The sequence below is a fragment of the Ovis aries genome, chromosome 23 (genome assembly GCF_016772045.2).
Source record: "Ovis aries strain OAR_USU_Benz2616 breed Rambouillet chromosome 23, ARS-UI_Ramb_v3.0, whole genome shotgun sequence".
In the NCBI taxonomy this organism is placed as follows: domain Eukaryota; kingdom Metazoa; phylum Chordata; class Mammalia; order Artiodactyla; family Bovidae; genus Ovis; species Ovis aries.
Window position 1 is genome coordinate 5,907,385 of NC_056076.1, and position 72,089 is coordinate 5,979,473.

Below are 72,089 nucleotides of genomic sequence, written 5' to 3' on the forward strand. Positions count from 1 at the left end.
GAAGTCGCTCAGTCATGTCCGACTCTTTGCGATCCCATGGACTGTAGTCCACCAGGCTCCTCTGTCCGTGGGATTTTCCAGGCAAGAGTACTGGAGTGGGTTGCCATTTCCTTCTCCAGGGGATCTTCCTGACCCAGGGATCGAACCCAGGTCTCCTGCATTGCAGGCAGACGCTTTACCCTCTGAGCCACCAGGAAAGCTTATATTATATCCCTCAAGTCTTTGACCATAGATATATTTTGCAATCTCTATCTGTAAACAATTTTCCTGTCTTTCCATGGTAACTGCAGACTGTTTTGTAGGATCATCCTTGCAGGACAGTCTTTCCTAACTTCTCAAACTAAGCTCTGAAGCGTCTCTATCACCATGTACTCATCAAACAATACTGTACAACTTTCCTATATGCCTCCAGTTAATCACATAGTTTCTGAAAGTGACAGCAGAATTAAATTACTTTAATGTACAATATGATCTCTTTTTGCAATTTTCATTATTTTTCTATTCTTCCATCTTCATACCCTTTCCATGACAAATAAACCTTAAAGTTGAGGTTCACTGCCCCTGATAAAAGAGAAAACAAAAGGATTCAGAGAAAACAGAGATTACAACATTGGTTTTAAGCTGAAAGGCAGCTTTAAAAGTCAGATTCCTGGAGTCTAACTGTAAAAAGTTTCAAGGGCATCATTCCTGTAATTACCATAAGAAACAGCCAGATGCACTGAAAATCGATAGCTTTTCTTGGACCCATCCAGAAAACTTAGTTTGCAGGGCAAATTGCCAAGAGTCTTAGGCAAGATCTGCTTACCTGGAGAGAAGCTGTGTGAGATGAGTGGAAGGGACACTTTGGGGGTTGTTCTGATGAATTTCTAGAACCAGTGTGGACTGGTGTGAGAGGGAGAGACTCCACGAGCACAGTCTGGAGGGGCCCTTACACACCCCCGGGCTCAGCCTCCCGTGATGCTGGCACATCCTCACAGTGTGGACCTGAGAAAGACCCTTCACACCATAGCAGGAGAGTAAGACTAATCATTGTGAAATGTGCATTCGGTATCAGCTGTGTCCAAGTCTCTGTGACCCCACGGATGGTAGTCTTCCAGGCTCCTCTGTCCACAGGATTCTCAAGGCAAGGATACTGGAGGGGGTTGCCATTTCCTACTTCACATTCTCAAGATACAAGCTACCTAAAATGCTAGAATATAGAATGAACCCAGGGTTCCACACATCAACCCCATCAACAGGTCTTCAGTGGATTATTTCAGTTCAGTTGCTCGGTCATGTCCAACTCTTTGTTACCCCATGGACTGCAGCACTCCAGCCCTCCCTGTCCATCACCAACTCCCAGAGCTTGTTCAAACTCATGTCCATTGAGTTGGTGATGCCACCCAACCATCTCATCTTCTGTGGTCCCCTTCTCTTCCCACCTTCAATCTTTCCCAGCATTAGGGTCTTTTCAAATGAGTCAGTTCTTTGCATCAGGTGGCCAAAGTAGTGGATTATTTATAGGATCTCAAACTCAAAAGAAGGGCTTCCTAGGTGACTCACTGGTAAAGAAGCTGCATGCCAATGCAGGACACATAAGAGGCACGGTTGGGAAGATCCCCTGGAGGAGGGCATGGTAACATACCCCAGTATTCTTGGCTGGAGAATCCCACTGACAGACATAGCTTCAGGGGCTACAGTCCATAGGGCCACATAGAGTTGGACATGACCGAAGCGACTTAGCACACACACGCAAAGTGAAAAGAAAGGACAGAAACAAGGAAACTGAATGGATGTGGCCATTCCGAAATTTACAGCTAGAATGAACACTCAAAGCAATGCAACCCCTGGTAGAAGGCTGAAGGGATTCTGGGGCTGATTAAAGAAAAGTTATAACCACAAGAGGTGATGACACACCACGGTTTAATCAGGCTGCACCCAGACATGATTCCACAAGAGGAGAAGCTCTCACAGTCCCAGATTTCTCAGTATAAGACAAAAAGGCACAGGGACCACCTTCAGAAGGGGAGGAGGGAAAGGAACCTCCTTGTAGAAAAGAAGGTGAAAGGAACCTTACATGTCATGCTGACATTGCTCAGTAGCTTGGCAGGGTATCTGTGGCTGAGGGGCCATAGCAGCTTATGGTTTTATACCCACATGACTCTGTCTTATCAGTAGCTGGTGGATGCTGGGTGGGGTTGTAAATATCTAAACTAAAATATCTAGTTGTTTGCATGCTAAGCCACCTCAGTCATGCCTGACTCTTTGCAACCAAGTGGACTGTAGCCCACCAGGCTCCACTGTCCATGGGGATTCTCCAGGCAAGAATATTAGAGTGGCTTGCGATTTCCTCCTTCAATGGATCTTCCTAACCCAGGGATTTAACCCTAGCCTCTTACGTCTCCTGGCATTGGTCAGTGAGTTCTTTTACCACTAGCACCACCTAGGCAGTTTAAATCTGATCAGATATTGTGATATTCTAAAAGTGTTGTGGAAAGTTCTATACTCCGGAAGGAATATATTCTATAAGAGGTAAAACAAAACAGGGAGTTCACTGCTGGTTTATATCTTGAATACTGAGGTTTTAACCAGTCTGGCATTTTTCTTTTACCTTTCAGAATCTTTTCATAGATGTTTTATGTGTTTGGTCTAGAGATTTTATGTGTAATTCACAAAAGAGAATAGAATGTAGTTTGCTCCATTTTGCCCATAATGAATGTGATTTTAACATACTAAAATTTTTAACAGCTTAGTATTAGTTGTGTTAGTATTTTTATTAGTAATAGTAAGCACTTCCTCAATAATGCCTGGATAATTTCTATAGATATGTTTTCAAGATAACTAACCTTCTCTTCAGCTGTGTCTAAGATTCTGTTAAACCTATTTATGAGTTCTTAATTTTACTGCATTTTTTATTTGAACACTTCCATTTGACTTTTATCTCTAAATATATTTGAAATATTAAGCACTGTTCTCTATTTCCCTGAACATATTTAGCACATTTAAAATCTACATCTTATAAATAGTAGCTAGAATGTCCAGAGGCTGTGACAATGTGCTACTTTTTTGAAAATACTTAATCTTTACTCATCTTATCTTGTTGTATAACACCACTGGTAGTTTTCTTTGATTCCATCTTAGACTATGCATATGAAAGAATACAAGCATAGTTTAGGCTATGACAAATGTTCTCCTGCTAACCAGATGTTTTTTGTTTATTTGTTTCTGTCTGGAGTCAGGTTATTTGTAGATCACCTTAATCCGGTCATGGATGGGGCTGATTTAAAGTTGGTTTTCAAACTTTGTGAAGTCTATTATATTTCTGACTTTCCAGTTCAAAATCACTGTTTCTATGTAGCTGTGAGTAGCTTCCATTTGCTAAAGCCATATCTGTTCTCTTGGAAAAGCATAGCTTCAGTTTATGCACAAAGTTAATATTGCATTCTCTGCGACATTTTGAAACTAGTTTTTAGACTCCAGAGAATGCACCAGAAAAGAATGTATTGATTCAGAATTTGAATGGCATCCTTAAATTTGCATTCTATATGATTTAGATAAAAATAATCTGGCGAATTTGAAACGAGCTGACTAATCTTGGGGACAACCTAAGGAAGCAGGATGGGCTTCCACTGAAAATTTGGTTAAGATGTCAAGATTGATGAAGCCACATATAGATCAAGAGGATAAAACCTTTTGTTATTCACATAGTGAGGTTTCTGGGGAGAACAGGGCATGTCTCCCAAGCTTTTCTGAAAAGAGCTTGAAGAAGAAGAGAACAAGGAGTTTGGGGCTTTCATTGTGGTGAGGGGATGCGCTCACCACCTGAAGTGGTCCCCCACCCCAGGGAAAGAGGTCTGCACTGTGAATCTTCTGCTGAAGCCAGAGGACCAAGCCCTGAGGCTGTCTTGTGTGCGCCCAGGCCAAGACAGAAGAAAGAAGAGAGGGGTGAGGCTTAATAGCTTTCAACCTTCAAGCTGCAAACAATAAAGTGAGACCTTTTACCACACTGAGATATAATACAAACTTTACCCATAAGAAAATGGTAAAAGAAAGAAAAAAGGAATTAAGTTACTACGTAAAATAATCTACTTCTTCCTCCTCTTCCTTTCTTCTTCTCTCACTCACACGGCCTTTAGTTTCAGCCGTGGCTCTCCAGTCTCTTGCAAATAAAAAATGATGTTCTGAGCAATGAATCATCTTTTAGTTGCTTTGAGTTTCTTGCCAGCTTAGGGGGGATTTTCAGGTTTACTTAGTGCAGCCTTTCATCATAAGCCTTGAGGTAAGCACGTGGAGGCAGAGGTTGAAGAAGGAATCTACGGGTGAATGACAGTTACTATAGCTGGTGCACTAAAGCCCATAAGCTAGGAAGGCAGTATTTGCCACTACCTGGCAAGAGACTCAAAGCGTTGCTTTTTATATAGCTAAACCTGGTGCCCTTTGGGTAACGTCTTACTTAGATAAAAGGAAATGCCTGGAACTTTGCAACTGCAAAACAATTCATCAATCATATTTTAATAGGTCTCATATGGTATTTTAAAATGAATGCATTTTGAGGAAATGTGAAACATTTGTAACAGAGGGAAACTGCTTTCCTTTAACCTTTGCATGAAGGCATCTTGTTAGATCACATTAAAATTTTCTTATATGTCTGTTGAGACTTGGGCTCATTTAATGTTTGTGAGTATGTATACAGAGAAATAAAGGGAGTCAGATTTTTTAAATTATATATGGAAGGGAATATTTACATAGATTTTTATGAACAGAACTCTATCCCAAGGGGAAGGCTGAGAATGGGTCGATATGTAGGTTTTATAGTGGTAATGCTTTCAAGGAGAGTGATAGCATATTATTTCCTCATCCATTCTTGGAGGCCAGAGGTGGCTGTTTTATTTATTTATTTACTTGTGGTTATTTAGGAGATGGAGAACAGAGGCATAATTGAATCGAATGTGCTTGGTTGTTCCTGTTGCTTGAATCCAGAATCTCATATTGTTCGGTATTTTAGCACGGTGAAGTAGAAACAGGGCATTTCTATTCTGTGTGAGATGAGTAAGTAATTGTCTTATATGCTGATGAGAGGAAAAGAAAGAATGGGTTTGGGAGAAGTGGGATGCATTTTGTCTGCTGGAGACATTTTCACTTCTTAACGAATCTGCTGAAATCATTTCTTATCCCTGGATGAGCTATGAACTTTGAATCTCTTTTTTTCTTCCAAATTGCAAGGTTATAAATAGCCTCAAGCCACTTTTTTTTCACTCTTGTTGATACATTTTGCAAAGCATTCAAAAGGAAAAGGGAAATGAGAAAATAAAAAGGTGTCCTATAAGTAGATAGTTAAAAATGTATTTATTTCTAATGTGGTGTTGTTCTGGGTAGGAGACACATTATGACAAGTAAGGGGCTTGTGAAATAAGATTAGCGTTCTTCCTGATTTTGGAAGAAAAGTACTGAAAATGTTTTCCAATTATCATTCAGTAATTGCATTAAACAATCAAAAATATAAAGACTAAATGTATCTATGACCATTTTTATTCAATAGAAAAACATCAATCTGAAATCGTCATTGATCCTCTTACAATAACCCACCTCCACAATGAGTTACAGAAAGGAAAAGCTTAAGTTATATGGATGCTGTCAAAGTTAATACAGTGAAGTTTTAAGTAAAGTTGTTGATGTAGTTGAAGTTAAAACAATGAAGGGCAGGGAAGCCTGGCATGCTGCAGTCCATGGGATTGCAAAGTCAGACACGACTTACAGCAACAAAAAGTGAAGTTATCCTGAAACACAAGTTCTTGAATCCAGAAAATGAAATCGTAAACTCAAAAGTAACATGTTTTCTAATCCTTGTGTGTGTGCGTGTGTTATTTGACCAGTCTTGTCCGACTGTTGGCAACACTACAGACTGTAGCCTGCCAAGTTCCTCTGTCCGTGGAATTCTCCAGGCAAGAATACTGGAATGGATAGCCATTCCCTTCTCCAAGGATCTTCCCAACCCAGGGATCAAATCCAGGTGTCCTGCACTGCAGGTGGATTCTTTACCATTTTTATCCTTATGAGAATAACTGATGGTCAGATGTGTGCTAACAGGTTAAAACTCAAGAGATTGAGCATGAGATTATGGGAAGAAGACTGTGTGTAGAAAGTTAATAGGCAATTGGAAAAATATTTAAACATGATACAGGAGCTCAAATACTTACGGAATGCCAAGTGAATTTATTGGATATTATGAACATGGTCTCATTTTGGATACCAAAATTAGAAACAGTAATAATCTTACAAAATATATGACTATTTCCATTTTGGGGGTCACATTTTTTGTTTTTTTTTTCTATCTTTGTCACATTTCCTCTGATTTGTCTTTCTTTTTTTTTTCATTGAGCACAGTGAGATATGAACCTCATTAGAGGTATACAGATTTTCTACTTTTCAGCTTATGTAAGCATGTTCTAACAACTCGCATGTTGAAAAACTTGTGCCTTTTTGCATTTATCCTCATGATTTAATGTTGCTATTTCAGTTCAGTTCAGTTCAGTCGTTCAGTCGTGTCCGACTCTTTGTGACCCCATGAATTGCAGCACGCCAGGCCTCCCTGTCCATCACCAACTCCCAGAGTTCACTCAGACTCACGTCCATTGAGTCAGTGATGCCATCCAGCCATCTCATCCTCTGTCGTCCCCTTCTCCTCCTGCCCCCAATACCTCCCAGCATCAGAGTCTTTTCCAATGAGTCAACTCTTCACATGAGGTGGCCAAAGTATTGGAGTTTCAGCTTTAGCATCATTCCTTCCAAAGAAATCCCAGGGCTGATCCCCTTCAGAATGGACTGGTTGGATCTCCTTGCAGTCCAAGGGACTCTCAAGAGTCTTCTCCAACACCACAGTTCAAAAGCATCAATTCTTCGGTGCTCAGCCTTCTTCACAGTCCAACCTAATAATTAGATATAAGCCTAAAACGCATACTATTAACATAATATTTGTACATATAGGATGAGTGGCCTCAGACAAAGAAAATGCCCTCTCTGTGACTAAAACATTCTATATTCCTTATGAAAAAGTGAACTTCCCTATATATGTTAGTATTGAGCTGTTCCAAATAGATCTTAATATCATGAAAGATTCACCTATGATTTCAAAATGATATTCATCAACTGAGTACATAATTGTCATTTCCTAAGAGAAATGTGGAAGCCAGTTGCTTTATATTGTATTTTCTTTACTAATATTTCATTTGTCAATGTAATTGAAAGGAACACCTTGTCTTGTTTTTCAAGTATCTGTTGAGAAAAATAGGGTTAAAATTTAAAGTTATCTGGTAGAAAGGTTACAAAAGGATAAATCCTTGCATTTTATGAGACAACTCAACCCTCTTTCTAGAATAAGTTCTAGTACATTAATTTCTCACTCTCATGCAATCTGCAACTGGCTTTCTAAAACCAAAATGTGTGTAGTATGTTCTCAATGCATTGGAAACACAAATTTCTATGAACCAGTGTGCTCCATGTATTATACATAATAATAAAGTGCAACTATTTTATAGTATTTTCCTTGATGGTTAGAGATGCTCACATAAAGCCTATGTGATGTATATTATGCTTATTAAAATAGAACAGCAATTAAATATTTTTTAAAAGCACCAAGATAATGATAATAGTCTCATGGATCTCACTAAGCAGCTAGATTCAAAGACTATCAGCCTATTTTAGACTTCAATCAGCCTACTATATATTTGTATTCAGTTCAGTTCAGTTCAGTCACTCAGTTGTATCCGACTCTTTGCGACCCCATGAATCACAGCATGCCAGGCCTCCCTGTCCATCATCAACTCCCAGAGTTCACTCAGACTCATGTCCATTGAGTCAGTGATGCCATCCAGCCATCTCATCCTTGGTCGTCCCCTTCTCCTCCTGCTCCCAATCCCTCCCAGCAACAGAGTCTTTTCCAATGTGTCAACTCTTTGCATGAGGTGGCCAAAGTACTGGAGTTTCAACTTCAGCATCATTTCCTCCAAAGAAATCCCAGGGTTGATCTCCTTCAGAATGGACTGGTTGGATCTCCTTGCAGTCCAAGGGACTCTCAAGAGTCTTCTCCAACACCACAGTTCAAAAGCATCAATTCTCTGGAGCTCAGCTTTCTTCACAGTCCAACTCTCACATCCATAGATGACCACTGGAAAAACCATAGCCTTGACTAGACGGACCTTTGTTGGCAAGTAATATCTCTGCTTTTCAATATCTAGGTTAGTCATAACTTTTCTTCCAAGGAGTAAGCGTCTTTTAATTTCATGGCTGCAATCACCATCTGCAGCCCAAAATCATCTGCCATGATTCTGGAGCCCCCCCACCCAAAAAAAAAAAAAAGAAGTCTGACACTCTTTCCACTGTTTCCCCATCTAGTACCTACTTATAAACTACTGGATTTAAACATATACCCTGCACATAAATTACTTTCCTCCTTATTAACATTAGGTTTTTTTTTTTAATGTTCAGAAATCTGATTCATAGGTTCCATGACATAAGGAATTAAGTATTTGGATCTCTGTGAGGGATGAAGAAAGGGAAAGACATTTCAAACCACTATAATTCCAAAGATTTGAAGCAAGCTTGCCAGCTTCTTCAAATATTAGCATGTTTCAAGCGTAAATCCTCCCATCTATTCAGTTCTTTCTTATCATCCACTTATTCAACCAGCACCACTTAAGAATCCACTGTGGTCAAAGTGCTTTGCCAAGGACCAGGGGGATAAAGTGATGAAAAATTCAAAGTCTGCCCTCCTAGAGATAGCAATCTAGGGAGATGATAGAAAAGTGTGCAAAAGTAACTGTAAGATGGATTGTGATATGTCACACAAGGGAGGTAGGGAGGGACAGGATCCAGAAATGTGAGTGATCAGCCCTGTCTTGTGCATTCTTGGAAGAGGCTGTCCAGAGATGATGTTTCAGTTTGTACGCAGTATTGATCTGCTGTGTGGGGCGGCCTTGTCATCTTAGCCTGGGAGAGGACGTGAGCAGAGGCGGTGTCCCTCCTCCATCTGTGCCTTGCTTCCCTTTTATGTTCTTCTCTGCTAACATATGTATGCCTATAACTCCATTCCCTATTTTCTTAGCCACCTAGTTGATATTTTTTCTCATTTATTTGCATAATCTACATTAATAGTGCATTTGTTTTACTGTGTATATTACAGAAAATGTCTTACTTAAGTGATGTTGCTACTAATAATCACAAAGTTACCTAAGCACCAATATTTAAATACACTTGGCCAAATATCCATTTAGTTTTAACCAACTAGGTTCAAAGGAAACCAGTCTAGGAGTTGGATGCTCAATCACCATGTGGTAGTTTAATTTAAGACAAACCTGACTTAAAAAAAAAAAAAAAAAACATTTCTCTACATATAGGGCTTTAGACTTAAAGCTTATATACTTTGCTTTAAAAAATGAAAACATCATTTTCCATATAAACGAGATGTCAAACATATAATAATCCCCTTCTGCTGTTATTTTCTTTAGGAAACTGTATGTTCAGGTATTTTACATGATCACAATGTGTTCATACTAAGGTACAACTTCCTTGGCCCTCCTCTACAACAGATTTAATAGAAAACCCACTTTTTTCCACTGTTGGAGGAATTAGGTAGATATGGAGATATCTATCTGTCCCCTGCCCTGCACAGATCCTCTCAATCATTCAGAATAAAGGGAAGCTCCATGGGGCAAGAGAATAAAGTAAAAGCGCTCACTGTGTGCTCATAGTCCTCTGCCTCTGGGGTCCTGATCCTACTTGCTTGTGTGTTCAGTCGCTTAGCTGTGTCCAACTCTTTATGACCCCATAGGCTGTAGCCCACCAGGCTCCTCTGTCCATGGAATTCTCCAGGCAAGAATACTGGAGTGGGTTGCCATTTCATCCTCCTGGAGATCTTTTTGACCCAGGGATCCAACCCTCCTGGAACTCCAATCTGCATCTCCTGTGTCTCCTGCACTGGCAGGGAGATTCTTTACCAATGCATGACCTAGGAAGCTGGTCCCACTTGGGAGCATTTATTACTTGTAGCAAAGCTTAAAGAACTCTCTCCTGAAAGCTACTGTAATTCAGAAAACTAAGATCACGGCATCTGATCCCATCACTTCATGACAAATAGATGGGGAAACAGTGAAAACAGTGGCTGACTTTATTTTGGGGGGCTCCAAAATCACTGCAGATGGTGACTGTAGCCATGAAATTAAAAGACACTTACTCCTTGGAAGGAAAGTTATGACCAACCTAGACAGCATATTAAAAAGCAGAGACATTTCTTTGTCAACCAACGTCTAAAAGACTATGGTTTTTTAAGTAGTCATGTATAGATGTGAGAGTTGGACTATAAAGAAAGCTGAGAGCCGAAGAATTGATGTCTTTGAACTGTGGTGTTAGAAAAGACTCTTGAGAGTCCCTTGGACTGTGAGGAGATCCAACCAGTCCATCCTAAAGGAGATCAGCCTTGGGTGTTCTTTGGAAGGACTGATGCTGAAACTGAAACTGCAATACTCTGGCCACCTGATGCAAAGAGCTGACTCATTTGAAAAGACCCTGATGCTGGGAAAGATTGAAGGCAGGAGGAGAAGGGGATGACAGAGGATGAGATGGTTGGATGGTGTCACCGACTCAATGGACATGGGTTTGAGTAGAATCCAGGAGTTGGTGATGGACAGGGAGGCCTGGCGTGCTGCGGTTCATGGGGTCGCAAAGAGTCAGACATGACTGAGCGACTGAACTGAACTGTTATCTCAGTGCCCATTAAATACGATAGAATCAGCTCTGCCTGCATCACAGGTAACATGAGAAGAAGCTACATCTCACAGGGAAATGTCTGTTACATTCATCATCAAGAGTTGAAAAACCTCCCCTAGTTTTTGGTCCAAAACAACTTCCTCAAAAATTTGGAGGAACTTTCTGAACAATAAATAAAGCAAAAGATATATAAATTTGTTGAATACTAGGTGCAACATTATTAATGCTCTGTCTCAATCTTTGGCTTCCCTGGTAGCTCAGCTGATACCCACCAATAACCCACTCCAGTATTTTTGATCTTCCCTGGTGCTCAGCTGGTAAAGAATCCACCTGCAGTGTGGGAGCCCTGGGTTTGATCCCTGGGTTGGAAAGGTGCCCTGGAGAAGGGAACAGCTACTCACTCCAGTATTCTGGCCTGGAGAATTCCATAGACTGTTTAGTCCATGGGGTCGCAAAGAGTTGAACACGACTGAGCAACTTTCACTTTTAATTTTTTTTTTCCTCAGCAATTCTACTCCTCAGAAATTATTCTTCAAAAATGCATGTATAGGCACATAAAACAGGCTTTCCTGGTAGCTCAGCTGGTTAAGAATCTGCCTGAAATGCAGGAGACCCCACTTCAGTTTCTGGACGGGGAAGATCCCCTGGAGAAGGGATAGACTACTCTCTCCAGTATTCCTGGGCTTCCCTGGTGGCTCAGAAGGTAAAGAATCTGCCTGCGATGCAGGAGATCCTGGTTCGATCCCTGGGTAGGGAAGATCCCCTGGAGGAGGGCATGGCAGCCCACTCCAGTATTCCTGCCTGGAGAATCCCATGGGCAAAGGAGCCTGGCAGGCTATAGTCTACAGGGCCTCAAAGAGTCAGATACAACTGAGCGACTAAGCACAGCACAGCACATAAAACAGACATGAGACCAAAAAAATTAAGAATTGTACAAATAAGCAGAGACCTCAACAGAGAACATTAGGTATTTCAAAGGTGGCTTTGGCTCTGTCTGATTTGCCTTGGCTGAGCAGTTTTTCAGCATTTTACTGTACCTTATCATATGATCCAAAACCCAGCCATGTATATGCAAAGATCTCAACTCAATCCCACATGACCTCACTTGCTACTTTTGTCTTCATTTAAAATAAAATGTTATTTTACTCCACTGTATTAGAAATAGTTTGTTCAATTTTCAGTTTTACCTTCTTTCTATTCCTTATATCTCCATAAATAATAAAAATAATAAAAGCCAATTATGGCACACAAACATTATATGACTGGTCCCATTCCCTCTCTTTTACACACGCAGACACACACACACAGGATCATTGTAAGATGATACCGGCACTATGGAGAACAGTATGGAGATTCCTTAAAAAACACGGAAGAAAACCACCATATGACCCAGTAATCCTACGACCGAGCATGTGCTGTGCTGAGTTGCTTCAGTCACGTCCGATTCTGCGTGACCCTGTGTTTTATAGCCCACCAGGCTCCTCTGTCCATGGGATTCTCCAGGCAAGGATACTGGAGTGGGATACCATTTCCTTCTCCAGGAGATCTTCCTGACCCAGGGATCAAACTCTCATCTCTTATGTCTCCTGCACTGGCGGGTGGGTTCTTGACCACTAGCACACAAACCCTGAGAAAACCATAAGTTAAAAAGGCACATGCACCCCAGTGTTCACTGCAGCATTATTTACAATAGCCAGGACATGGAAGCAACCTAGATGTCCATCAACAGAGGAATGGCTAAAGAAGGTGTGGTACATAAATACAGTGAAATATTACTCAGTCACAAAAAAGTACCAATTTCAGTTGGTTGACCTGAGGGGGATGAACCCAGAATCTGTTATACATAGTGAAATAAGTCAAAAGGAGAAAAACAAATATTGTTATATTAATACATATATGATCTTGAAAATGGGACTGATGAACCTACTTTGCAGGCAGGAATGGAGAGGATACACAGAGAATGGACTTGTGGACTCAGCTGGGTAAGGAGAGGGTGGGATGACTTGGGAGCATACCCCTAATGTGTACACAGCACCATGTGTAAAATAGAGAGGAAGCAGGAAGCTGCTGTGTGCTGCAGGGAGCTCAGCTCTGCGCGCTCTTGTGACCTACAGAGGTGGGATTGGGGTGAGTGGGAGCGGGTCTCACAGGGGAGGGGATATATGTACACATAGAGCCCATTCACTCTGCTGTACAGCAGAAACTAACACAGCATTGTAAAGCAACTCTACTCCAATTGAACAACAGTAGATATCAATTAAAAATGCCTTGGGTCACTGTCTTGACTTCCGGAGGTGAGGTCCAGATGAGGAGGGAAGGATGCAGGAAGGGTGGGGTATATGTATATTTATGGCTGATTCACGTTGCTGATTCACATTTAAAAAAAAAAAAAAAAACTAAGATCATGACATCTGGTCCCATCACTTCATGGCAAGTAGATGGGGAAACAGTAACAGTCTTTATTTTCTTGGGCTCCAAAATCACTGCAGATGGTGACTGCAGCCATGAAATTTAAAGACACTTGCTCCTTGGAAGAAAAGCTATGACAAACCTAGTTCAGTCCAGTCGCTCAGTCCTGTCCGACTCTTTGCCACCCCAAGGAATGCAGCATGCCAGGCTTCCGTGTCCATCACAACCCCCAAGGCTTGCTTAAACTTATGTCCATCGAGTCAGTGATGCCATGCAACCATCTCATCCTCTGTACAGTGCATTAAAAAGCAGAGACATTATTTTGCCAACAAAGGTCCATCTACTCAAAGCTATGGTTTTTCCATTAGTCATGTATGAAGGTGAGAGCTGGACCATAAAGAAGGCTGAGTACCAAAGAACTGACATTTTTGAACTGTGGTGTTGGAGAAGACTCTAGAGAGTCCCTTGCACTACAAGGAGATCAAACCAGTCCATCCTAAAGGAAATCAGTCCTGAATATTCATTGGAAGGACTGGTGCTGAAGCTGAAGCTCCAATACTTTGGCCACCTGGTGCGAAGAGCCTACTCATTAGAAAAGACCCTGATGCTGGGAAAGACTGAAGGCAGGAGAAGAAGGGGATAACTGACACGACTGACTCAATGAACACTGAGTTTCAGCAAGCTCCAGGTGATGGTGAAGGACAGGGAGGCCTGGCATGCTGCAGTTCATGGGGCCACAGATAGTCAGACACAACTGAAGGACTGAACAACAACAACACGTTAGTATATAGCAGAAATCAACACAACACTGTAATGCAATTAACTTTCAATTAAAATTTTTTTAAATGTAAAGAAAGGCGGTGCTAAAATTAAGTGCTCTTGCAATCAGTTGCATGTTAACACATATACTTAAGACTTCCCTGGTGGCTCAGATGGTAAAGCATCTGCCTATAATGTGGGAGACCAGGGTTCAATCTCTGGGTTGGGAAGATCCTCTGGAGAAGGAAATGGCAACCCACTCCAGTACTGTTGCCTGGAAAATCCCATTGACGGAGAAGCCTGGTGAGCAACAGTCCATGGGGTCGCAAAGAGTCAGACACGACTGAGTGACTTCACTTTTCATTAACACATATACTTAATATGGGTTTAAATGCTTTTTCTGAAGCATTTTATACTCTCTTGTTCACAAAGCCCAAGTCCAGTCATCAAGTCAGCATTGTGATAACATCATCTTCATTTATTCCCAGCAACCCCTCACTTTTCTGCTCAGAATGCTCAGTTAGCTACAAGTTAACGTGCCTGAGACCATCCATTCCCCATTCCACCTGCCTGTTCCATGCCCGTGGTCATGGGCCACATTCTTACTCCACAAATGGGGGCAGAGAGATCTGATATAAAGGCACAGACCACAGGCAGAGAGACAGTGTCCATCTGTTTGCTATGCTGCTTTAACAGGAGGGGACTTGTAAGCAAGGAGACTCACGAATTGGCCTTGCTCCTTTGAAGCATTTACAGGAAGTTTTCTCAAGCCCAGTACATCAGGCACATTGGGTCTGAGAATTCTTTGTGGTATGGGGACCTCCTCTGTGCTGTGTAATCTTAAGATCATCCCTGGCTGCCATCCACTAAATGTCAATGCCCCAATTGTTACAATCAAATATGTGTCCGTTTTCTAAATGTCCCCTGGGGGTAAAATCATGCCTAGGTGAGAATCACTAGTGTAGAGAGATTAATTATACATCAGATGCTTCCTTATTTGATATACAGGACTGGGAATACAGTTCTTATTTGATTTTATTAAACTATTAAAGATGTTAACACAGAACTGGCTACCTTCTATGGGAATGTTACTAATATTAGTTATTTTAATCAAGTTTGCCAAAGTAAATTTTCTGAAAAAGAGTAGAAACAGTATGAAACAAAAACAATAGCTCTGTTCTTTTACTGTCTTACTCATTTTTACCTTTCTAGTTTCAGTACTATTTTAAAATTACAAAACCAAACAATAACTCCAGTTAATGAAAAGTAATAAATACATTTCACTTTTGAAATCTGAAAATTAGTCAAATTATTATATTTACCTAATTGATTTATTAATCATTTATTCTGATTTGTAGTCTTTCATTCATCTGACTTGAAACTGCAAAATTTAGATATGCAACACCTTTTTTCAATTTTTTTTTTAAATTTGGCTAGACAATTTAATTGGAAACGGAGACACTAAAACATAAATTATGAAAACTTTATTAAAGGGAAAAGCCATTTAGTTATTTAAATGAATAAATATAGCTCATTTGGCATCAGTTATTCTGCCTTATTTGTGACATCAGACAGGCCTGTTTAGCTTTTCATATCCCTAAACAGAGAGGAATACAAGAGTTCTAATTCAAGACATCAATCACTGAAAATGAACATAACCTAATGTCAGTACTGAATCAGGCCATCAATTTATTGCTTTGTAAAAGCAATCAGCAAGCTATCAAGCAATAAAGTGTATGAGATAAGTGCTTCTTTTGAGACAGCACTGCCATTGACAATGATATACTGATGGAGAAGAGAGACTCTTTTTCCAGCATGTTATCCCTCTTACTTGTTAAAAGCCCTGTACCACGCAACAGATGTGAAATATGTTTCTTATTATTATGGACCAATCTAGTTTGTTTAATAGCTTTGGATGCCACTTAGACTTGCTGTCTTATTTAATGAGGTTATATGTGAACTCTCTTGCTTTCTCCAAGTCTTTATGTAGCTGTGAACTGCTTTTCACTCAATTTCCCAAAGACAGTTAACTCACTGCCGTCTTTTACAACGTCTTATTACAGAAAGACCAGCATGTCTGGAGCAAATTGTGATGCTATTAAAATTGTGTCACTTCTGACTAAAAGACCAATACTTTACATTATGTTAACAAGATATGACTGGTTGTTCATAGATATATAATAGCCAGTAGATGCCTTTACTCAGCTCTGTTTGCTTGTGATAAAAGGCGAGGGATGGGGAAGAAGCACATTGTCTGCCCATCTGATCTACACATCTATAAGGTGGATCTGATTCAATTGCACAATGAACTCTCTAACCCTTATCTGCAATTTTCAGGAGGTCTAAAACTAACAGTCTTTTCATATTTTTTCTCCCCCTTGGACGACCAGGAGCCTTAGGGAATGATAAGCTGGCACCAATAAAGCATTGTAAAAATGCTATTTCTTTTTTAATAGAACCAAGAGTACCTTTTAAAAAGTTGGTGCTTCTTTCTGAAGATGCATAATCCATAACCTTGAAAACTAGTAGGATCAATACAATTTATTTTTACTACTTTATGTCATCAATAGATTTAATGACTTTTATGCATTTAAATTTGACTTTTATAGATTTAAAGTCCATATTTTAATGATGAATACTTCTTATTAGCAGAGAAGAACTTAACTCTGTTTATGAATGTCCTGGAGATTTACTGGCAGATTTAACCCAAGTAGACAGACCAGACTTTTTGTTAGCACATTTCAGGTCAGTTATAATTGCTGTTATTATAATTACTACTAACTATTATTGTTATGATGATGATGATAATATTTTCCCTCAATTTCTACAAAACTGAAAGTTGCCAATTTAGGAAAGTCAAAGAGAACAAACAGTCTGTTGACAGGATGGCTTCATGTGTAAGCTTAACGGACAGGCACAGTAGAAGATCCACCTGCTAATGCAGGAGACATGGGTTCGATCCCTGGGCTGGGAAGATCGCCTGGAGAAGGAAATAGCAACCCATTCCAGTATCCTTGCCTGGTAAATCTCAGGAACAGAGAGCCTGGTGGGCTACAGTTCATGAGGTCACAAAGAGTTGGACAGGAATGAGCAACTAAACAACAGTAGAAGAACCATACTTTATGAAAACAGTTTGGTTAAAGAGAGAAACTAAATAACATCATACAATGACCTGTACTAACTGATTTTTCATCTATGGGTCCCCAGAGCGGATATTGACTGTACTTACTACAGCAAAATATTTATGAGCAATATTTTTGAAAAAATAAACATAAGCAATACCTGATATATTAGTCAAAATAGATCAGATTAATCGCATATTTCCAAAATCTCATTGTGGCCTTTTCACATATTACACAGCATGACATTTTTACCCACTTATCCCTCTTTAACCAGAGAAACTATTTTTGCTTATCCCTGGGAATCTCACCCCTCCCTCTCTGCACGGCTTATGTCCACACTTCCTTAGGTGAGGATTTTGCTTTCATAGTCTCTTCTTAGTGTAATCATTCCTGACCGTTCCTTCCTAAAATGTCTGTCTCTATTCCCTGATGCTATATTTGCCCCCTGGACAAAATATCTTATTCCCAGGCTTTGTTTTCACCACAGCAACTACAATACGGGGTACACTCTGTATCAGTAAGTTTTTAATTTTTGTATTCCTCTATTTGAACACAGAGGGCTTCCCTGGTGGCTCAGTGGTAAAGAATCCACAGAGTCAGGAAGATACAGGAAGATACCCTGGAGAAGCAAACTACTTCAGTATTTTTGCCTGGGAAATCCCATGGACAGGGGAGCCTGGTGGGCTACAGTCCATGGGTTCAAAAAGAATTGGATACAGTTTAGCGACTAAAAAACATTTGAATTCAGTTTGTGTGTTCTGTTTGTTCATCACTTTATCTCTTCTCAGGGCTCAAACTGCTTCTGGCTCTCCATCTATAGTAAACTTCTCCAGCTTGGACCTTGGAGAGAGACTGTTTGTGAGAATGGATTCGAAAACTTGCCCTTGTTCTGCCCTTGCAGTCAATGTCTCCATCCCTCTGGCCAAGTATAGATGCCTTGAGATCAACTCCCATATCACTCAACATGGCTGCATTTCTTGTCATCATTATAATTTCATTTAGCTTACAGATAAATAACATAAATAAAACTTTAGATAGTCTATCTGCTGAGTGACATTAATAGATATTTTCCCTTTGATATTTATGCACATTATGAGACTTTTAAATGGAAAATATCAAACTTATGATTTCCATTCTTCCGAGGTGAAAGGTCCTGATCCATGTCAAGTTGGAAGGTAACTCCACTGCAAAATGATATATGGCAATAGAGAGGGTGATGTGGTAATACTTTTAGGGCAGTGCCCTTAATTTCTTCATCATTTACTGCAAACAGCATGATTCCCTTCAATGACCAGTACCCATCAATATTAATTGTGCTTCCAATTTCGGCCTGTATGTCTGTCAGCGATGAGCAACTACCTGGAGCTCCTGCTGCCAATCCAGCTTCTATAGATATAGATGTCTCTAGGTTACCTTATTTTACTTTTTTTTCTCTTCTTCTTTCTGATGTCTTAGTATCCTGGCGATAAATTGCCTGCTGTCATTTCTTTTTCTTTTTTTTTAAACTAAGCCTCAATTGCAGTTGAGGCTATATACTGAATTTGGTGTTGAAGAACTTCCAAAGAGAGTGTTCATTACTTGTTCCCAATCTTCCACTCAGGTCATGATGGTAGCAGAATTAACTCTAGACTCTTTTTAAAAGTATAAATTTAGAATTCTGTGATACTGTCTGAGCTATGAAATTATCTGATAGAAAGGCTTCAGAATAAGTGAAAAGTTTTAAACACGAAAATGGTCAATGTGTTTGCCTCAGACCTAACATGAGACCTTGTTTGCAAAGCCTATATATCATTCCTGAACTGATTGATATCTCTGATGGGTTTGAATGTCTGAAAACTGGCTTTTGCATTAAAGCAGCTTTTTTTTTAAAAAAAAAAAAATCTCTTAATATAATATGACCAGGCCCTTAAAAAGTATCTATTTAAGATCAAATTCAGTATCTACAATTGAATTTAAGGTCTTCACTAACTTAATGAACATGAATTTGAGCAAAAACTGGGAGACAGCAAAAGACAGGGAAGCCTGGCACAGTCCATGGAGTTGCAAAGGGTCAGAAATGACTTGGTAAATGAATCACAACAGAAACTGTACTGAAACATGTAAACATGTTATCTTTGTATTTAGAATTCAAGGATTCTAGGGTGACAAATAGGGTGATTATGCTTACTTCTTTTCCCAGAATCATTGGGAATGTCCCAATTTTACATCTCCTGATGTGCTGAAATTATTAAATAATGCCTCTATTTTATTTTCTACAGTATCTTTTTTCGGAAGTTCAATTATAAGGTCACCCAAAGTGCATATTATTTATTCATCCATTTCTGTATCCATTCACTTTTCCATCCTCTGAATGAATTTTTGCTGAGTCTAATGAAGTACACACTCTTCATTCTAGGGTCAGAGATGTGATTTTGAAAGAAGCAGACACAATTTTTTCCTCTTTCAAGGAGCTTGTTTTTGAGTGCAGAGTCCCAGGCATTAAACATATGAGTAGAAAATAACAGTGGAATGATGTGCCAAGCATCAGAATATAGAAATGTGCAGGAAAGGGAATTTTAAGTATGGAAAGATGAGGAAAAGCCTCCATTGAAAAGTTGACATTGAGGAAACTTTATTTCTGGTAGAAAGAAAAGCAAGGGCAAGTGCTCTTAAGGTGAAAACAAGTTTGAAGAGTTGCTGGGAATAAGTTCAGTGTGGACAGGCATGGTGTGTGGTTTTGGGGAAGGGTATAAAATTGGTTTAGGAATGTTCAGATAGGTGAGATCATATTTGTAAAGATAATATCAGTTCAGACCAGTTCAGCTGCTCAGTCATGTCCGACTCTTTGCGACCCCATGAATCACACCACACCAGGCCTCCCTGTCCCTCACCATCTCCCAGAGTTCACTCAAACTCACGTCCATCGAGTCGGTGATGCCATCCAGCCATCTCATCCTCTGTCGTCCCCTTCTCCTCCTGCCCCGAATCCCTCCCAGCATCACAGTCTTTTCCAATGAGTTAACTCTTTGCATGAGGTGGCCAAAGTACTGGAGTTTCAGCTTTAGCATCATTCCTTCCAAAGAACACCCAGGACTGGCCTCCTTTAGAATAGACTGGTTGGATCTCCCGGCAGTCCAAGGGACTCTCAAGAGTCTTTCCACACCACAGTTCAAAAGCATCAATTCTTTGGCCCTCAGCTTTTTTCACAGTCCAACTCTAACATCCATACATGACTACTGGAAAAACCATAGCCTTGACTAGATGGACCTTTGTTGGCAAAGTAATGTCTCTGCTTTGCAATATGCTATCTAGGTTGGTCATAACTTTTCTTCCAAGGAGTAAGCGTCTTTTAATTTCATGGCTGCAGTCACCATCTGCAGTGATTTTGGAGCCCCCCAAAATAAAGTCTGACACTGTTTCCGCTGTTTCCCATCTATTTCTCATGAAGTGATGGGACCATATGCCATGATCTTCATGTTTTGAATGTTGAGCTTTAAGTCACTCTTCTCTTTCACTTTCATCAAGAGGCTTTTTAGTTCCTCTTCACTTTCTGCCATAAGGGTGATGTCATCTGCATATCTGAGGTTATTGACATTTCTCCTGGCAATCTTGATTCCAGCTTGTGCTTCTTCCAGCCCAGCGTTTCTCTTGATGTACTCTGCGTATAAGTCAAATAAGCAAGGTGACAATATACAGACTTGATGTACTCCTTTTCCTACTTGGAACCAGTCTTTTGTTCCATGTCCAGTTCTAACTGTTGCTTCCTGACCTGCATACAGGTTTTTCAAGAGGCAGGTTAGGTGGTCTGGTATTCCTATCTCTTTCAGAATTTTCCACAGTTTATTGTGATCCACACAGGCAAAGGATTTGGCATAGTCAATAAAGCAGAAATAGATGTTTCTCTGGAACTCTCTTGCTTTTTCCATGATCCAGCAGATGTTGGCAATTTGATCTCTGGTTCCTCTGCCTTTTCTAACACCAGCAATATGGTTCATGTATTGCTGAAGCCTGGCTTGGAGAATTTTGAGCATTACTTTACTAGCAAGTGAGATGAGAGCAATTGTGCAGTAGTTTGAGCATTCTTTGGCATTGCCTTTCTTTGGGACTGGAATGAAAACTGACCTTTTCCAGTCCTGTGGCCACTGCTGTGTTTTCCAAATTTGCTGGCATATTGAGTGCAGCACTTTCACAGCATCAGCTTTCAGGATTTGAAAGAGCTCAACTGGAATTCCATCACCTCCACTAGCTTTGTTCATAGTGATGCTTTCTAAGGCCCACTTGACTTCACATTCCAAGATGTCTGGCTCTAGGTGAGTGATCATACCATCGAGATTATCTTGGTCATGAAGATCTTTTTTGTACAGTTCTTCTGTGTATTCTTGCCACCTCTTCTTAATATCTTCTGCTTCTGTTAGGTCCATACCATTTCTGTCCTTTATCGAGCCCATCTTTGCATGAATTTTTCCCTTGGTAGCTCTAATTTTCTTGAAGAGATCCCTAGTCTTTCCCATTCTCTTCTTTTCCTCTATTTCTTTACACTGATTGCCGAGGAAGGCTTTCTTATCTCTTCTTGCTATTCTTTGGAACTCTGCATTCAGGTGCTTGTATCTTTCCTTTTCTCCTTTGCTTTTCACTTCTCTTCTTTTCACAGCTATTTGTAAAGCCTCCCCAGACAGCCATTTTGCTTTTTTGCATTTCTTTTCCATGGGGATGGTCTTGATCCCTGTCTCCTGTACAATGTCAGGAACCTCCATCCATAGTTCATCAGGCACTCTATCTATCGGATCTAGTCCCTTAAATCTATTTCTCACTTCCACTGTATAATTATAAGGGATTTGATTTAGGTCATACCTGAATGGTCTAGTGGTTTTCCCTACTTTCTTCAATTTAAGTCTGAATTTGGCAATTAGGTGCTCATGATCTGTGCCACAGTCAGCTCCTGGTCTTGTTTTTGCTGACTGTATAGAGTTAAGATAATATAAATTATCATTATTCTAGAAATCAACAATATAGACCAAATAAATACCATGAAAATGGGCTTTGAGTGTCAACAATTAGTAACAAAAATCAGGAATAAACATCCTCTTTTAAAGGTTAACAGCAGTGTTTTAGAAAGAAGACACTGCTTATGGCATTAGAGAAATACCTAGACTATACCTCCTGTAACAGAGGTGATCTAAAGCTGTTTGCTTTAACTTCAGTGGTTTCAAATAGTACTTGATCATCTATGTTATGGGAGGTCCATTCTAGTTAGTAACTGGCCTGCCATCTGCAGGATCCCCCAACTTTGCTATGATCACTTGCTTGTTCTTGGAGGCTTTTTTTGGTCAGTTCTCTATTATATTTTTTGCATCATGTTATAGCATCATGACAATCATATGAAAGTGAAAGTAAAAGTCGCTCAGTTGTGTCCAACTCTTTGCCCCCCCTTGACTATACATTCCATGGAATTCTCCAGGCCAGAATACTGGAGTGGGTAGCCCTTCCCTTCTCCAGGCAATCTTCCCAACCAAGGGACTGAACCCAGGTCTCTCACATCGCAGGTGGATTCTTTACCAGCTGAGCCACAAGGGAAACCCAAGAACACTGCAGTGGATAGCTTATTTCTTCTCCAGCAGATCTCCCCAACTCAGGGATGTTACCTGTGACAATTTTATTTCTTCCTTCTGGATCTTTACGCCTTTTATTGCTTTTTTCTTTCATAGTGCAATAACTAGTACTTCTAGTACAATGCTGAAAAGCAAGGGTGAAAGGGGACATCCTTTTCTTGTTCCTGATCTTTATAGACTTTCTCACAATTAAGTATGATATTAACTGTTTTTTTTTTAGAAATGATCTTTATCAAGTTAAAGAAGCTTCTCTCTACAGCTTCCCTGCTGGTCCAGGGGTTAAGAATCTGCCTTGGAATGCAGGGCATACTGGTTCAATCCCTGGTCTAGGAAGATCCTACCTGCTGTGGAGCAACTAAGCCCAAGCTTTCTATAGCCCATGGGCTACAACTACTAAAGCCCATGCGCCTAGAGCAAAGCCACCACAATGAGAAGCCTGCACACCACAACTAAAGAGTAGCCCCCATTCTCTGCAACTAGAGAAAGCCTGCGTGCAGCAACCAAGACTCAGTGTAATCACAAATAAATAAATCTTAAAAAAAAAAAAAAGACTAGTTCCTCTCTATTACAAGTTTGAGGTTTGAAGTTTGGTTGGAATGTGGTCAAATTCATTTATTTATTGTTTTGTGAATGGGTGTTGGGTTTTTCAAAGGCTTTTCTGCACCTATATCATACAGATATGATCAGATGATTTTTCAGCCTGTCAACAACGATGGATTTCCATTAAATGATTTTTCACTGCTGAAATGATCTTATGTACCTAGGGTAAATCCTACTTGATTATGGTGTATTACAGTTTTTATACACTGTTGAAACTGATTTGCTAATATTTAGGAGGAAATTAGGATATTTTTCCATAAAGGAAATTGGCCAAATATTACAAATTGGCTCACACTTTCTTCTTCTCAGGATTTTGATGTTTGTTGCTCCATTTTTTGAAGATACAATATTGCTTGTAGTGTACCAACTGGCAAACTGTTTGGTATACTTACATTGCCTTCATTTTCTTTTCACTTTTTTTCTCGTTCCCCTTCTTTTACCTTTTTTGAAAATAAGAAACATATATTATGGGAAATAAGTAATTTAATATAAGAAAGAGTTGATAAAATAAATCTTTAAGTAAATCTTTGATACATAATATTTGAAATTGTGTCTTTCTTATCTTTGTAGTTTATTGCCAATGAAGTTAACTAATGTCTACTTTTAATTGCTTACTTAAAATTTTTTTCTGTAACAATATCAATATGCTGATTCAGGTCTTTATATCAGAAAATAATTCTACTATCATTTAATTCTCTGGAGTTCTCAGTATATTTTTATTGTATTATATACAACCCTTGATAGCCATTAATTTCTATCAGCTTTTGACTTTTTCATGTTTTCATTCCTTGTTATGACATGATAATAATGTCAAAATTTATTTTAATTGGTCTATTATGTATCTTGATATTTCTAAAATCTTGATTAGTTATGTATTCTTATTTCTTTGTTCCTACAATGAATTATCACCAGAAGTTTCCCTTTTATATCCATTATTTTACATTGTTTATTACCTGGTCTTTGATGCTGACATTTTGTTGTTATTTATCTACTATATTGAGCAAATCATTCAATATGAGAAATTTTATTTTAGCTTGTAACAAAAGATGTCTTCCAAACACTATACCACTTTTGCTCTCATATTTGTAGCTGAACTTTTACAGGTATGCAATGTTTTCTTATTGGGTACACATTGAACATGAATACATTTCCCAAGAATCTTCTATGATTACATAACAGTTATGGGGTCACAAAGAGTCAGACATTACTGAGTGCGCGCGCACACACACACACATTATAATTGACCATAGAACAACATGAGGTTAACACTTAACGGGTTCTGGCCCTCATACAATAAAAAATGTGCACATAAATTTTGCTTCTCCCAAAACTTAACTACCAAGAGCCTACTGTGGTCTGGCAACCTTACCAATTTCCCTGCCAATAAACCACCAATGAACACATATTTGGTATGTCATATGTATATCTCCATAAATTTTATGCACTCAGGAAACTACCTAATTTCTTTTTACTTTTTTCAACATTTCTAGATGAAATGATTCATCTATAAGATTTTTTCAAAGTATCACAAATCTCGAAAAAGTTTTCCAATAAATTTACTGAGAAAAACCAATGTACAAAAGGACCCGTGCAGTTAAAACCCTTGTGCAAAGGTCAGCTGTTGCCTTGATTTCCAGCCCCATTTATCTGAAAACTATTTTTAACATTTCATTTAATGTTTTAGTTTTGTTAAATTTTTAATTGGAGAAAAATTGCTTTACAATGTTGTGTTGGCTTCTGCCATACAACAGAGTGCGTGAGCACACACATACACAGACACACACAAAACAGTGTATAGATGTCTATGCTACTTTCTTTTTTCATCCCACTCTTTCTTTTCCCCATTGGTTCCATAAATCTGTTTATATCTGTGTCTCCATTCCTTCCCTGCAAATAAGCTGATCAATTTCATTTTCTAAAATCTACATATATGCATTGATATACAATATATGTTTTTCTCTTTATGCTTTAGTTTGTTGGACAATTGACACATCTGATATTCTAGTGATAGTGACTGGAAGGGAGTAAGATGTAAGAGGCAGCTTCTCTGCACTGTATAATTGTTGAAATCCCTCTACACATTAAAAAAAAAAATCCTCTATTAAATGTCAGTCCACCTATTTGAAGAAATATTTGTTTGCTTGTTTATTCTTTTGGGGGCATTCCACCCGAGCTGCATTTTTGTCTCCAAACATTGCTTTTATAGACAGTAATCTCCATGATTTGACTACATTGTGGGAGCAATTACAACCCCTAGCCCGTCTGTCACAGGAGGAAAAAAAGTAAATTACGTAAATACTTAGCCAAGTCCTTATTAGTTCTAAATGGAGAAGAGTGAAAATACAACCGGAATATGTGGGAAAACATCCCCCATAGAGTGCCAGTTCCTGTGGAGCATTTTATTTTATTTTTATCTCTTTATATGCCATCTTGTTAATCTCTATTTAAGTCTAAAGATAATTAATTCTTGGTGATTCTGTTTATCTGTTCTTCCCTTTCATACTTTCCTTCCAGCTGAGAAAAAATAAAACAAGAACAAAATATTGAATTTTGTGGAATTTCCCTGTCTTGTGGCTGAACTATGGAATTAACATCCTGTCTTAAGTAGGCTTCTGAGCCTTAGTCTTCCATTGGTATGGGAAGAGAACCCATTATTAGTTGGATTTGTTTTTTTCTTGTACTTTACTCCTTTCACCAATAATAGCTGATAATTCCCCAATTGTTTTCTGTTGATTTCACATTATTTCTCACAGTCTCGAGTGTGGCACTGTGATTTGTCTTCCTTTGATGAACTGTGGTACTATATTTTTGATACATTTTTTCCTGGTTACATCATTAAGTGTGAGGGGAGAAAAACATGAGACCTAGGTCAATATTGTCATCTTACCATAGAAGTCTCTTTAAATTGATTTTAAAAATTACATTCTTGGCAAAAATCTTCATACAGTAATTTTGAAGTCGATTTGTATCAGAAAAATGCTAAAAATCCTAGAGTATGTCAGACATTTGGAAGCTGCATTAATCATATTAAGTCATTAAAGTATAATGACTAAATAATTAATGAAAAGCCTGAGGAATTAAGAAGGTTTCAATCAAACTCTAAATTTTCTTAACAAACTATTGTCATAGGCACTTTGAAAGTTTTACTATGCAAACTCTATATATAAACTATAAATTAGAGATTTTAAAACTTTTATAATATAAACTATACAAATATATAAATTCTATGTAAATTGGTGATTTTGTAAAAGATTGTTTACTGCATTACAAAACATTTAAATCTGCTGATCAAACCTTAGTTTTTGAGCAGTTACTTGCTATTTTCATTTTCATAACAGCAATAGTATATGAGAGAGTATTTGTTTTAACTGAGGAGAAGAAAATTAGTCATCATCTCCTGATAATTTCAATGACTGACCAAGTCATAATGTTTGGTGTATATGAACACTATGCTTTCAAGGTGGGTATTCAGTAAGTTTTATTTATTTGCTTGTTTAGTTTTATATAAATGACTGCCCTAAAGAGATTTGGAATAATCATACAGTATAAATATAAATGATAAATAAGCACAGTATATTGACATTTAGGTTAAGCCACAAGGTGGTAATTAATGAAATTTATGCAAGATAGACGTCACTTTCAAGAACCAGGGCGGGATAATGGAGGCACTGAGTTCTGCACATCTCAGCCACTTTTCCACCAGTTCCCTCCCCTCCTCTCCTTTCCTCCTTAGAGAAGCACTTAAATATTTATACTGAGTCATATCTGATGGGGGAACATAAGAAGGATGAATAAGACACTGCAACCACACAAATAGGTCTTCCAGGTTTCTCCAGAGAGCAGATGGATAAATATAAATGGAAACGGCTTGGCCTTCCCCACCCTAGTGATGTGGACACACTTACCTTTACTGACGTACTTTGCTTTTTCACAAGGAGGCAAATTACTATCTGGTTCCCTTGATTTCAGTAAGACATTCCATTATTTTTTTTCTTTTTAATAAGGTTGGTCTCCCAGTAATAATTTTTCTCAGTTTTGTTTTTCTTGAAATGCCTTTATTTTGCTATCAAAGCTGAAAATTCCCTTTTTCGTGGCATGTAATTGTTTCTTCTGTTGCTTTTGATGTTTTCTCTCTTGTTGCTTCACGCTGATGTGTCTACATGTGACTCTTTATCCTACTTGGAGTTGGCTGAGCTAATTAGATATGTAGGTCTATGTATTTTATCCACTGCGGGAATCTCTAAGTTCTGAGAGGAGGAGTGGAGGCTCTGACAGGCCTGAAGGGAAGGAAAAATCTTAGGATCTGCTTAAGAACACCCAGGAGCAGGTGTTTGTAATTGGAGCTAATGACTCAATCCATGAATTCAAGAAGTATTCAATAAACAGAGGCTGAAAAGACCAAAAGGAAGCAGTGGAACCACAATAAGAGCCCAGAAACTAGATCAAAATCCACTTCGTGGGAACCAAGCACAGTCCAGAAGGCAGCAAACCCTCTCTTAGGCTACATTACTGTCCCACTGGAGTCACTCCACACCTGTACTCTGAAGCCATCGCAGATCAAAAGAGAAGGAAACAGTCCAGACTTAATATTTTACAGTAGAAAGACGGAGTTATCCTACAGCAGGTAAAATAGATATGGATAAATATAGATACTTCATATAAAGGAAGCATATATGATAATATGCAATAGTCATCATCGAAAGTGACAACTTTAAAGAGAAAATACAATGGACTACTTAAGACCTCTGTCAGCTTAGGGTGTAAGAGGAGCTTATGAGCAAGGATAAATCAGTCACTAGGAAATAAATAAGCTATGTTTTCTTTGCATATCTGAATACTAATGTGTCACTACTTACATCTTTGTCATAGATATACAAGTATTAGTGAAGTAATCTATTTACTGAGGAGTAGAATAAAAGGAAAAAAAACACTAACAGAAACTCTTAACGGAGCTTATGAACTGAAAGTTTCAGTATTTAAATAAACCAATTCTCCCGAAAACAATTTATAAAGACCTAAATTTCAGTAAAATGGCTTTAAATGTAACCTGATAAATGAACTTCATCTGTTAAGAATATCTTGAAAACCATGTACAGAGAAAAAGGAAAGGATATTTGAAAATAAATTCTATTTTATATTAACATTTGAACATAGTTTGTAAATAAATTGAAGTATGATTTATTTTATTTTATTTATTTATTTATTTATTTTTTAGTTTTTTATTTTTAAATTTTAAAATCTTTAATTCTTACATGCGTTCCCAAACATGAACCCCCTCCCACCTCCCTCCCCATAACATCTCTCTGGGTCATCCCCATGCACCAGCCCCAAGCATGCTGCATCCTGCGTCAGACATAGACTGGCAATTCAATTCTTACATGATAGTATACATGTTAGAATGTCATTCTCCCAAATCATCCCACCCTCTCCCTCTCCCTCTGAGTCCAAAAGTCCATTATACACATCTGTGTCTCCTTCCCTGTCTTGCATACAGGGTCGTCATTGCCATCTTCCTAAATTCCATATATATGTGTTAGTATACTGTATTGGTGTTTTTCTTTCTGGCTTACTTCACTCTGTATAATCGGCTCCAGTTTCATCCATCTCATCAGAACTGATTCAAATGAATTCTTTTTTATGGCTGAGTAATACTCCATTGTGTATATGTACCACAGCTTTCTTATCCATTCATCTGCTGATGGACATCTAGGTTGTTTCCATGCCCTGGCTATTATAAACAGTGCTGCGATGAACATTGGGGTACATGTGTCTCTTTCAATTCTGGTTTCCTTGGTGTGTATGCCCAGAAGTGGGATTGCTGGGTCATAAGGTAGTTCTATTTGCAATTTTTTAAGGAATCTCCACACTGTTCTCCATAGTGGCTGTACTAGTTTGCATTCCCACCAACAGTGTAGGAGGGTTCCCTTTTCTCCACACCCTCTCCAGCATTTATTGCTTGCAGATTTTTGGATCGCAGCCATTCTGACTGGTGTGAAGTGGTACCTCATTGTGGTTTTGATTTGCATTTCTCTAATAATGAGTGATGTTGAGCATCTTTTCATGTGTTTGTCAGCCATCCGTATGTCTTCTTTGGAGAAATGTCTATTTAGTTCTTTGGCCCATTTTTTGATTGGGTCGTTTATTTTTCTGGAATTGAGCTGCATAAGTTGCTTGTATATTTTTGAGATTAGTTGTCAGGCTCTACTACAAAGCCACAGTCATCAAGACAGTATGGTACTGGCACAAAGACAGACATATAGATCAATGGAACAAAATAGAAAGCCCAGAGATAAATCCACACACCTATGGACACCTTATCTTTGACAAAGGAGGCAAAAATATACAATGGAGTAAAGACAATCTCTTTAACAAGTGGTGCTGGGAAAACTGGTCAACCACTTGTAAAAGAATGAAACTAGATCACTTCCTAACACCGCACACAAAAATAAACTCAAAATGGATTAAAGATCTAAATGTAAGACCAGAAACTATAAAACTCCTAGAGGAGAACATAGGCAAAACACTCTCAGACATAAATCACAGCAGGATCCTCTATGATCCACCTCCCAGAATTCTGGAAATAAAAGCAAAAATAAACAAATGGGATCTAATTAAAATTAAAAGCTTCTGCACAACAAAGGAAAATATAAGCAAGGTGAAGTATGATTTAAAACATAATGAGATTTAAAAATAAATTATATGTTGCTATATAATTTATATATATTCAGTCATGACTGACTCTTTGTGACCCCATGGTCTGTGGCCTACCAGGCTCCTCTGTCCATGAGATTCTCCAGGCAAGAATACTGGAGTGGGTTGCCATGCCCTCCTCCAGGGGATCTTCTTGACCCAGGAATCGAACTTGAGTCTCTTGAGTCTCCTGCATTTGCAGGTGGGTTCTTTACCATTAGCACCACCTGGGAAGCCCTATCATAAACTGAGCAGTGTTTATTTACCTTGAAAGTAGATACCAGTACTTCTCTGGCAGTCCAGTGATTAAGACTCTGTGCTTACAATGAAGAGTATGCAGATTTGATACCTGGTCAGGGAAATAAGATCCCACATGCCAAATAATATGAGAGGAAAAAAAAAAAGTAGACACCAAACCAGAGAAACTTTAAAATAAAAATAAAACAGAATATTATACAATAAAAGTTATTATAAGGTATAAGAGAAAGCTGTTTACTGTTTTTTATTCTTCTTGTTTTGTTATGAGGTTACCTTAGGAAAAGATGGTTTCAAGAAGCATTCCTATTTATGTGTTATATACATCACTATAAGTATAAAATACAACTCTCTATATAGAATGAGCTAGGTTTTCTATCGGAGAAGGCAATGGCACCCCACTCCAATACTTTTGCCTGGAAAATCCCATGGACGGAGGAGCCTGGAAGGCTGCAGTCCATGGGGTCACTGAGGGTCAGACACGACTGAGTGACTTCACTTTCACTTTTCACTTTCACACATTGGAGAAGGAAATGGCAACCCACTCCAGTGTTCTTGCCTGGAGAATCCCAGGGACGGGGGAGTCTGGTGGGCTGCCATTTATGGGGTCGCACAGAGTTGGACACAACTGAAGCGACTTAGCAGCAGCAGGTTTTCTATAATATACCTACCTTGACCTCTGCCGTGAAATATAGTGAAGTATCAATTTTTAAAATGTAGTGAAGCATTCATTTTTTTAATTTCTACCTGATCATTATTAAACATTCATTCACCAAATGAATTAGACTTTTCCATACTATATGGAAAGCAGTATTTCAACCATACTGGTTTTTTATTAGCATTTTATATACTATTGTATTTCCACATGAATGTCTTTACAGAATGTTGAATTATAGACATGTTTTGGTGTGTTTTAAGAAAGAAACAGAAATTAACACATTTGCCTCAATTTTTCACTTTCTAAAGTAAAATTATTTAACAAATTTATCTAAATTTGAGAAATAAATGTATGTATAAATATAAACACATATATACCCACATGTATGTTATATATTCATTCATAACTACATATATACATAGACCAAGAGGCAGATGCATCTGTAGACAAAGTGAGAGAATTTTATAGAAGGTATTTAGAGAGAAAATTTTTTATGAGACTAGAAAGAAAGAGTAGATTTTTTTTCTCCTCGGGTTAATAAATTTGTTTCTTATATGGAATTAAACATTTTTTAATATTGATTTAATTGGTTTTCTTCATGCAAAGTGATTTAAGTATTACTTTAATTTTATTGTTATTGGGATACATCTCAAAAGCTTATTTCAAAAAGTCAACTATTATAGGAATGACTAATAACTGAAAACATAGTTCTAATTTAAGATGGTCTGAAGAAATATAATTTAAACCGCCAAGAATAGGTTCAAGAAGAGTACTTGAATTTTTATTTATTGTTTGTAACTCTTCAAATATTTTAAATTAGTTTTGTTATCCTTGAAAAAGTCCTAGAATATATGACAAACAGGTCACAGCTGATACAAGACAGAACATGAGTACAAAAATGAAATAAATTAAAAATGAAAAAAAGTGCTTCCATTCTCTGAAGTTATTTAAAAATACAAGATTCCATTATAAGTATTTCATTCTATAAAAGTGAATTAACTTATAGCAAATGGACAGGCTGAAATAATTCTGGAAAGGCATATGAAGAAAACTGTACTATTATTACATTAAAAATAATCTGAAGATGAAGAAAAAGAATAACTTATCTGTGAATAAGTGAAAGATATTAATGACATTAATCTATTCCCTATAAAATATGTTGATTTTTGAATGTTGTTATATATCTCTACACATTAAATTTTAATTCTAGCCTTACATATTCCGACATCAGTTCATTTTTTCCTGAGTGTTTTGAATTGCATACATTTAGAGCTGTGTGTGTGTGTGTGTGTGTGTGTGTGTGTGTGGTGTGTTTTGGGGAATTAGATATAGGAGATAAATAGAAAAGAGAGCCAGTGCTTAGCTGACATTTAAGCATTTTTTGTCATTGTGGAAATCACACCCAATTTCTGTTTTTTTTTTAATAAACAAGTGAGCTTTTCCAGGACCTATATTTTTAAATATAGTGGTGTTTTGACCAATTTTATTGTCCCTCTCCAACAATGTGTCTCCTAAAAATCTCTCCTCTCACAATTCCTCCCACATTTCCTATTGTTCTGGAATGATCCATAGTAATCCTTTTCTTCTAACACTTCAACACTTTCCAAATATCTAATTCTTTTGAATTCTCCAAAACAACACTTTACTATGTGACATTTATTTACCATAAATCCATTAGATAATTCTGACTTTCTGACCATAACCTTTACATTAGTCATTATATTACTTTCTCATTTTCATGCTACTTTTAGATGTATTTCTGTATTTTAAGTTCTTTCCAGAACATTTCCTAGTATTTATTTTGCTAGCCCCTTTACTCTAAATCTCCCTAAACTCCTAAGTCTCCACATAACAACAATACCTATTAACAGCTACTGTGCACTCATCACTGACCATGATACCTGAAATTTCATGCCTGAAATTCCTAAATCAGTCTTTTCTCTTCTCTCAGTAAATCTATCAAAAATTAATCAGAATCTATTTTTTTTTCTTATAAGTCCTTATTTTCTAAGTTTTCCCACCTCTCTAGCTTTTTAGCCAAGACTTGATTTATCAACTGCTGGTCAACTCACTATGGCACTGACTTCTATCTTCCATACGTACTGCTGCTAATAATTCTTTGTTGTTTTGATACAAGATGTAGACTAAGAAACACTCTGTATCTTCTCTATGTGTTCTTGTAGCGAGCAGCCTGAGGATTTTAAGGTCAAAAAGCATCTAGACTCTTAGCCCTTCTCTCAAGAGAAGGAACTCACCATCAGCTGATAGGTCCAAGGCTCAAAACGTAAAGACATCAATTCTGATGGCCATGGCCAAGAGTCCTCACCATCATGTCTGGAATTTACTATCCAGGAATGGTTCCTACAAGTGGTGCATCCTGCATGCAAATCAAACGAGTTATTTGTAAGATAGTCATTGCAGTTAATAGTGGCAATACACAGAATAATGTTCTACATCCATGTCTTCCTCAAATTTAGATCACATAATTCTGAAATCCTAGGAGATTCCAAACTCCCAAAAGCCTTCTGTACAGACCCAGCCCACAGAAACACACAATCACCCTTTTATAGTTCATACAGACCTCCATAATTTTTCATACCAACACATAATCTCAGGTCCTGTTAGTTTTTCTATACATTTTTAGGGACTTTGTTCTTCAGCAGCATTTTTTTTTTCATATTTCATCACCCTTCACAGCCCACCTAACAATTTAGCTATTGCTCCATTATATGATTTGCAGAACACTGTTATTACCAGTAAGTGATGTCTTAAAGATGATACAGAGAAACCGTAACGTGATAAAGGAACAGAGGAGTGAAAGGAGACTGTCCCTACTATGCCACAGCTCTTTAATCTTTAAAAGATTAATCAACAATTTAGAAGAGAGCTAAACAAGGGGGCTTCCCTGGTGGCTCAGAGGTTAAAGCGTCTGCCTACAATGAGGGAGACCTGGGTTTGATCCCTGGGTTGGGAAGATTCCCCTGGAGAAGGAAATGGCAACCCACTCCAGTATTCTTGCCTGGAGAATCCCATGGACGGAAGACCCTAGTGGGCTATAGTCCACGGGCTCGCAAAGAGTCAGACAAGTGTGCATTTCTTTCTTCCTCTTGAACTAAAGCATGACACTATAACTGTTTCCATGAAATGTCTATGTGCCTTTTTAAAAATATTGAATTAGCAAAAGGAATTCACTTCGACAAGTTAAAACTTGATAATCAAGTTATTTTTGTTCAGTCACTAAGTGGTGTCCAACTATTTGCCACATACTATATAGCAAGCCAGGCTTTCCTGTCCTTCACTATCTCCCGAAATTTGTTCAAATTCATGTCCATTGGGTCGATAATACCATGATGCATCATCAATCTTAAGCAGAACTGAACAAAGATGTGTTTAAGCCATCATTTATATAGAAAAGTTTATAGAGGCCTTCAATAGAAGGCATTGGTAATACTTATCTTATCGAAACAACAACTTTGGCTAAAAGAGCACGAGAAACAAGAAATCCCAGTCTAATTTTCTCCCTTAATTGCTCAGAAACCATAAGCTCCATAAATTGATTCCATCCTAACAATGCAATTTAACAGTTTTTTAAAATTTTAATTGATTTTAATATTGCAAATGTTTTATCTGGTTCACTATTCCTGATGGCATCAGAGAGGTATATCTCAATAATGCTGTTACTATATTAAATCAGTATATCAATACGCCCTGCATTAAGAAGCAAGGGCCTTAGAGAGTCTATGAATCAAAGAGGCAAGAAAAATGCTTGCTGAACTCCAGCTTTCCTTAAACAAACACATTAATGGAAAAACATCATAAAAGTCTTCCTTTGTGCTGAGGGATACATAAAACAAAAAAGAACAGCATGGTGAATATTTTCCTTCCATATATTGATACCTGGCACCAACATATTTTTTTCTAGGGCAGAAAATTCAAAAGGTTACATCACAATAATTCATAAGGTGTATGGATTTTTTAAAAAGTGATGACCTTGTTTATGACAATCATTTCCTCTAAAATGAAAAAAGTAATGGTGGTATCTACGTTTCTCTTAGGAGTATAGACAGCTTCAATTTACGGCTTGCTTACACCCCAAATTGGTACATAAGGACAGCTGTAGACCTCTGAGTGAATTTCCACACACAAGTACAAAAAAAAAGGTAAATGAGGAAATCCCTGAAGACAATTTATTCTTGACAAAGTGAACATAGAATAGTAATTACATCGCACTGTCTTTCCTTCTCATTTGTTGGCTCTGCTGGGTCTTTGTTGCAGTGTGTGTGGCCTTTCTCTAGTGGCGGAGAGCGGGGAATCCCCTCCAGTTGCGGGGTGTGGGCTTCTCACTGTGGTGGCTTCTCTTGTTGTGACGGGTTTTAAGGTGTGTGGGCTTTGGTAGTTGTGGCTTCCAGGCTCTGCTGCACAGGCTCAGCAGTTGTGGCGCATGGGCTTAGCTGCCCCATGGCATGTGGGTCTGCCAGGACTAGGGTGGAACTGGTGTCCCCTGCATTGCAAGGCCGATTCTTCACCACTGGACCACCAGGCAGACCTACAGTGCTTTACTGGAAAATACTTACCAAACGAAAGATGATGGCAATTGGCATCACTATTTTCAAACACTGCAGTGCTTCCTGTGTGCTTTCCCTTGCAATGCCTGTGTGTGTTTTTTATTCACGGCTGAAAATATTACCACAAAAACTACTGTATTAAGCATTGTCCACTACAACAGATGGAGCTGTGTCTCTAGGGACACTTGTTGTAAAGGGACCCTTCTGTCATGACTGAGGCACTGGCCTCTCTCCAGGGGTTAACTCTGCTGATGGAAAACAAGGTTAAAGTGAAACTGAGACTGTCATTCCATAGAAAAGACGTACTTCTAAGGCTGTTCCTGTACCATGTCTTATATGGATGTATCACGGAGGAGAGAAGGTGGCGGTGTGGATACTAGCATAACCTTCCCAAACCATTTCTGTAAGTGGCCCCAGTTTCTGATACAAAGGCTGAATTTCTTCTGCCAAAATTAAGTGAAAATCCCCAGAGGAATTATTAAAAGGGAGTGTGTTACTGAATGGCTCTGTTTTGGAGGCAGAAGACCTGCAGTAACAGAACTTGGACACTGGAGGTGACAGCACTTGGAAAGCTGAGAGGGGCAGAGGACACGTGGTTAGCACTCAGGGGACTGTGGGCAACGTTTACTAAAATGTGAAGAAGGAAGTGATGTGTTCAAAATCATGTAAAGCATATTAAATACAGGATGGATCTTCCACATACACTGCATTACATATTTAATGCGTTATGTCAATATTTGGAAGAGAAGCACTTGTCATTATGGTCTCAGGGATCATATGCTTCACATATCCCCCACCTTTTCATTTATCTCTGAAAGTTGTTAACTTATATTTACATAACATGTAATAAGGAAGCAGATCTTTAAATTAATGAAATTGATTTAATTTCAGAATCACAGATAGGGTCATGTTTTACATAAGAAGAAGAAGGATCATGAAGCCTAAAAATGGAGGCACAGATGATGTGGATGGAGCGAAGCGTGTGGATTACTCAGGTAAAGAACAAGGCTGCATTTGGAGTAACTGTGCTTGTACAGTTAAAGTGGAAACTGTTCTGGAAACCATCCAGTATATTCTGTACTTATTATTAAACCTTACTAGGTTTTTTTAATTACAAAGTGAAAGTGAAGTAGCTCAGTCATATCTGACTCTTTGCTACCCCGTGGACTGTAGCCTACCAGGCTACTCCGTCCACAGGATTCTCCAGACAAGAATACTGGAGTGGGTTGATATTTCCTTCTCCAGGGGATATTCCCAACACAGGGGATCTTCCCGACCCAGGGATCGAACCCAGGTCTCCCACATTGCAGGCAGACGCTTTAACCTCTGAGCCAACAGGAAGCCCCTTTTATTACAATCACTTTATAAATAAAGAAACTTCTTGCCTGTTAATGACAGAGTCATAATTCAGGTCTAGTTCTTAGAAGATCTGTAGCTCACTATCATGTCACTGTACGATATAACAACAGAAAAATTTCCTTCGTTAATAGCTAAGACATCAATACCACAATATAGCAATTATAGAGAAAACATGCTAAAGTAAAACCAGGGGTTTGTCACGTACCAATGCTCAAAGCATCAACCATCCAAGCTAAAGTTTAAGGATGTAATCTTCTGCTCATCAGTGGGGAATATCACAGAAGTCAGGACAGTTACTGCTCAACCAAAAACGTGGATGAGATCCAAGGTCATCATTGGCAGAAGCAAACATAAAAAAAAGTGGTGCCATTTTCAGTGAAAGGTATTTTGGTGATATTGGATATTTATTCACTTTTATTTTGGGAACAAAATGTTAAAATACATGTATGTAAACCTTTGATGTTATTAGAGGTTCTACTTTAACCTTGAACATTACAGATTTTTACTCCGGAAAAGTCTTACAAGTCACTCTGGGCTGCTTTCATATTTCAAGAGTCTGTTTTGCGTGGAAAAAGCTACTTATAAAATACACAATTTAAATCTTTTCACCTCTCTTATTTGACGCCATTCTTTGTCTTCATTTTCGTTTCTTTTGTAATGATTCCCATGCTTTTAATTCTAAATGACTTGCCAGTGCAGTGCAGTTCAGTTCAGTCGCTCAGTCATGTCTGACTCTTTGCGACCCCATGAATCGCAGCACGCCAGGCCTCCCTGTCCATCACCAACTCCCGGAGTTCACTCAGACTCACGTCCATCGAGTCAGTGTTGCCATCCAGCCATCTCATCCTCTGTCGTCCCCTTCTCCTTCTGCCCCAAATCCCTCCCAGCATCAGAGTCTTTTCCAATGAGTCAACTCTTCACATGAGGTGGCCAAAGTACTGGAGTTTCAGCTTCAGCATCATTCCCTCCAAAGAAATTGCAGGGCTGATCTCCTTCAGAATGGACTGGCTGGATCTCCTTGCAGTCCAAGGAACTCTCAAGAATCTTCTCCAACACCACAGTTCAAAAGCATCAATTCTTCAGCACTCATCTTTCTTCACAGTCCACCTCTCGCATCCATACATGACCACTGGAAAAACCATAGCCTTGACTAGACACATTTCTAGAAATACGTCTTATGTTTTAGTCTCCATGACTTGCTCAAACTAGTCCATCTTTCTGGAATAGCTTTCTTCCTATTTACCTCTTACTCAAACTCTATGAGTTCATGTAACTCAAATAAACAGCATCATCTTCAATGTAAACTACTTTCACTTAGATTTATTTCTTGTTAACTCTTCATAATACACTGTACTATGTATTAAAATAGTATATTTGTCTGCACCCATTTATATTTGAAGCCCTTAAGATATAAATCCTATGAGTTAGACTCTGTCGAACAAATGCATACCAATCATTGAATTATCCTTGTAACATTTTTATAGGATCGAAATTAAAAAGAAAGCTGAAAAAATGAGGGAAAATGATTTTGCCAATCATCATGACAGAACATTCATAGTAAGTAGGTCATATATAAATTCATTTTATAGAAAATAGAAATCAAAGTTCAGCTCAGTAATTCATCCATTTAAAGGAATATTTGTAATTGAAGAGTTGTCTCCCACTCCAGTATTTTTGCTTGGAAAATCTCATGGACAGAGGAGCCTGGTGGGTTACATGAGGTCACAAAGAATCAGACATAACTGAGCAATTAAACTACCACCACCTATTTTTAATATAATTTTTCCAGTGATTTCCACCTGACGTGGAACTGAAAGAGACCTTTTATCCACTAGGCATTCTTTAACGTAGAACAATACGTTCATTTGGAGAGAGCTCTTTCCTAATTATCTTGGGGTGTGGGGTAAGTGTCCATACTCCAATTGGACTAGTCCATAGCCAAACTGATGTTTGGAGATAATCAGAAGAATTGAGTTTTTTCCCTCTGTATCCTGAGTGAACAATGGTTGGGAGAAAAGGATTTATCAGTTAATAACACTGGTATTCAAAGATCATGAATAAAAACATAGATCTGTTTAATTCTTTGTTCAGATTGAGAAAGTAGTAGCCTATGACTTAGTGTAAAACAAGAGAAAAAATATTCTCCACTGTATATTCTCAGAACTATGCTGGAAATTTTTTCACAGTTAAAACAAACAGAAAATCTTTTATTCTTTTATACTTGTGTGGTATTACAGTTGGCAAGGAGCTGTCCCCCAAAATGTAGTGCAGAATTGGAACGGTGGCAGTTTTTAAGGGTTAGCATCACTATGTTGATATACAGTTGAAAAGGAAACCTCTTCCTCTCTTTCCAGGGACTCCAGAGTGCTTCCTTTGCGGGTCTGTGAAACCCCTCTCCTTTTCTTCGTAACAAGTGTAAACAGGCTCACTTTCTGTGCTCAGTTAAATCAATCAACAACACAAAGTCACTACTGCAAGTAGAATGGCACCTTAGTGTTGGATCAGGATTGCCTTATTTTTAGGGTGGTCATAAGGGAAATGTTGGCAGAATTGAAACATATTTGATCAACAGCTTTTAAACAAAGGCAAACACCTCAATGCCTGCATGTGGAATAACTGGCTGTCACTGGAAAGAAACTCTTATTAAATGATCCCTTTAAAACATTAAATTGAAGACGTGCTGAAGAGTACAGGTCACTGGGAAATTAAAAGCATGACATTCTGGAAATCTCTTATGGATATCATATTTTATCACAAAACTCAGCTAACCTATGGATGATTAATATTGATGTATGGCAGAGACCAAAACAACACTGTAAAGCAATTATCTTCCAATTAAAAGTAAATAAAGTTTTAAAAAAGCTAACAAGGCCCTTTGGGAGAAATTTTATATCATACACCAGGCTTTTGATAAACAAAAAATTGAAATTTACATTGCACTCACATTACATTTACAATTAAGATCAAAGAGTTGTGACTCCTTACTCAAACTCGCAGATGTTATTAACAGGTCAAGGATAATGTGTCTGAAAAGTGAGGAATTTGATACATTGATAGAAATAACCTCAGTTATTAGTTGCCAACTTAGAAGAGACTTTTTTCCTAAGTCTTTCCTATAAAACTGATAATATCGTTTAGGGGAGAATCTCTGTGTGGAGTGATTGTGAGTCAAAGTTTAAAAAATAAAATAAAAACTAGAGTTCAAAACAACAATAATTATGCATACATCCCCTCTTTCCCTGGCCTCTCTCCCTTCCCCATCCCATTCTTCCAGGTCATCACAGAGCACCAGACTGGGCTCCCTGTACTATAACGTAATTTCTCACCAGCTATCCATCTTACAACTGAGAGTGTACAAATGTTGATGCTACTTTCTCCATTCCTGCAACTTTCTCCCTCTCCACTGTGTCCACAAGTTCATTCTCTACATATGCATCTCTATTCCTTCCCTGGAAATAGATTCCAGATATATGCATTAATATACTATATTTGTTTTTCTCTTTCTGACTTACTTCTCTATGTAAAACAAACTCTAGGTTCACCCACCTCACTAGAACTGACTCAAGTTTATTCTATGGCTGAGTAATATTCTATTGTATATATATACCAAAACTTCTCAGCAGAAACCGCAAAACACTGTAAATGCATTATACTCCATATAGATATATACACACATATGTATATATGTAAAACCTTAAAACAAAACTAAATTTAAGCCACAGGACTGGAAAAGGTCAGTTTTCATTCCAATCCCAAAGAAACACAATGCCAAAGAATGTTCAAACTACTGCACAATTACACTCATCTCACATGCTAGCAAAGTAATGCTCAAAATTCTCCAAGCCAGGCTTCAACAGTATGTGGACGATGAACTTCCAGATGTTCAAGCTGGATTTAGAAAAGGCAGAGGAACCAGGGATCAAATTGCCAACATTCATTGGATCATCAAAAAAGCAAGAGTTCCAGAAAAACATCTACTTCTGCTTTATTGACTATGTCAAAGCCTTTAACTGTGTGGATCACAACAAACTGTGGACAATTCTGAGAGAAATGGGAATACCAGACCACCTGACCTGCCTCCTGAGAAATCTGTATGCAGGTCAAGAAGTAACAGTTGGAACTGGATGTGGAACAACAGACTGGTTTCAAATCAGGAAAGGAGTACATCAAGGCTGTATATTGTCACCCTGCTTATTTAACTTATATGCAGAATACATCACGTGAAAAGACAGACTGGATGAAGCACAAGCTGGAATCAAGATTGCTGGGAGAAATATCAAACATCTCAGATCTGCAGATGACACCACCCTTATGGCAGAAAGCAAAGAAGAACTAAAGAGCCTCTCGATGAAAATAAAAGAGAGTGAAAAATCTGGCTTAAAAGTCAACATTCAGAAAATTAAGATCATGGCATCTGGCCCCATCACTTTATGGCAAATGGAAGGGGAAATAGTGGGAACAGTGACAGATTTTGTATTTGTGGGCTCCAAAATCACTGCAGATGGTGAAATCAAAAGATGCCTGCTCTTTGGAAGAAAAGCTATGACCAACCTAGATAGCATATTAAAAAGCAGAGACATTACTCTGCCAACAAAGGTCTGTCTACTCAAAGCTATGGTTTTTCCAGTAGTCATGTATGGATGTGAGATTTGAACTATAAAGAAAGTTGAGTGCCAAAGAATTGATGCTTTTGAACTGCAGCGTTTGAGAAGACTCTTGACAGTTCCTTGGACTGCAAAAAGTTCAAGCCAGTCTATCCCAAAGGAAATCAGTCCTGAATATTCATTGGAAGGGCTGATGTTGAAGCTGAAGCTTCAATAGTTTGGCCACCTGATGCGAAGAACTGACTCACTGGAAAGACCCTGGTGCTGGGAAAGATTGAAGGCAGGAGGAGAAGGGGACAACAGAGGATGAGATGGTTGAGGAGATGGTTGGATGGTATCACTGACTCAATGGACATGAGGTTGAGCAAGCTCTGAAAGTTGGTGATGGACAGGGAAGACTGATGTGCTGCAGTCCATGGGGTCTCAGAGTTGGACATGACTGAGTGACTGAACTGAACTGAACTAAATATACGTAACTTAAAAATAAAAATAAATATTTAAAAAAACTTGGTTCAATATTTATTTTATACCTAAATTATCTAAGCAGCCAAAGACAAAGCATATATTTTTTCTAAGTCCCAGTTGCATGACCTGTAATGCAATAATAATAAGAAAAACAGTACAATATTATTGTGAAGGTAAAAAATTTTATCACATGAAAAACTTTCATCAGTAAAGTTCAACAACACAAACCTTACTAAGATCCTCAATTTGTTGTATTGACTATAAATTTAAGAAGTAGTATTGGTGCTTATTTATAGAATTATATATGCTTATCGACACTGACTATTTTTCCGTTTGTAAAGCAGCTGCACTTTGTTATTGAATGATTCTAACTTTTCATATTTCCTCAAGACACTGAAATACATTGTAATGGGATAAAATGGCTTTCATCTGACTAAGGAAAAAGATATTTGAGGAAACTGCCTCTACTTTCTAGTTTAATTCTTGTTGACACATAAGGAAGCTACTACAGTAAGTTTTCTGGCAAAGAAGGAGAACTAGCTGTGAGAGGAATTTGATTTTGTGAGAAGAGAGGACAGTTAGTCATGGAGAAAAAGAACAGGAGACAGTTAGTTTCTGGTTCTGTGGGGGAAGAACATGGAAGTCACCAAATCACCCAAACAAGTAGAAAGCCGAATAGACTGACAAATGAACACGCTTCTTGAATCGAGGTGAAAGAGAAGATCACAGGGCAAACTTCTCCCCCAAGAGCAGAAAGGCACATACAGGGAGCTGCACAGAGACAGCTTCTCTGAAGATATGAAGATTTTAAATATCTTCTTTGAAGATATTTAAAGAAGTTGAATGTTTATCTTACATTGTTTGCTGCTGTTTAGCTGGTAAGTCATATCTGACGCTGTGAGACTCCATGGACTGGAGCCTGCCAGGCTCTTCTGTTCATGGGATTTCCCAGGCAAGGATACTAGAGTGGGTTGCCATTTTCTTCCCCAGGGGAGCTTCCCAACCCAGGGACTGAACTTATGTCCCCTGCATTGGCAGGCGGGTTCATCCTCACTGAGCCCCCAGGGAAGCTATCTTTAATTGTGAAATCAGAACTATATTTATTGATAGGAGCACATATTTTTCTAAATGAAAGTAACCTGCATTATTACAATAATTCTACCTCAATTTTCTTGCACGGAGTTTTTAAAACTAAATTTTATTGGCGTATTGTTGCTTTATAATATTGTTAGTTTCTGATGTGTAGCATGAGAACCTCTCTAGAAGTCCAGGAGTCAGGATCTGGCGCATTCCAGTGCAGGGGCAGGGGTTCCATCCCTGGTAGTGGAACTGTGATTCCACTCACTGTTGGGCACAACCGAAAAATGAATAAGATTAATAAATAAAAATGTTACTATTTAAAACAAGTTGTTGGGCTTCATCTTACTAACCATTTCCAGAAAATTGCACTTTTTAATAATTCTGAAATATTTTAGTTTATCCAATAAAAATCTCTACTTATGATAAAATAATGATACATCATCTCTAATTTAAGCATGATTGAAACTTAGGTTAAAATATTTTAAATGGCTATTATATATAAACACATGCTCAAAATTCCATATTATTTGGGAATTTTAATTTCTCCTCATTTGTATTTTGCTACGTTATTAATCAAATTAAAACAATGATTTCATAGAAATATTGATATGTCATCTAAGAAGCATATAGTTCTTTCCATCAGGCTTAGTAGTAGCACTCATTTAAATAATTTAAATATATTTTACTATAAACTTGAAATTTAATATTTATATAATATTTAATCTATGCTTAATTAGTAACATCAATATTCTATTTAATATATTCTAACCACTCATGTAGATAGTGAGACTATTATTTTTGTATACTTTTTTAAGTCAAAGATTGATAACATAAGTAACATTATGAATAGGAACTATATTAGCTCATCTATTCAATCCCATCCTAATAAAGGACTATTCCCTTTAGGGCATCCTTAAGTGTTCAATTTGCTCAGTTTTTAAATGATTCAGAGTACAAAATCTACAATCTATTCCCTCAAGAGCTCATTCTACTGCCTAATAAATTCTATAGTTATAAAAAATGGTCTTCTATATTTAATGTTTCTTGCAATTGAATTAATTGCATTTTTAATTTTGCACTTGTATACCTATGTATGAATTTTGGCATTTTTTTAACCTTAAGCAGGTTAACTATGTTTTGGCTTCTCCTTTTAATTATCAATTGCTGTTGCTGCTGCCAAGTCACTTCAGTTGTGTCCGACTCTCTGTGACCCCATAGACAGCAGCCCCCAGGCTCCCCTGTCCCTGGGATTCTCCAGGTAAGAATACTGGAGTGGGTTGCCATTTCCTTCTCCAATGCATGCATGCATGCTAAGTCACTTCAGTCATGCCCGACTCTGTGAGACCCCACGGACAGCAGCCCACCAGGCTCCTCTGTCCACGGGATTCTCTAGACAAGAACACTGGGGGGGGTTGCCATTTCCTTCTCCAAGTATCAAATAATTTACTGTAAATCTTTAATCATTTATATTATTTTAAGGTGAGTTCCCAAACATACCACCAAACTGAGCCATTTTATATACATTGTTTTAATATTCCTTTGTTTTTCTTTTAGAAGGAAAAAACAAGATGCTGTTTTTATAAAACAATTTGGAAATTGTAAATAAATAAATAAAATCATATCCCTGTAATTTTATATTTTTAATAAATTTGAGAGCATAGTTTATATTTCTCAGGGTATTCATAAATAGACATTCACTGCCAATTCAATCTTCCATGAGGCTCTTCAACTGATCAATTCATGTAACTCCTCAATATGAATTTTTAGCTGAAATTCAAGTGAGAGGAGCAGAAATTGAAACACTAAATTAATTTACCACCAATTTAATTACAGAAAGTCAGAGTCAAATGACTCCTCTCCTCCTTCTGCTGAGGCTCAGTTCCTTCTGACCTCTTCCTACCAGCCACCTGAGGAAAGAACAACTTAGGCTGTGCTGAGACTGTTTCTCTGGAGGATCTTCCAGGCAGCATTCAAATCCTATTTTCCTTTCTGATTTCCCTGATTTCTCAGAGGCATTAGGTTTGCTGCTGCTGCTGCTGCTGCTGCTGCTGCTGCTGCTGCTGCTAAGTCACTTCAGTCATGTCCGACTCTGTGCGACCCCATAGATGGTAGCGCACCAGGCTTCCCCAATCCCTGGGATTCTCCAGGCAAGAATACTGGAGTGGGTTGCCATTTGCTGTAACTTCTAATTCTAGATGCATCACTTGTGATTTTTTTATATTGACCATTACTATTATCTATGTTCTAGTCTTTTGAATCACAAACAACTTCAGAAGATCATAATTATGTATGTCCCCAGAAAGAAACATACTCAGAGAGGGTGGTCCAGTGTGATTTTCAATACTTAGAGCTTCCCAAATGGCTCAGTGGTAAAGAATCCGCCTGCCAAGGAAGGAGATGCAGGAGACGTGGGTTCAATCCCTGGGTTGGAAAGATCCCCTGGAGAACAAATGGCAAACCCACTGCAGTATTCTTGCCTGGAGAATCCCATGGACAAAGGAGCCTGGTAGGCTACAATCCATGGGGTTGCAAAGGGTTGAACAGGACTTAGTGACTGAGAACACATATAGTCCATAAAGAGCTAATTCTTCCCTCTCCGTATGTTTAAAACACACATTAACAAGAGATCACACCTTAAAATAATATTTATAGCCACATTCACAGGATGTTGTTTTTCTCATCTCATACACCACCAAAATTAATTTGTAAAATAAAGAGTTCAGAGGATGAATTTCCGTAACTCTTGACTTCTGCAGAGAATACTTAGATATATCAATAACTTTCATACGATTATAAGAAGACAGTTCTTCTCATGAGACAGCAAGATTCCTGAAAGAATTCTTTTTCAACTGAGCTGTTTAGAAATACTAAGTGGATTTATATAGTATTCCTTGGCAATAAATGGATTACAGTTTTCTGTAAAGGTAGGGTATCATAGAATCCTGCTGTGTGTGCTTAGTCACGCAGTCGTGTCCAACTCTTTGTGACCCCATGTACTGCAGCTTGCCAGGCTCCTATTGCATGGGGATCCTCCATGCAACAATACTGGAATGGGTTGTCATGCCCTTCTCCAGGGGACCTTCCCAACCCAGGGATCAAACCCTGGTCTCCTGCATTGCAGGTGGTTCAGCTGGATTATTTACCAACTGAGCCACCAGGAAAGCCCTATAGAGGTAGCTCAGTCCTGTCCAACTCTGCAGTCCCATGGGCTATACAGTCCATGGAATTCTCCAGGCGAGAATACTGGAGGGGGTAGCCTTTGTCTTCTCCAGGGGATGTTTCCAACCCAGGGATTGAACCCAGGTCTCCCACATTGCAGACCAATTCTTTACCAGCTGAGCCACAAGAGAAGCCCAAAGGGATCTAAGTAGTCATTTACAATTGACAATCTATAGTCATTACAATCTGTAGTCATTACTATAGATTGTTGATGATCTAGAGATATCATGAAGGGTGTCTCCTCTCAAGAGAATTGCAGGTTAAGTGGGAAACACCATACTGCTCTCCATTCTACATACTTGCTATTTCACTAAATTTATTTAGGATACATGTCCTCTTCTTTTAAAACAAATAGGGCATATAATTTTAACCATATTTTGTACTAAACTTGGAAGCAGATTAATTAGAGTTTTCCTACTATAGGTTCCTCCACAAAATAAATAGGGTGAGACTCTACCCTAAATATTTATGCTTTACACAGGTATTTATTGCAGTCCAGCCCATTTATAATAGTTACTCTCTAGGTGCTGGGCATAAGTTAGAGTATAAAATATAAAGGATTACTTTTATCATGAAAAATGCATTCTAGTGCAGAGAGACAGGCAATCTAAAAAGTACTTAAAACACAGACTGTTTAAAATATATCAGCCTTCTCTGTTTTGGCAGATTTTGTTTCAGAAAGAACAACAGCAAACAAAAAAAAAGAAGAAGAAGTCTCAGCAGCTGATATTAACAAAATTATATTTATTTCCTTACTGACATGTTAGGTTAAAGGGGCTTTCCCTCTTTGAAACAGAGGGTTCTCAGGGCACAGAAAAATGATTAACAGTGGAACTGTAAGTTTGCTCTTACAGCTTCTACTTGTGCTGGCTTCCCAGATGGCACAATAGGAAAGAATCCACCTGCCAATGCAGGAGACATAAGAGACACACGTTAGAACCCTGGGCTGGGAAGATCTCCTGAGGAGGGCACGGCAACCCACCCCAGCATTAATGCCTGGAAAATCCCATGGACAAAAGAGCCTGGTGGGCTACAGTCCATGGGGTCGCAGATTAGAACATGACTAAGAACATGAATGACTGAGCATGTACATCTGTGATGTAAATTATATTTCATTTTTGTCCTTAACATCTTCGTTGAGACAGATGTGGCTACAGTGATTATGGTTTAAAATAATAAACATTTTCTTCAAAGAAGATCCATAATTTTAAGTTGAAACTTATTAAAACATTTTCCCAAGGAAACTTACTCCTACAGAGAATGCTGATGGCCACACATAATCTCTTTCCCAGGAAAAATATCAAGACCACATCACATCCTACAGATCTGGCTCCTAGATAGTGAACCAGAGGAACACCACATACATCAGCAGGCAGAGCATCTAAAATGTCTTCTTGTTCAGTTTCCTTCACTCTCTCTCTCTCTCCATCTCTCCCACTCTCCTCAACATACGAATTTTCTAGCAGAAGAATCAGGGCCTCCAAGGGGCAGAAAAACACAAGATGGATGGAAAATAAGCCCATTTATCCTTCACCAACATGAGAGGAGAAATGAAACTTTGCTGTGCTAAGCTGCTAACAATGGAGGGGGGGGCAGTTGTTACAGTAGCTGGTGTATTACACCACTTACAATGAATAATAAATCTTTCATATTACATTTTATACAGTATTTTTTTCCTAAAATATATGTACAGATATTTCTAAAATAACATAACTGCTTTAAAAGAAAAATGAAGGGGTTAGTCACTCCATCATGTCTCACTGTGTGACCCCACAGACTGTAGCCCACCAAGCTCCTCTGTCCATGAAATTCTCCAGGCAGGAGTACTAGAGTGGGTTGCTATTTCCTTCTCCAAACATAATTGTTTAGTTTAAATTAATTCACTTGAGGGAAAATAATGCTGATGTTCCCTTTCATTTTTTTGGCATTAAAAAGTAAAATCCTTATCAAACTATTATAATTTGGAAATATAAAACAGAGTAACATAGACAAAAACCAAAACAGCAGATTTGCTAGGAACAAGTCAATTTGCACAAGGGTACAAAATTAAGTAAAGTAGCTCTAAATGTGGTGTAAGATAGCAGTCAGTAATTGTAACAGATCTATGTGTGATGTGTATGTTATAATTTTTTTTTTTTGGGTATGCAATTTCCCTTAAGCACAGCTGTATGGATTCTTGTGTTGCTGAGATTGGGAGAATGCTTTGGCAGTCCCAATATGTTGGCCTCTCTGCTGTCATTTTCGGTAATAAAGTAAAATGATTTTCTTTTTCCACTAAACTCTTAATTGCCCCCTGAGGAGCAAAGTGTCAGCAAAGATTCCTACCAAATCTTGTATAATGATTAAAAATGGAGAAACCAAGGCTAAAGAAAAGGTCAGTGTATAATCTCTTCTTATTGAAACAAAAACACTTAAGGGAAGTGCTCTATCTTGGGTGCATCTCAGTGATTTTTTTCAGTTCTGAAGATATTCAATTTAATCACACTGAATTAAATGTTATGTTTAGAAGATTTCTCTCATCAACAGCAAGGAGGTAAGCATTTCTGATTTTAGGATTTTTTTTTTCTCACAAAAATTAACTTTTAAATAATTGTACTTCCCTTTGTGAAGGACTAAAGAAATATGAGTTTCCACAGTAAAGAGCATTCCCCCCCCCCGCCTTTTTTAGCTGCAGAAAATAAAGAATAAGGCCTATCCTGCTTTTTGAATTTAGAAGCTCACATTTTACTATTATGGTGTATATACATTCACTTTCCCTTTAATATCTAGAAAGTGTTCTCTATGGCAAGAAATGCAATTAACATTGAATTACATTTGTGACAGTCTTTAGGGGCTTCCCTGATAGCTCAGTTGGTAAAGAATCCGCCTGCAATGCAGGAGACTCCGGTTTGATTCCTGGGTTGGGAAGATCCCATGGAGAAGGGAAAGGCTACCCACTCCAGTATTCTGGCCTGGAGAATTCAATGGACTGTATAGCCCATGGGGTCACAAAGACTTGGTCACAAAGACACCACTAAGTGACTTTCATTTTCACTGTAGGAAAAGAAACCAGATATACTTTATTTATGTAAATCTCAGTATTAATAGAAGGATCATTGCATGATTAAGCAATTGTAGAAAGTGACTTAAATAATAATTACGATGATGATGACAATAATAATCGCCAATTTAGTTATTGGATCTGAGAGCAATGATAAGATCTGTGTGATAAACTGTTTTGCCTGTATTTAACTAATAGCCCCTCAAAACTTTTGTGGATAAAGCAACTATATTCCAATAAAAATTTCAAAATAAAAGTACAACAAACCTTTTGTGGATATTTTCCATTATTACTCCATAAATTTTTTAGGCATCACATCAACAAGCTGAGGTCTAAACTCACATATACAGTTTAAAATAATTCAATGAAATCAGATTTTTTAAATACAGAGCTGTTTTTTTTTTTAAATTTTATTTTACTTTACAATACTGTATTTGTTTTGCCATACAGCAACATGAATCCACCATGGGTGTACACGTGTTCCCAATCCTGAACCCCCCTCCCACTTCCCTCCTCATACCATCCCTCTGGGTCATCCCAGTGCACCAGCCCCAAGCATCCTGTATCCTGCATCGAACCTGGACTGGCGATTCATTTCTTATATGATATTATACATGTTTCAATGCCATTATCCCAAATCATCCCACCCTCGCCCTCTCCCACAGAGTCCAAAGGCTGTTCTATACATCTGTGTCTCTTTTGTTGTCTCACATACAGGGTTATCATTACCAGCTATTTAAAGAAGTTAACAAAATTTACTGTCTTGAAGAATATTTGCCTTGCTGCTGTGTGTGCTTTGGGTGTTGTAAAGTATATCCAAGGTAACTTATTTTTTAAAAGTGATGAATGGAAAATAATAATTGCAGAAAGGATTTTACATAAATGGTAGCATTTTACAATATTCTGCAACCTTGCAATCCTGTTATTTTAGGGTTAGCATTCTTAAATCTGAAATTTATTTAAAATTTGATATGAAATTTAGTAAGATAATTCTATTTAAACTGCCTTACTTTAATTCTCTCAGGTGTAATGATTATTTGATTTGATTGGGAAAAATAAACTGTTATACAAAGTTTTGGGTAATAACCACACAAGGGATTTGTCTAAGGAAACTGTTCAAAAGAACGTGCTTACAATTTGATTTGTTTAAGCAGTATGAGAATAATTTTTAGTCAAAACACTTCATTTGCAGCAGTACTTTTAAGAGGCCTAATGTTAAAAAAAAGCTATCTAATAAGAATATGTGTGTACTTTTCACAGTTTAAACTAGAATGGAAAAATTTTACTATTAAATTGAATAATGTGTGTTGAGTTATAAAATTTGTCTTTTAAAATAGAGTTCAGTTTTCTTCTCTTGACCTGATACAATTCATGATGTTTTATTTACTGTGAACATTTAAACATCTGTAAATCCTAAATATACACTCAATTCAATATTATGTGAATAATATACAAATATACAGTGACAGACTTTATTTTGGGGGGCTCCAAAATCACTGCAAGTGGTGATTGCAGCCATAAAATTAAGATGCTTGCTCCTTGGAAGAAAAGTTATGACCTACCTACACAGCATTATAGACATTATTTTACCAACAAAGGTCCGTCTAGTCAAAGCTATGGTTTCTTCAGTAGTCATGTATGGATGTGAGAGTTGGACTACTAAGAAAGCTGAGTGCTGAAGTATTGATGATTTTGAACTGTGGTGTTGGAGAAGACTCTTGAGAGTCCCTTGGACTGTAAGGACATCCACCCAGTTAATCCTAAAGAAAATCAGTCCTCAATATTTATTGGAAGGACTGATGCTGAAGCTGAAACTCCAATACTTTTGGCCACCTGATGTGAAGAACTGACTCACTGGAAAAGACCCTGAAGCTGGGAAAGATTGAAGGCAGGAGGAGAAGGGGACAACAGAGGATGAGATGGTTGGATGGCATCACCAACTCAATGGACATGAGTTTGAGCAAGCTCCAGGAAATTAGTGATAGACAGGGAAGCCTGGCGTGCTGCAGTCAAGAGGGTCACAAAGTCAGACACAACTGAGTGACTGAACTGACCGAAATATATTTGTATATATAATCTATACAAACAGATTATACTATTGAGATCATTCTATAATATTTATTTTAAATATTTATTTCAAATGTTAGCATATGCCCATGTAATTCAATAGTTTATTTAACATATCAATGACTACATAGTTTTTTGAATGATTTAGCAGTTTTTGAATAAATTGTTTAGCAAATTTCCTCTTGTTTGATATTTGATGATGGGGGCGGAATCTGAAACATATCTCTATGCTAAGAAAAATACATTTTAGGAAATGCTTGATAGTAAAATAAATATGTTGTTGAGATACTATGATATTTAAGATGAGTTGAATCACTGGAATCATATCATCCTTTTCTATTTTATTTGATAGGGTCCAGAGGAAATTTTGTTTGAAAATGACATGAAATGTCATTTCTTTTGCTATTTCCATTCCCTTCATTAAAATTCTCTTACCATTGGAAAGGCCTATCATTTCAGGAAAAGCCTGAGGTTTGAAGTTAATGATTCCTTGAATGCCAGATTGAGTTTATTCTTCAAAATATAGTTTCTTTTTTCAATGGAAATACAGACTTACATTAGTCACATAAAATTATAACTATAGTCTTCAGTTATTTATTTGTTTTGATGGCCACATTAAGTAGTGATTACCAAACACCCCAGAGAATTTTATGTCTAAAAATCCTTATATGCTTCATAGATGTTTATTTCTTTTTAATTTTAAAATGTCTCACATTTATTCTGATAAAAAATCTTGTGAATAAGTGCAGAATATTACCATTAAAATTTCTTACATGTCTATGAATGTCATCAAAATGGTTATGAACAAAACTGTGATGAAAATCTAATACAGCAGTTTATTGAATTTTAAAATCATAGGATGAAAAATTCTCCAATGAAATTAATAGAATAATTTCATTGTGATAGTCAATATAATAGATGTTGCCTATGTGAGTTGTCTAGCTTGCATTCACAGCTCACAAGCATATCAGATTCATTTGGGGGAGATTTTTTTCTCTGATTTTGGTTGGTATTTAAAGAACATTAAACCCACATGCTCTCATTTCTGTATGGAATCACAGGAACACCAAATTCTTCCTCTCCAGGATTCCTAGTGAAGTGAATGGTGGGCATGACCACAGCTCTATCCTATCATCTCCCAGGGCTCTGAGTTTTGAGTAAGTGGTGGAGCATAGGGCAATTCACTCCTGCCTCTTAGCAGTGGCTGTGACAGCAACATCCAGCATGTGCTCGGTCATTTCAGTCATGTCTGACTTTCTGCAACCCTATGGACTGTAGCCCACCAGGCTCCTCTGTCCATGAAATTCTCCAGACAAGAATACTGAAGTGGGTTGCCATTTTCTTCTCCAGGGGACCTTTTTCCCAACCCAGTGATCAAACCCAAGTCTCTGGCATTGCAGGCATATTCTTTACCAACTGAGTCAGCAGAGAAGTCCCTGAACTTGGTATTATCCCTGCCCTAATTGCAGAGTAGGAAAAAGAAACAAACATCTAAGTAATTAAGTGAAAATGAATATGGTAGGCATCATGGTAGTTGTTGGGCTTCCCTGGTGGCTCAGATGGTAAAGAATCTGCCTGCAGTGCAGGAGACCTGGGTTCAATCCCTTGATTGGGAAGATCCCCTGGAGAAGGAAGTGGCAACCCACCCCAGTATTCTTGCCTGGAGAATCCCCAATGGACAGAGGAGTCTGATAGGCTACCGTCCATGGGGTCACAAAGAGACTCGACTGAGGGGTCTAAGCACACATGGTAATTGTTGCGGGTGGGTAGAGTTTTATAAAGACAATGATCAATCCTCATGAATCACGGCCAGGAAAGGATTTACAGCAAAAATGACCTGTTAACACTAAAGAATATGAAGTGTTTTTCAGGTATCAAACTAAGGGAGCTATTCAAGGAAGAAGTAACACCTTGACATAATATTTAAGCGCTAAAGCAAATTGCTATATGTTGGATGAGGAATTCTATAATCATGGGTTTAGATTAGAGTAAAATTTACAGGAAAACAGCCTGTAAACAAGGTTACATAAATGGACAAAGGTCAGATCTTGGAAAATATGAGGTGTCATGATAAGAATTTAGATATTTTTTGCTGTATTCAATAAGAATATGTTGATGGCTTTTAAAGTCCACACTAACAGAATCAATTAGGACTTTTGGAGGATCTTTATTGATAACAAATTATAATAGTGTACTGAAAAGAGTATAAAATTATAAATAATCTTAGCAATGGTAGCTAATACTATATATGATGTTTTCAACTACAAATTCTAAAAAATTCAAATATAGAGCCTGCCCTGGCAGTTAGGGGCTTTTAAACTGTGAGTAATGTTGCTTGATATGTGGATTGTTGGCTCTTTCTGTGCTTGTGGAGGTCTCTCTGGGCACAATGATAGTGCAGATAAAATCTCTCTTGACACTGTTTTCATCTTGGGTTCTCTCAAGTGCCCTTTCCCAGATGAGCTTCTTTCTAGAAACTCATTCTTAGTTAAATGGTATCTACCAGCTTTATCCACATCTGCCTGCGAGCCCAGTGTCAGCATTCTCCTGTCCACCTGTTTATCCTTTAGTGACCGCAAAAAGTTAAAGAAAAAAAACAAACCTCAATTAAGTTAACAGTAAAGGGGATGTTAATGTAGTTTCCAATCTGGGTTTTCTGTATTTTAATAGCTATTGACTGTATTTGCATTACTAACCTGAAAGGAAACATTAATTGTTGAAATTTCAGGTGCAGCAGATAAACTGTGATCCTATTAATGAGAACCTGGGAGCACAAATTCAGAAAGCTGACTGCCCCAAATTTTTGTTTCTTTGTTTATGACTCTTCCATTTCCTGAGAAGTATGATTCTCTATTCTTTACTGAGGCTAAAGAAATGTCTTCATATATTTCAGTATGTGTTATGGTTATTTTCCTGACACAGCATGGCAGACAGAATGACAAGAACTGAAAGAGGAGATACAATAAAATAGAATTTGGGAAAGAAGAGCTATCAGGGTGATGGAAACAGCATGAAAACTTCCCTCCATTTGTCTCCTTGTTCTTTGGGATTTACTTTTTTAACTCTCTCTGTATTCGTTGTAGGAAAAGAGCTAATTATGCAAAAAGGAATTGAAAATATAATTAAAAACCTGGGATGCATGATTTAAAAAGGTAATTGCTGTGTGTACCCATCTCTCTTCCTTCAAGTTTTCTTGCGGTTTTTGTTGTCATTGTTCAGTCGCTAAGTCGTGTCCAACTTGTGACTTCAATCAACACTAAAATGAGCAGCTTTACTACCAGTAAACTCTCCATTGTTTATTCCCTGTAGATGTAATCTGTGTCATCAATAGGCAGAATAAAAATAATGCTTATGATGGAAAAAGTAATCTGCTATGATTTTAGAGAACAAAAGCATTTTTAGTTGACATCACGATATCAACATATAATATTTTGGTGTGTTTTTCAATAGGAATTGTATTATGTATTGCTGCAAATCACTGTGGTATTGTCTGATACATTCACTGTAAAATTATTATACCTTATCAGTTCACCTGGATGATCTTCTTAGATACATGACTGATGATTTGATTAAAATAGGAGAAAAGATATCATTAAAGATCTAGATAAACTTTGTGCTACAGAACAATAATTCAACGTCATTAGGTCTTTTATGACTTTGTTGCGTTTCATTTATTATGTTCACTTCTGCCAAACAGAATCAAATAGAGCATTTTCAGCAGAGTTACAAAGGAAAGAATTTAAAAAACATAAGTATAGGGTTTCATCAAGAGATTCTAGGACTCTTTGGAACTGAAGAATCATAGATTTTCTTTCTTTTTAAATGTACATTTCCTGTTTTGATAACCAACCTACAACTTAGAAAAAAAAAAAGAGCCTTTTAATCAATTGATATGTTATATATTTTATTTTCTTTAGATGTGTTGTCATAGCTGTTTGTAATTTTAAGTGTCACATTTAGGCCTAAACTATGCATATTTACTGAGAATCAGTCCTAGGAGGAAGTACCTAGACTTACTTTGAACTAACAGCTCTCTTCTCAGTTTGCCAAATATATGATCCCAGGTGGTCCAGTGGTAAAGAATATGCCTGCAGTTCAGGAGATCTGGGTTCAATCTCTGGGTGGGAAAGATCCCCTGGAGTAGGAAATGACAACCCACTCAAGTGGCAACCATTCTTGCCTGGAGAATTCCATGGGCAGAGTAGCCTCGCAGGATACAGTCCATAGGGTCATGAAAGAGTCAGAACTGAGCGACTGTGCACAAACGATCCAGTTATCCTCCTTTACATCTGAAGTTGTATTTTCAAAAATGTTTGGTTTAAAAATTTATCCATATCTGAAATTCCATTAGGTACAAAATGAGATTTTACTATATCAAGGCCTCTACGTTTCTGAACTCTTTACAGCAATGCCACTAAGCCTTGGAGAACGCATATTCCCAAAGTTAGAACAGCTTTTTAAGTCAGAATTTTATTTTGTGTTAATGTGACTCTTTCCAAAAATGATTATTATTGTCTGGTGCTCTGCTAAAGGACAGTGAATTCCTACAAGAGCAAAGCCATTTCTCATTGACTGTTTTATCACTGACATTAACAATGAATGGTACATAACAAATGCCCTATTAATATTTTGTGATTGAATACACAATATTTGCTTTCCTGATTTACCCATGTATTTCAGAAATTCATAAAAGCTTCAGAAGCAATTTTTTTTCTAATGGGCGCATAAACCCCTTACTAAAATTATTTGCATAACTAGTTCACCTTTGAAAACTCTTCTATTAGGTATCTATTGAAAATATGTGATATATTTTAAATGATTGCTTATAATTTACATATTATTATTTTAGTATATAGATGTAGAGTCTTTCTATTGCTTTTTTATTCATACTCATTTGTTATATGAAATACAATAAATATTTATAAGCATAGTTCTCACTGATAGGAAATACTGATAAATATCTTTAAGATATTCTTTTATGCAGTCTGTCATATTTAAGATGCAAATACTTTAGGTCCAAGATATACCTGGCAAATAAATAGTGTTTATCTGATCTTTCTTTAGCTGAATTTATTAGGATTCAGAATTGGAATACTCTTGAGATTTTCTATCTCTATGACAGCTATTTTCTACCCTGATGTTTCTCAGAATTCACCTGGTCATAGACTTAATTCAGATTTTCATCTTCCCATCATTTCATTGTTGGGTAGACTGACAGATCCATTTTCCAAGACCTGTGAAAATTTGGTGAAATGCACTGACTGGAAGGCCCTGGCATCAGGAAACATCCAAGAACCTCTGAAAAACTTATCCCATAGGGTCTTCACTGTCATAATTCCCTGAGAGTCTTGCCCACCATGAAGGGGGCAAAGCACAAGATGACAATATTTAAAACAATATCTCAAAGAAAAACAGTTGCTACAATGAAACCCTGGCATGAGTTTCACTGAATCCACTCTCCAGTGGGTTTAGAAGGACAAGTGAGATGCTGCTCTAATCATCCAGGGAAGAGCAACAGTAGCCTGAACCATATGGTGACTGTGCAGATGCAGAGAAAAGGAGAGGCTTGAGAGCTATTCAGGAGAAGGAATCAACAGAACTCGATGCTCCACTGGTCATGCAGGTTATGGGAGAAAAGAATCAGCGATGGATTCCAGATTTGTGACGTATTTCCTATGATTTAATAACACTAAAGGACTAGTGATGTAGCCATGAGGTCTTGAAATGTAGTTCATATGCTTTTATAAAATTCTCTTCACTATAATGTAAGATATCATAAATGGACATGTTAGAAACAGGAATACTACTAGATTTTCAGATTATCAAGTCACTGGTCTTCTGAAAGAATTCAGATATTTCCCAAAGAAGACTGAGTGGTAGTCAGGCTATTCTAGAGCAAGTTTAGTCAAGTAATAAAGGTAGTTTACACTTACTCACTTAGTCATGTCCTACTCTCTGTGACCCCATTGACTGTAGCCTGCCAGGCTTCTCTGTCAGTGGAATTTTTTTCCACGCAAGAATACCAGAGTGGGTTGCCATGCCTTCTAGGCGATCTTCCTGACCCAGGGATCAAACCCACATCTCTTAAGTTTCCTGCATTGTTGGCAGGTTCTTTACCACTAGAGCCACCTGGGAAGCCCTATCCTAGTATAAAGGAAGGCACAATAAACAGACAGCTCAAGACACTTTCTACATATTCCTACTTTTATTTATTATGTAGTACATGTATCAGTTTCATGGACAGAGGAGCCTGGTGGGCTACAGTTCATGGGGTTGCAAAGAGTTAGCCACAACTTAGAGACTAAACAACAACAACAAGGATCAATATTAATTGTTATAATATTTTGTTTGCCATATGGAGTCATTACTGCTGCAATTCATTTGGTTTTAAACTTGGATAAAATAGGATAGTATGTGGTAGAGTGACAAAATGATTATATTTTTAACACTTGTATTCATGTTTACCAAGTACTATAGGGGAATGTCGTCCTCAAGTAAACACTTAGCCCACTGAAAACTAGGGTAGATGATAAAAATCTACCTACAGTTACAGAAACCCACTATTAAACTTGCCTGTATCTCCGGTGATTATTAATTATAAACATGACATTCTGGGGGTCAATATAGATTGAACCACACTTCACAATCTATTTAGGTTGAGACACTGACATTTAAATTAAAATCTATACCTGAAATACCACATGACAAAGCATCACTCATATGTGGTATATCAGGTCTCTTAAGGTGACTCTAGTGATTTCTGGGTAGAGCTGCCTAAAAGAGCACGAGCTATCAGCTCTGGAGACAGTACCAATGATGTGTGGCCCTTGAGGACATTAATTAACATTTTTGGGTTCCAATCTCTTATGCATGAAAAGAAAACTAATAGTTCTTACCATGTAGGCTGACTGTGAGGTTTTAATTAGCTAACATTTGCAAAATCCTTCAAAAAACACCAACTGCTTACTAACTACTATATATTATACCAGGGGTCCCCAACCTCTGAGATCTGATGTCTGATGATCTGAGGGAAAGCTGATGTAATAGTAATAGAAATAAAATGCACAATAAATGTGATGCACTTGAATTGTCCCCAAATAATTCCCTCCCACCTCCAGTTCATGGAAAAATTATCTTCCACGTCACCATTTTCTGTTGCCAAAACAGTTGGCGATTATTGCATGACACTAACTGATATGTGAAAGATGTATCTTTTTTGGAAGCAAAATAATATAAAAATACTTATAAATCATGTGGATGGGTGAATCCATCAGAAGAGAAGGCTAGTCTACTTGCTAGAGGTCACCAGACCCTCTGAACAACTGCATTTAGTATGTCACAAGGGAAACTGGCCTGTGGAATGAATGAGCAAGTCCTGGGGTATCATTAACATTTACATTGGTTTCAGAGAAAGTACAGGAACTCAATGTGACTATTTTTCATTTTCCCTCTCCCACTTTCCAAGGATACTTCTATTTTGTAATCATTAAGTCGATTTTTGAAGGTAAATCAAGCTATAGTTTGAGATATCTTGAAATGGATATAGAAGCCTATTCATATAAGTAGTTTTCAATTAAAAGATTATACAGAAATGGAATGAGAAAGAAGAGGGAAGAAGATATTGTCTTTAAAAGAATAGCATTGTTGTCAGCCAAAGCCATGTCCCTAATAAGTTAACGGTATAGAATACTGTTGTCATATATTGTTAAAAAAAAAAAGTTTCTTTTTCTTTGGTATTAATCTCATAGCTAAAATTTTTCTAATAAAATGATCCTGAGTTTCCTACTTTACAAAATACAACAAGGATACCCACCACACAAATGGAATATACACTCACACAGAAGATAGACTGTCCAGATTTACCAAGAGGATGACCGAGGACAGAGTCCCAAATCAATACTTCCCCACCCAAAGGGTCCTCAACATCAAACACACATCACAACCAGTTGGCAAAACGTCCCAATGCCTCTCCGTGCTCACAAATGGCCCTCCATGGTAGGCACACATCACAACCAGTTGACAAAAGGCCCCAGTGTCTCTCTGTGTTTACAAATGGTCCTCCCTAGTAGACACACCTCACAACCAGTTGGCAAAATGCCCAAATGATACTGTGTGCTCACAAAATGTCCTCAACATCAAATACAAGTCAAAACACTTCGTGCCCAAAAGAGAAGTTAGCCGGGAGCACACCTGCAGACTTACTCGGTCTTGGAGCTTCCGAAAGAATCTTTCCGTTCTTTCAAGGAAAAAACGTCAGCTGGCAGTCAATGCTGAGTAGGAGAGAAACAGGGAGGATCCTCGAAATAAATGGCTTCAGCCGCTGCTACGAATGTTCCCCCAAATCTCCATCCCGAGGCCAGCGAGCCAAGAGCAGAGAAGCCAGCAGCAAGCCTCTTCCCAGCCAGCTCATAGTATTGTCAGGGCCACAGTCCTGTCTGCGAATGCCGGAGACCGTAATATCGCGAGAGCACAGAGAAGCCACGCGAGAGCCAAAAAACTGCAACCGGAAGTGGGGTCCAGTGGCTCCCAGCTCTGAACTCAGTGAAGAGGCAAGGTTGGTGGAAATGAATGTTTGCTTTATCGCAGAGACCGGCAGTGAGAGGGGGTAGGGAGGCAGACTCCTGCCCAAAGGCCGACTTTTTTCCACTGACCTTCAGGGGGCAAGAGCTTTTATAGACAGAGGGAAGGGGTTATGGGCAGTTACAGCACAGTCAGCTCTGACAGTAACCTTGAAATTGGCCACATAGTGGTCTGACCAGCATCATTTTGATTAAGTACCCTTAATCTCCAGTCCCAGAATAAGTTTGTTCCCATTTCTTGGAAGCCAGCTTTCAGAATTGTGGCAAGCTTATGTTGTCAGGACAGTCTGGTCATCATGTGGTTATCTTGTTCTACCCGGTGGCCTGTTCTATAAGGCAGCTCACAGAATATGGCTCTGAATATCACCTATAGCGCTTGAAGAGGAACTAAAGGTCCTTGACTGTGTTTAATAACCAAACTAATACTGTTGACCTGTTGGACTGTTTTCCTTTGTTTCTTCATTTCCTCACTTTTCTGAATCAACTTATTCTTTGGCGAAAGTTCTTCTGCCAGCAAAAGGCAGGCTGAGGACATTGGGGACAAGAACAATAGGGTCCTGCTCTGTTTCATTATGAGAAACTAAATTCCCTACATAATCTCATCTGAAATGATGAAAGTGATTTTGCCAGTTGCTTTTTTCAACTCTAATTTTCTGAAAGAGGATTTCACTCATTTATATTTTATTTGAATAAATACCCATTTGAAACTGTCCCAAGTGGGAGCTTGCTTTATAAGCCATGTTAAGACTTAGAGAAAAGGTTTTTCAGTGCTCGAGGGAGAGTGTGTTTTAAAACTGTCTCAAAAAACCGCACAAGTCTGTGTAGCCAGCTGTACTAATCAATAGGCCAGAAATTGTCTCTAAGGTTGGAGAGGAAAGAGAGCACCTTCTCTTAACCTGAAAAGCAATCATAGTAGTCAAACTAATCTGGGGAAGACAGAATTAGGGAAGGGAAAGATATTTGAAATGTATTAGTTTTCACCAGGAGGAATAGTCACCAACCTTCAGAAACAGTGACAATGGCAATACCAATGATATTTATCACTTATCTTTAATTAAAGGTGAGAAAGCAGAGCCATTGAACAGATACCATTAAAATTAGACAGGCATTAATTAGCAGAGTGAAGATTCAAACCCATGCTCACTCCACTGCTTTTAAGGCAATACTCTATTCAAAAGACAGGTGGAGAGATTCTGAACAGACATACATCAACAACAAGAACAGAAAGATGGTGGAAAAATATAGGTATCCTGTTGGTAAGCTATATGTTGAGTAAGAAAGATCCAAAATTGACCCACCCTTCTCTTTTATCTGTGATGTAGTTTTTTAATCATCTGTTGTGAGTGAAGATGAGCTGGAAACCATGGATTCATAGTTGATAGATTCAGCCTGGTTTTATGATATCTCTTCAGCAACACTTTGTTGAAACCCTGTAGACAAGGAAAATCAGGCAGCTAGACTCAATGCAGTTATAAGGTTTTGACCCAGGCATCATAGTGGAAGGAAAACAAAGAGGCAACTTGATAGAATTTGATTCAATGTTGGATTGAAAAAAGAAATTGGATGGCCAGGACTGTGAAAGTAGAAAGTGGCTAATAAGGAAAGAAATTAAAGTGTCATTGGTCTAGAAGTGCTAATTTGTTTATGCAACAGGAATCCTGTGTCTAATAATTATAAAAGACTGTGAAAATAAAGGTGGTGGTTACTTTTTAGTCCCTACGTCATGTCTGATACTTTTTGGCCCCATGGACTGTAGCCTGCCAGGCTTCTCTATCCATGGGAATCTCCAGGCAAGAATAGTGGAGTGGCTTGTCATTTCCTCCTCCTGATCCAGGGATCTTCCTGACCCAGGGATTGAACCTGCATCTCCTGCTTGGCAGGTGGATTCTTTACCACTTTGTCACCTGGGAAGCTCCTAACATAGAGAGAGAATAGATTACCCACAGAGAATAGATTGTTAGGAATACTTCTAGGTGTTACTAGATCTATGGATTCCAAAGAGGGACCATGTTCATATGTGAATACGTTTCAGCTCAGGGACAGGTCATAGAAAACACCAAGAAATTCAGAGGCCACACCTGTGAAAAGTGTCATGGGCATGAATGTTAAATCTCTTGAAATGAAAAAGTAACTGGATAGTAAGAAAAATGGAGACATTAGTATTAAAAGTATTTGTCAGTGAGTGATGGGAAGAGACTCAAGTTTGAGAAACGACAGCAAAAGAGAGTAAGCAGACACTAGGTTTAAATAAAGTGACAAAGAGGTACAGACAGTGAAGTTTGGGAGTTCATTAACTTTGCGTGGATCCACAGAGAAATATGACTCACAAGATATTAGCACTGTTTAGAGTAAAGCCTGTAATATTTGGTAATCTTACATGGTGTTTTAGGAGGAAAAGAGTCCAAGGTAGGTCAGAGATTAAAAAAAGAGTGATGATTTGTCAAAATATTTGAGCCCTTGTGTATTACTTTTTCATTTGGACTTTACGAAAGGATTTGCCTATCTATTAATAGCAAAGGTGTTGCTGTCATATGGGTTTGAATATTTCTTCACTGAGTCAGAAATTTCCTGGCTCCGAGGTGCTGTCACTAATAGTCACAGAAATCACGGAGCTGAACAGTAAATGAGTCTTCCCCAAGAGACTGTTCATAAGCAGCAGAGATGAGTGTTTTCATTAAAATAATAAAATCTGTACCTTGTTTGATCTGGGGAGAGTGAAGTAAATATTTTGAATGAATGAATGAAAAATGAATAGGCAGTTTTTTCATTGCTATCTTCCTTTGCAATGACAAAGAGAAGGAGCAATGCATGTACCAAAACTAACTGGATGATATAGAATATAATGTTAGTATGGAGATGTTTGCTGTGTGCTGAGTTGACTCTCTGTAGCCCGCCAGGCTCCTCTGTCCATGGGATTTCCCAGGCAAGAATACTGGAGTGGCTTGCCATTTCCTTCTCCATGGGATCTTTCCCAACCCAGGGATCAAACCCAGGGATTGTACCCACGTCTCCTGCATCTCCTACATTGGCAGGCAGATTCTTTACCACTGAGTCACCTGGGAAGCCCAAGATGGAGATAGTTTCATTCAGTAGAGTAAGCTATATCAAAAATTAAAATATTTTATATTTTAGGTATTGCAGTCAAAATATTCATTTTCAATGATTTTTCTGCACCAGAGGGTATTGGGAGGAAAAAAGTCCCAGAACTGGTCATTCAAGATTTTCAGAGAATGACTGTTTCTCTCTGCCTGTGATTTAAAAGAAAAATCGCAAAGGGAGAAACACTTCTGTTCTTGAAGTCCCAAATAGCTGATACTTCGAAGCTCATTCTGTCCTCAGGCTTCTCAAAGCCTACATCCACTAGAAACTTGTGTAAAAAAAGAAAAAGGACAGAACTCTAATTTGTATCAGTGTTAAGTACTTTGATATATTACCTTGGAATCATATTTCCTTCTTAAGGGAGAAAAGTTAGAGACAAATCAAATAGGCACCTTAAAGAAGGGGTTATTAAGAAAAAAATAAAATAAGAGAGAGTGAGTTACAGCAGACCAAAATTGCTGCGGGGCCTTCCATTTGTATTCCAGTGGATTCCTTAAAGGAGCCTTTGTGAACAGATGACTGACAGAGATTTGCATTTAATTTCCTTGGAGGCACAGAAAATCCTAAACCATCAGTTATTTTAGGGCAAAGTGATTGATCAATTAATAATTGAATTCACAAAGACAAGACATAATCTTAGTTCATTGGAATACTTGATGAACAGTCAAAATATATATTTTTTCCAACAGATTTTTAAATGCCATTGACAATGATTCACACTGTGCCAGGCTAAAGGGCTTTGGCAAGGATATAACAGTGAGCTGTTAGCTATCAGAATGTGACAGCTGGAACAACAGCCATCCTCTTTTGACTTGAAAACATTTTGACATAAAGAGATAATCTATGTTATCTACAGGTGTGATGAGATAACAAAATAATGGCATTCATAAATAGTCACAGGGGAGTTGAGAGCAATTGCATGTGTTGATTCTGCAGGACCCTTACCAGGAATGCTGCCTTTCTCATCATCCTTAAAGGTAAAGGACACAGCAGTTTGCAAACAAAAGTTCCACAGCTGGCAAGAGCTAGGTGAGGTCCCTTAATGAGGCCCATCCTTAGGAGATGTTTTATTGAAAGCACCACCACACAAAGCTCACCTTTTCTCTTTGGCCTTTTCTTCCATTATTTACACTCCCTTCGGCCGCAGGTTTTATTCTTGATTTCTCTTAATTTGGCTTCTTTTCTTTTTCTTCCTTTTATTTTCCTTTTATTTTCTCACTCTTTAATTCCTTAAGATTTATAAATCTCAGGGGTAAGTGGTCGCCTTTATTTACCTTGAGACTTTAAAGGAGCTTCCTTATTTTTCTTATCCACCACAGTGCTAATCTCAACCCTCCAGTTTAGCTAAGGGGCCCTATTGGGAAGCAATCAAGCTGCTGAATACTACTAGTAACATGCCAACATTCTTTTACTTTCAGGAAGATCCCCTGACGACCATCCCCACCACCATGAATCCATCATCTTCAAACTCTGTTCAGCTTTCTAGTACTGTGATGAGTTTAAACAACATTTAAAACTTGTGCATCATCTGAAGTTTTATACAGGTTCAGTAAGTCATTGTTTTTAAATTGTGATGGAAAAATATATTATGTTCAGGTGCTAAGTCATGTCTGACTCTTGGTGACTGTAGCATACCAGGCTTCCCTGTCCTTCATTATCTCTCTGAGTTTGCTCAAATTCAGTGCATTGAGTCAGTGATGCCATCTCACCATCTCATCCTCTGCTGCCCCCTTTTCCTTTTGCCTTCAATCTTCCACAGCACTGGGGTCTTTTCCAGCGAGTCAGCTCTTTGCCTTCATTAAGCTTACTTTCTAATGTGAGAAAGTGGCAAAAACCACATTAGCAGAAGTATAAAAATGAACGCCAATGTAAATGGTTGTGAATAATTTGTAAAAATGGGTCAAAAAATATGGTGGGGGAATCCTCTCTGGAAATTATAAAATTTACTCAGAGAAAATAACACCCAAGCCTAGCCTGGTCTTTTAATATTATGAATGTTTATGTCTAGAATATGGTTCTTTGAAAACCATCCAAGATCTAAATTACACAGTTTATAAGACACTTTAGTAATCACTTATGCTTCTGAAAAGGCCGTCTTTTTATATGCTACTTTAACTTAATGATTTGAACCCAACAAATGTGCAGTTGAGATAATCAAATTGAGATGCATATTTTGTAGCCATTCCTTCAATGAGTTTACAGAATAATTTGTACTGACTGCAGAGAATTTACAGTATACAACCCATCAAACATCCTATCTAAGCATGAATGGAAATATAAGTCACAGTTTAGTATGGTTTCAGACACATTTTCTATTATGACATAATAAAATCCCCCATGAAGAAGACCACCAATTTTTACAGATTCTGATTTTTTTAAGGATTTTTTTTGGCCTAAAGGGAAAAAAAGAATCATAGAATAGCACAAGAAATATTTAGTTTTGAAGAAAGAACAAATACAAGTCTCTCAACTACATTCAATAAAAAATATACATATAGAACTATACAGAAGCTTTTAATTTTAATTAGGTCCCATTTGTTTAGTTTTGCTTTTATTTCCAGTATTCTGGGAGGTGGGTCATAGAGGATCCTACTGTGATTTATGTCAGAGAGTGTTTTGCCTATATTCTCCTCTAGGAGTTTTATAATTTCTGGTCTTACGTTTAGATCTTTAATCCATTTTGAGTTTATTTTTGCATATGGTGTTAGAAAGTGTTCTAGTTTCATTCTTTTACAAGTGGTTGACCAATTTTCCCAGCACCACTTGTTAAAGAGATTGTCTTTTCTCCATTGCATATTCTTGCCTCCTTTGTCAAAGATGTCCATAGGTGCGTGGATTTATCTCTGGGCTTTCTGTTTTGTTCCATTGATCTATATTTCAGTCTTTGTGCCAGTACCATACTGTCTTGATGACTGTAGCTTTGTAGTAGAGCCTGAAGTCAGGCAGGTTGGTTCCTCCAGTTCCATTCTTCTTTCTCAAGGTTGCTTTGGCTATTCGAGGTTTTTTGTATTTCCATACAAATTGTGAAATTATTTGTTCTAGCTCTGTGAAAGATACCGTTGGTAGTTTGATAGGGATTGCATTGAATCTATAGATTGCTTTGGTTAGTATACTCATTTTCACTATATCAATTCCTCTGATCCATGAACATGGTGTATTTCTCCATCTATTAGTGTCCTCTTTGATTTCTTTCACCAGTGTTTTATAATTTGCTATGTAATAGCTAGAACATGGAAGCAACGTTGATGTCCATCAGCAGACGAATGGATACGAAAGCTGTGGTACATATGCACAATGGTGTATTACTCGGCCATTAAAAAGAATTCATACTCAGCCATTGAAAAGAATTCATTTGAATCAGTTCTAATGAGGTGGATGAAACTGGAGCCTATTATACAGAGTGAAGTAAGCCAGAAAGAAAAACACCAATAGAGTATACTAACATATATATATGGAATTTAGAAAGATTTTAATGATTACCCTGTATGCGAGACAGCAAAAGAGACACAGATGTATAGAATAGTCTTTTGGACTCTGTGGGAGAGGGAGAGGGTGGGATGATTTGGGAGAATGGCATTGAAACATGTGTAGTATCATATATGAAATGAATCACCAGTCCAGGTTTGATGCAGGATATAGTATGCTTGGGGCTTGGGCACTGGGATGACCCAGAGGGATGGTATGGGGAGGGAGGTGGGAGGGGGGTGCAGGATGGGGAACACATGTACACCCGTGGCGGATTCATGTTGATGTATGGCAAAACCAATACAATATTGTAAAGTAATTAGCCTCCAGTTAGAATAAATAAATTTACATTTAAAAATAAAAATATATATACATATAGAACTATGTCACAGAATAATTATCTTACAGACAGTTACTTCAATTCTAAAGTAGAATGATGTGAAAGAAAAAAAGAAAATAGATTACAAAGTTACTTGAAAGGAAGGGAAAAAGTTACTTGCACTGGAAGGGAAAAGAGTCATTTATATTCCACTCCTATGCTGGTGGCAATCTAGGGCTGAGAACATTGGACAGGTAATGCTGGGAACAGTTGCAGATGACACAGGTGGATGAGTGGTTCAATCACACTAGACTGAGTTTACTCATTGTCTTCTCTGTCATCTTCATCTTAAATAGAAACAAACTCCAACTTAGAGTATCTTCATCAGCATACATTTGTGAAGGTCCCAAGCATAAAAGTCTGTAAGCAGTACTGTGCTCTCTTCATTGAGCCCCTATGGCAATATAAGGAAGGCAAGTTAAGGACTTCCCTTGCCCCTGCAAGAGTGACAGGGTGTAAGAAAAATATTATTTATTTTTACTATTTTTCAACATAATGTTAGGCTTCATTCGTGGCTCAGTGGTAAAGCATCCACCTGCAATGCAGGAGATGTGGGTTGGGCAGATCCCCTGGAGAAGGAAAAGGCAACCACTCCAGTATTCTTGGCTGGGAAATCCCTCGGACAAAGGAACCTGGCAGGCTGCAGTCCATGGGATTACAAAGGGGTTGGACACAACTCAGTGACTAAAGGAAACATCAACATGTATGGAAATAACTGATTTACTGAGCAAAGTGATAAAGGCTTCTTAGGTTGACTGATAACAGGCAAAAGAACCCTGTGAAACCAGTCCTTCTTTTCTCCTCATAAGGGTGAGATGCTGTCAGCAGAGCCTATAGGAGGCTGTGTGTTTGGGAGACACAAGCAGTGCCTAGGCACGTCACATCTGTTACCAATCAGCCTTTTCATACAGAACCCTTCATCTGAGAGAAAGCAGTGATTACATCCATATTTGAATGTGGACATGGAAACTCTTTCAGTTGCATCTTACTCCCAAGTTTCCATTTTGGTTTTCCTGTTACAAGTCCACACTGTGCCAATACAGAGAAAGATAAAAGAAATGCATTTTTGGCAGTTGTGAGTCAGTCAGATAGAGAAAAAGTAGGAAATGGAAGTTATCAAAGTGAAAACTAGTGCAAACTTATAATTTTAATTTCTGTTTGGCACACTTTAATTTAGGCAACCCTATTTCTGAATAGCTGAAATATTTTTAAATGCTAATATATTGTTAGAATATCAATCAAAAAAAGGCTAAAATGCATTCTCCCATCTTTTCATTTGTTTCATTTTACTTCTCAATCTTGAGAAACTTTGTTGCTTTTCTTATATAGAAAGAACCTCAAATATCCCAAGCAAATTGTCTGACATTTTGGGGCAAGTACAGTTTCACCCAGTTGATATTTACTGATCAGATATGTAAGTGTGCTGGAAGGCTAGTTTGTGGTTGATTCTAGGTTTATTCTGCAAATTAGGAAATTAAGCACCAAATATTATTCCTCTGGTCATTGCAAGTGCAATGTTTCTGTGATCTCCCTGAAGAATATAAGAAAGAAAGGAAAGAAAAAGGAAAAAATGAAAGAAAGGGCAGGAAGGAAAAAAATACTAAAAAATAATTATACAATGAAGAGCTTACTATTTTCTGCTTAGTTTTTTTTTTTTCCTTTCCCCAAGAACACTATTAATTAATTCTAGTCATCACCTGGTAACTGCTAATCCTAGGCTTGCTCAAGAAAGCAAATGCTAAAGTTACAACACATCTGGAAATCAGTATCTTATCACTGAAAACTGTGTCATATGTGTAGAAAATATATTTGTTGGCCAAGGGCAGAATACATGCAGGGTTCTGAGAATTAAAATTAACCTGTTAGTTCCTTAGTCATGTCCGACTGTTTTCAACCCCATGAACTGTAGCTTGCCAGGCTCCTTTGTCCATGGAATTCTCCAGGCAGGCATACTGGAGTGGAATATATCTCCAGGGGATCTTCCCAACCATCCCTGATGGAACCTGGGTCTCTTAAGTCTCCTGCATTAGAAGGTGGGTTCTTTACTACTAGGGACACCTGGGAAGCCCATGCATACTCTTTCTGTCTCAAAACAAAAGCTGTGTTTCTGCCCCCAGATACTTTTTCCAAGTGTGCATGGAAGATGTTTCCTTTAATTCTCCAAAGCACAGTGAAAATAAGGCTGGACTAACCAGAAATCAATGGAAAAGACTCTGATGCTGGGAGGGAATGGAGGCAGGAGGAAAAGGGTACGACAGAGGATGAGATGGCTGGATGACATCACCAACTCGATGGACGTGAGTTTGAGTGAACTCCGGGAGTTGGTGATGGACAGGGAGGCCTGGTGTGCTGCGATTCATGGGGTCACAAAGAGTCGGACACAACTGAGTGACTGAACTGAACTGAGCCAGAAATATTTGAATGATGATGTGAAAATAACACAAGATCACTACAGTGATTTTCACCTTTGAGGTTATCTCCTTTCTTATTCTTTATTTATTTATTTATTTATTTTCTTTTGGACATGTGATGTGGCTTGTGAGATTTTAGTTTCCTGACTAGGGATCAAACCCATGCCTCCTGTATAACGAGAGTGGAGTCTCAACCACGGGACCACCAGGTACCCTCTCTGATCCTTTCTTTCAAACTTTTTGAATAGGCTAATGTTTTTCCAAATTTCGTTCATTCCTTTAAGTTACAGCAACTTTAAGCACATAATGCATTTTTAGCAAACACCCTCCCAGGGAGAAAATTTGAGAACTCACGGAGATCTTTGAGTCAGCGTAAGTAAAGTTGGATCTTCCAGGGAAGCAGCAGGGAGGTGAAATCATAATAATTCTTTCGAAATGAGGCTTTCTAACAGCACCAGCTCCACGTTGCCCCCTAGATACTGGGAATGTTGGGCTGTTTTTCAAGACTGCTGCTGAGCTAGCAGTGGAGGTTGAGGTTAAGGCAAGTTAATTGCCCCAAAGCTCCTGTTCTTAATGAGACTCAGCTCCTTGCTGGAATAAATATTCTCAGGTTGTTACTTACCCTAGTTAATTTCCAGAGTTCTGAAAAAGTTGATTCAGGTGTGTGTGTGTGTTTGCTATTTATTGTTGCTTTTATGGAGGCATTAATTTTCAGAGGGCTTCCCTGATGGCTCAGTGGTAAAGAATCCACCTGTCAATGCAGGAGATGCAAGTTTGATCCCTGGGTCGGGAAGATACCCCGGAGTAAGAAATGGCAGTCAACTGCAGTATTTTTGCCTGGAGAATCCCCATGGACAAATAAGCCTGGAGGGCTACAGTCCATGGGGTCACAAAAGAGCTGGACATGACTGAAGCAACTGAACAACAAGAAAGTTTTCAGAGGTTCTTACTCTGCCACTTTTCCTGGCAACACTCAATTTGATTTTTGGAAGTTATTATTAAAGTGATATTTGATATATCTTTTGGTGCTCCATCAATTATTGTAAACTTTAAGTGACTAAGAATGTATTTTTACATTTATGCATGTTTGATATTCTACCAGGATAATTCACTGGGATTCCCTGGTGACTCAGACAGTAAAGCATGTGCCCACAATATGGGAGACCTGGGTTTGATCCCTGGGTTGGGAAGATCCCCTGGAGAAGGAAATGGCAACCCACTCCAGTGCTCTTGCCTAGAAAATTCCATGGATAAAGGAGCCTGGTGGGCTACAGTCCATGGGGTTGCAAAGAGTCGGACATGACTGAGCAAATTCACTTTCAATTCACTGTTAGCAACGGTCAATCTGATTTTTGCTTATTAGAAAAACATTTATCACTTTTATTTATTTATATATTTTTATTTTGTATTTGGGTGCATAGGGATGTTAGTTGTGGCAAGCAAGATTCAGCTCCCTGACCTGGGATCAAACCCAGGTCTCCCACATTGGGAACGTGGAGTTTTAGATGCTGGGCCACCAGGGAAGATCCTAGCAAACTATTTTAAAGAAAACAAAAGAAAAATCTTAACAGCATTGTCCATTGGCTAGGATTTTTTAGTGACAATTAGAAGTACATGTGAATATTATTAACCTTCAAATGTAGGTCCTATGTAAATAAACCCAATAATATTATACACTGAATGAACCCTGACAGAATCTAGTGACTTTTCTGTTCAAGGAAAGTTTTGGATTTTGTGAAAAGGAGCTGAAATTAATGTGGTTTGTTAGGTTAAAAAGGTAAGGATTTGTCAGTCAGTTTCTCCCCTCATTATAGTTCCTCCTAATAGATTTATTTCCCAGTGTTTGAACCAAAGGTTAGATAATGGTATTGCCACCTCTTAGCTCAGAGAAATTCTAAGTATAAAATGTTTGAACTCATGGAAATAAAGATATTGCATAATTTTAAAATAGTACTTGTCACACTTCAGAAAATACAGCTGTTCCATTCAAATTTTTGATTTTGGCTAATTTTCTATACTCATAGCAATATTTTTAAAATAACTTTATAATTCAAGTAGCTCACAGTAAAGAATAACTTCTTTCCATTATGATCACATATATTTATTTGTATTTATATGTATATATACATATATATATATATGTATAGCCTTAGAATAATTTTTTAAAAATACAGTGAGTGGTTCTCATGTATTATTTTATTCCGGTCAGCATTTCTCTACAGCATTCATCTGCAGATGAATTATTAATGTACATGAAGAAATAGACAAAGTCTATTTGCAAAGATCGACTATGCAGAGTGACTTATGAGCTCCAGATCAATAGGAGGGAGGCCTCAGTGAGTGTCCTGATGTCTGAGGATGGAGGAGATTGATGGACACTGGGGGATAAATAGGGAGCAGTGACAACAAACACAGAGTCACGTGGTCTTTTCTCAGTGAAATGACATCTGAAAAAAAGCCTTTCAGATTTAACCCTTTGGGACTCCTTCTTGAACCATCTCACAGGTAGTTTACTTACTGGGGTGGCTTGATTCCAAACTAAGATAAAATAAGATAGGATGAACAACTTTAAAAAATGTATTTCTGTACTTTTATGTTTTCAATTAGGGTATAGATGAAATTTACAGTTGCTTTACAATGTGTTAGTTTCTGCTGTACAGCATAGTGCGTCAGCTGTGTGCACACATATAACCCCCTCCCACGTGGGCCTCCCTCCCTACCCCACCCTCATCTCACCCCATCTAGGTCATCACAGAGGCTGAGCTGAGCTCCCTGGGCTTTCCAGCAGCTTCTCACTAGCTGTCTGTTTTACACATATGTGTATATGTATCCAACCCCGTCTCCCAGTTCCTCCCACACTCCCTTCCTCACCTTGTGTCCACACGTCTGTTCTCTGCATCTGTGAGTCTATTCCTGCCCTGCAAATAGGGTCATCT